The sequence below is a fragment of the Dermacentor variabilis genome, chromosome 1, assembly GCF_050947875.1.
Source record: "Dermacentor variabilis isolate Ectoservices chromosome 1, ASM5094787v1, whole genome shotgun sequence".
In the NCBI taxonomy this organism is placed as follows: domain Eukaryota; kingdom Metazoa; phylum Arthropoda; class Arachnida; order Ixodida; family Ixodidae; genus Dermacentor; species Dermacentor variabilis.
In genome coordinates, this window is record NC_134568.1 from 196,598,176 (window position 1) to 196,670,264 (window position 72,089).

Sequence of the window (72,089 nt, forward strand, 5' to 3'; positions counted from 1 at the left end):
TAATAATAATAATAATAATAATAATACCTATAAATGCATAGATGGGTCGACTGAGGTAAACGCACCACAGCTTCGCTGCTCGTCCTTCTTCACAGAGTGAAAGAGCTGATGAATTTTTGATGGCAAGCCTGAAGAAACCAATAAGTACAGCTGTTTATTATTGGATGCATTGTGGCAATTAAGTCAATGATGCTGTTAAATTTTTTCACTGTTTGTTATCGCGCTTATATACGGTGTGATCGTTTCTAAGTTTTACGGAATCTTTAAACATATAGGCTGTTGTATATAACATAATTCTAGTCCTTGAGCGGCATTAGACAAAGACGCGGACATTACTTGCATGATAAATCAAAACACATATTCAACTAATTAACAACACTTCACTAAATTGCTTCCTAATCATGAATGAATGCTTCAGTTTTGCCTGCCAAAACCACGATCTCATGATGAGGCACGCCTTAGTGGGCGTCTCCGGATTCATGCTGACCACCAGGGGATCTTTAACACGCTCCCAATGCACTGGACAAGGGCTTTCTTTCTTTTTTTCTTTTTGCCTTTCGCCGCGGCCGCGATTTAGTCGTGCGACCTCGTTCTTAGCATCGCAACACCATAGTCGCTAAGCTACCGTGGCGGGTCGCTTCTTAAACAGTTACCATTAATCAGTTACATATTGCAGTTTGCGAATTGTAGTCGGTGAGTTTACAAGGCGTATCCACTTGGAATAAATTTACGGAATGACACTAGTTTCGAAATACGTACCATCAAACTCGCCGCAACCATGCGCTGTTGTTCCACTTACTTTTTTTAACAAAACGCTCTTTTACGCATTGAAGCACAAAATTAACTGGAACGCCCACGTATTTCGTCCCGCATTTTGGGAAATAACATGTCAAAACCAATGTCATCGTGGAAATTCATTTCAAGTGGACACGTATAGCAGGCCCACCGGATACGATTTGTAAATTGCAATATGTGCTGTAAAGTAACTAATGAAGAAGTTAATTAGTGTTTTTTGTTTGAACATGTGTTTCGATATCTTGTCCTAGTAATGTCCACGTGGACTCTTTAAGTAATTCAGCTCAGGAACAGGAAGTATAGTATATACCACAGGTTACTTTTAAATATAACGTGAAGCTTAAAAATGATCACTCCGTATAATATACAAAGAATAGAGTACAAAAAAATGGACCGAAGGCCATGTGCCGTGGGTACAATACCCATTTTTTTTACGCAGCAATTCAGTTGGTTTGTGTGTTCCACCAGCATGCTATGAGGGAAAGTCGAAGCGCGAACGAAAATATTGCAATGGTGGGACTCAAATTCACAATTTTTTTCGGCGGTGAAAGTGCAAATTACTTCAATTAACATTTTTGTGGGCGAAGTAGTTATGCTTCTCCATTATATAAGCTTTTCTTCTTATATTTTTATGGACCACCTTAGTGTGTTACCAACGTCGAAACATAGGCCAAAATAGCACCTTTTGCCAAAGTTAGGCATTTATTCTAGAGCCTGTGCGCAGCACATTGGCGAAAATATTTTTTAGAGTATTGTACGTCTTAGGGACAGTTCTGTAAAAATAATTTCAGGTTTACATCTGTGACTTTCTTTGTGTGCGAGACATTTTCCCAAAACGCCATAATTTGCGCATATTTACCTCGGTGTTAAAGATTGAGAAACATAAGACCATTTTGTGAAACTATCTTATAATAAAATCACAATTCTCAGACAACGCAAAAAAGCGAAGTTTTAAATAATGCGCGAAATCGACTATTTTTGAAAATTTTTGTTTCACGCCTGGTTTTCCAAAGTTTCGTGAAATTCAAATAGCCCTCACAGGCGCAAAGAATACTGTCCGTTCAAAAACATTTTGGGAATATACTGTGCAAGCAAAGCTTATATACGTGTAACTTTTTAGCAATTTTTTGAAAGAAATTGATATTGCTGGAGCGCCACTGTAGGAACAGTTGGCGTGGAATGACCCAAGAACAAACGAACTTGACATCAGTCGTCTTGAGCTCTAGATCTGGTAGATACGTATCTTCACTGATAATCTCATAAAACCTCATGCTGAAAATCAAAGGAGCGTAAGAGCGCGCTGTTTTCAGTTCCTGAAGCAAATGGGAGTACAGATGTAACTGGAACTGTCAAAAATGCTTCGGCACTTCATAGCTTGAATTCCATCAACCCAGAAACTAAAGGAAGCACAGAAGTTGGCTGATATAATTGCACTGTCACCTCATTTTTTTAAATACTCTCCTTTTGTGCTTGGGTTTGAAGTTCAAAAAAGCAATGAACTGGGCTAGCTGGTGGCTTTTCATTGGTTCCTCTTGTGTTGTGTTTGCGCACCATCCGTTGTCGTCGGTTTTGTTCTCGTCCTCGACATTAAGTACACAGCGCAAGAAAAAACTAGGAAATGGGTTTGAAATTCAGTTCTTACAAATGTTTGCCAGTACCTAAGTCATTCAATACTTCAGAGAATGAGCGCAACGATCTGGCACAGGGCGGTAGCTTGCAGAAGTATCACCGGCACATGCCCGTTATCCTACCTCACGGAACGCACCAACAAAAATCGGTCTCCCCGTTTCAAGGGCCGTATGTGAGCGCGTTTCTAAAGCAGTTTTTCTTTTCTTTTTTTAAAATAATGCTTAGCTCAGAAAGAAAGTGAAGCTGGATGTGCTAAGTGCACTCCTTATAATTTCGCGATGTGGTTGCCAGAATCAACACGTTAAATGGTACACCATAACACGTCAAGCTGCGACGTAGACGCCAAGTTCCTGACAAAAAAAAAGCGTTCTTAAGTACTCACTATGCGGCAGAATTTATGCTCCATAATGATGTTCGTTTGCATCCTTGAATTCATACTTGTATTTTTAATGGTGGTGACAATTGGTGCTAAAATAAACGAACTCGCTACTTTTGAGTTCGGTTTAGGCTCCTTTTCTTGGGCACCCAACTCAGGCACTGTAAATATATGGAATTGCAGTATATCAAAATTTCGGTGCGTTTGAACTCATTGCTCTTACTTCACATTTGCACTACTTACTCAATCCGCCGCAGTGGCTATGACGTCGCCCTGCTGAGCAGGAGGTCGTAGGTTTGATTCCCGGCCGCGGTGGCCGCATTCCGCTGGAGGCGGAATGCAAAATACGCTCCTGTGCCAGGCTTTATGTGCGCAGTTCAGAACCTCAAGTGTCAGAATTACTGCGGAGTCATTTACTATACAGCGTGCCTCGTACCCCATATTACCAACTCTTAGAGGTTAAACCCCGCAATTTAATCTAACCGAACACTTTTCGCATTACTCTGCACTAGAACAACAGCGGAGCTTCGTGGGTATCGGTCATACCCCAAGGACAGGACAGCACAGAAAAATATTGTGAATGATACGTTCATTTTCTGTTACGCATACAATAACGCAAAAATAAATATGGTACGCACTCTGAGAATTTCAAAAATCCGAGGACACCTCAGCACTTCTTTTGAGTTGTCAATGCGAAAGCACTAATTTCGAATTGAACGCCGCTGTGCAGTCCTTCGAGTTATGGGACCCTATTGGCGGCGAGGAGTTACGGAGTCGCCATCTATCGGAAGCGCCTCGCTGGCGTAGTATGAGGGATCATGCGGCGCGCTCCTCATAGGTTTTGCTGTCAGCGCTCACTGAAAACACCACGCGCGAGCTCTCCCGGACATTTCTATTAGTACTTTCGAAACGAGAGAAGTTTCTTACTGTCTAAATAATAATCCTGGGCAAACTGAAAGCACACAATCGTTTACCGGCGACGCTATCTCCTTACCGAATACGTACAGTGAACGCCACTGCGCGCGGTCGCCGCGATGGAGTCTCCCTAACCGGCTTCTTGCGTGAAAGGTAGGTAAACGCTGAGAGCAAACTATGTGAAATATGTTCTTATAGTGTTTGTATAACTAAATGGAGCGTAATAGAACGAAGCCTCAATGCAGCGATCGCGCAGATTCGCAGCGACCGACTGCGCGTCTGCATGCTTGTCCGCGCACTGTTTCGCTTTCTCCGCGCGCGCGTTTTCGCACCATGCCATGAGCTTTAGGCCGCAGAATATGAGCATTTGACAGTATACAAGCAACCATTGTTGCGTGGGCGCTATCAGAGCTGTTCAAAAATAATTTCATTGTAGAGACTTCGACACCTACGGGGACTGTGATGTCCCGTTGCGACGATTCAATCTTTTTTTTTTATACTAAATTCTTTAACCTTTCAATATTATTTCTCGAGTTGCGTCGCACTGTATGTTTATCCGTGTTCTCAGCGTGCAATTTCCCGCTGCTCCTTTTTTGTAATTCAGTGCATTAATTCATAACACAAACATGACCATATGTCATGCTTTTTTTAAAATGTGCTTCTTACCGCTGCCTTTCCACTCCACTGAACTTGCGAGTATCTATAGCATCGACAAGTTCATAGACCAAACCTTCATGACATTAGTCGGGCAGCGGACTCGGGCGAACGTCTCAGTGCGCGTTTTCAGAACATCGCAGACCGGGTGCCGTAGCAGAAATCTTCCTCGCGCTGTGCTTGCTGCATACCCGAGTTGTAGCCGATGACTGTTTGCCGGGTTTATGTTTCACGAGCCAAGCTTCACGCAGCTTCTTGTCCTGCGGCTACGTGTGAATAAGGCTGACACCGGCCTCCGTTACGTGCGTCCGGCCCTGCGGCACCGAGCAGTAGCCTACCATGTCGCGCGCCTTCAAAGGCAGCCACTACCTATTGTAGTGCTTTGAAGCGTTGTAAAGGAGACACTCGAAGCGGGAAAATTTCGCCACTAAATGAGAACCGCAGCGTACGAGGGAATTTAAACTCGTTTTCAGCTCTCTTCGGCGCGCCCGAAGCAGCCGACGCGGTCGCTATGACCACGTGATCCCTCCTAGAACGTCACGCCGACGGTGGCGCCAGCTTTTCCAGTGGTGGAGCTCGAGGCCAATACCGTAAAGCTATTCCAATATGCTTTTATTCCAATTTCCTGACGTCAAATTTGCGTAACTGCCGACGCAAGCATCGGGCGGTTACCCGCAGGGTTGTCTGAACAGAACCAATCAAACGCTTTCCTCGCTCTGTGCAGCGCGGTTGAGGTGCCCTCAACTGAGAGGCAGTTACTGCGCTGCACTTTACCCCAATTTTATCCTTCCATAAACAAGAATCTCTCTCTCATAGGAGGTCACGTTTGTTTGCTTGAAAAACGAATAACATTGCCTACACTGAGCGACTTCTCTTACCTAATTGGCTGACAAGAGGCAAAGAGCACGCTCAGGTGGAGAGGGATTCCATACCGACCCACTGCACTGAAAGTCGATAACTGGATGAAGAAGGTGGTGCCGGCGTCTGCGATTGGTCCGCTTTCCCTTACTTAGCTTGCGGTGGCTGGTCGAAAATCGCGGCGGCATGCAACGGAATCTTAAAGGGTGACGATAAAACGAATTCTCAGCAAAGAAGAGTTGGCAGAACGAGGTCGTAAACGTGCCGAAAGTGCTTGAAAACGTTACACGGCCACGCAAAAAAGCTTTATTATACGCAAATAAACCCATGCTCTCCGGCAGGTACGAGTAGCCAGTGCTTGAGTGATCGGCGGCAGCCAACTTTTATTCCTTTCGGAACGGGGCAGCCTGCGGCTATTCAGAAGAAAATTCAGTTTTGTTCGGCTTATTAATGCATCTTTAATGCGTACACGCCACTTTGACGCGTTGAGTATTTGCGGTTTTGTGACGTCGCGTGACAGGCAGTTGAAGTGGGTGCAACCCGAAAACTTTTGACCAATAACCGAGAGCTAATGGCGAAAAGGCGTCGAATCAGAAATAACAATTTTTCTTTTTTCGGTCAAATCATGCATAATCGGTCTGTACACGTCATATCAGATGGGGAGCTATCGCGGTTTCGATAACGTCACAGACAGGTGAAGTGGGGGTGGTCTAAAAAAGTTTTTGACCAATCGCGGTGGCCTGATTTCAGAATTGGAATAGAAAAGTTTGGAAAAGTTTTACGTTATAGCGCTCATGAACTCTTCGCGGGCAAGCGAGGGCGTTGAGACGCTTAACCAACGCCTGTTTGATAGCACAAGGCCGGTGCACCTCGATGCGTGACGTCATGCTACCTTGCCTGACGGCCATAGAATCTAATGGGGACGCTCCCGATGAAGCCGCAATGATTTTGACGTCACCGCTTTCGTCACGCCGGGCTTGGCAATGAAAATTTCGGTCCTAGTAGCACGATGTAATAAAGCAGAGTGCGCAGGATTGATATCTTGGAGGTGCTGGTTTAGCCCGGTTGGGTAAGACACTTGACTTTTGAGCGTGAGGTCGTAGGTTCGAAGCTCACTACCACCAATGTCTTTCTTTTCGAATGAATTCTGTGTTTTGTACGTTAATTTCTTTATAGCGATTACCGAGGCGAAGTTAGAACGCAGGCGAGAGCTTGCGCGGACAAGGAACGCGCGGATAACACAGGCTTGGGATAGCGAGGGGGACGTGGCGTCGCGGCGATGCCCTCTCCCCTCAGCCAACAACTGGCCTACCAGCGCGTCAGCAGGTGTGCTCTTTCGTCCGTTCTACACCGTCGAGGCGCGCACGTGGCGTGGCGTTGCAGCCAATGGGAATTTAAGCGCCCTTTCAATGCTACAGACGCCGTCTTTTTCACTCAATGGGACATTTGATGCTTTCCCATTAAAAGAAACCCTAGCATTCTCAGATTGAAAGTGCGGCACGAGTGTGTGTCATTATTTATTTTGTTGAAGTTATATCTACGGCGACTCTACGGAAACCAACCGGAAGTTCATAATCATGGGACTGTTTTGACAGCAACTTCCTTTTTTCCGCAGCTGCTTAATTTTGTTGCTGAGTGCATGCATCCTAGGAGACATTCGAATGTATAGACGCCGGTGACAGCCGCGACGTCGTGTTCCACCACTCCCCGAGATAACAGAAGCTTGCGGTCCGGTGGACATCAGCAGCAGCCACAAGAAATGTCGGCACCGCGCAAAGCGCTGTAAAACGCTCCGGACTACTTTGCGCCGTAACACAAGTGCAGACGCACCAATCCCGTGGCTTTGCTTTCGTAGCCACAGAAACGATTCCAACCCGCAACTCGGTTGCGAGAGGTCAGGCACCCTTTGTATCGGCAGTGAATGATAGACCGCCAACTACCAACAACCGACCCTCGAAACGGGCGAAAGCGCCAAAGAAAGCTATTCGCTTTACAACATACATTTCCAATTATTTCCGTGGATCTTTTTTCGGCTCCCTCATTCCTCAACAGCGGGTACCTCTCAATAAGACATGTTGCTGGGCTAGTTGATTCATTGCGCAGGAGAGTTGCCGCAGGCACAGGCCCCCATGATGACGTCGCGAAGCGGCGGATCAGTCACGTGGGGCGACGGCACTAAGACGCTCTAAATAGTGTGCTTCCGGGCAGGTATGATTTGGGAGTACTGCGATATATGAATTCAATAGAAGGCAGAAATTGTAAAATGTGCTTCAAAGTCAACTATAAAAAAATAACAACGCTCCAGATTGCCTTTCATTCCTTACGGAGTGTGAATTTGCGTAGGTGTATGATCCTCACCATAGATCCCTGTTGTGGGTCATCGAATACAAAAAATTAGGCATGTTGATATAACGTGCCTGCTCCACAAATTTTAAGCCGCAGGGCATACTTCGAACAAAAGGAATTGTGTGGTTTTACTTTCATCGCGCATAAATATATATGTGTGTGTGTGTGTGTGTGTGCGTGTGCGTGTGCGTGTGCGTGTGTGTGTGTGTGTGTGTGTGTGTGTGTGTGTGTGTGTGTGTGTGTGTGTGTGTGTGTGTGTGTGTGTGTGTGTGTGTGTGTGTGTGTGTGTGTGTGTGTGTGTGTGTGTGTGTGTGTGTGTGTGTGTGTGTGTGTGTGTGTGTGGCAATTTTGTCACCATTGTCAAGCGCCTTTAATTTTCAGTCCTGCTGATTTCCTTTATTTTCGTAGCACTTGTTTGTTAGCCAAAAATATTTAAAATATGAGGAATAGCGTGCTGTTTAGCTTTGTCCTCCCAAAGAGGTCACAAAGACCAGGTGCAGATGCGTACTGATTTATTCATTCGCACAAGAGAAAGCAACAATCATGAAAGCAGTGAAGATTCTCGCTGGCGTTCGGGCGTCGGGTGAAAAGAGAATGGCACCCTTTTTGGTGCAAGCCTGCCCAGAGGCTAGCGCCAGTACCCGTGTCCGCCACCGTATCCGCCACCGTATCCGCCACCATATCCTCCTCCGTAGCCGCCTCCGTACCCGCCTCCATAGCCACCTCCATAGCCGTGACTGACAGTGAGTACAGGCTTGACTACGTGGGATACCGTGGCCACCGGCTGCTTGACATACGTCACAATTGGCTTGGATACATAGCCAACGCTGACTACTGGTTTGGAGATATAAGAAAGGGATGCGTGACCGTAGCCGCCCGCTGCTACTCCAGTGGCCAGGGCGGCCGCCAAAAGTACCCACTGCAAGAAAAGAAAATAATATACACAAGTGTATTCAGCGCGTTAATTCACCAGAGCTCGAATGTGAACTGTGAGAATCTATATCATAATTATTATTATTATTTCTTTTGAAAACATATATACATTTAACAGGAAAGGGAAATCGAGGAGCAGGCTGGCAACTGCCACCGGAAGGGGGCACAACGCCTGCCTACTCTTCAGAAGGGAGGTGACAGCAACACAGAAATGGAAGATAGGTAGGAGGGGAGGCCAGAGCAAAGAAAGAGCAACAGGAAAATGTAAAAGAATAAAGTAGAACACACTGTACAGATCACACACAGCAGGGCCGGTCACTGACGGTCACGCAACTACATAATGTTAAATAGAAGAAATGGTACGATGCTCCGAACGTGAACCTAAGTTGGTTCATTTTAGAAAAGTAAGTAAAGCGCGATGAGTCTGAACGCGTCGAGACGCACAACCACTGGGGTACAAACATTCGTCGAGTGTCGTACACCGCAGGCCAAGGAGATGATGGTCTCTCACTGGCAACATGCGCTGCGCACTAAAAGCGGGACGCTCCAATATTAGGTGCTGAAGCGTCTCGCAGGTGCCCCAAGACGTACACGATGGACTGGCCACACGTCCTTGTCTGTATAAACGATCGCGCACGTTCACGCAGCCAACCCTCAACTTGAGTAGTTGCGCTCTAGCGCGACGAGGCAAGTCTCGACCGCGAACACGGGACGGAAACGTTCCTATTGCGACGCGCTGGTCTGGCTGCTGCTTGATTAGGTGGCGACGAATCAGCAGACGAACGTCATCAAGCTTGCACAAAATTTCAGGGCCCCAATTCGTTATGAGCGCAAGTTGACGCCAGTAGATCAGTAGATTATCAGTAGATCAGTAGATATCAGTAGATCAGTAGTTGACGCCAGTAGATTATGACACAGTCGTTATGAGCGCAAGTTGACGCCAGTAGATCAGCCTCTTTATTTCTGGTGATTCCCTACGTGTGAAGGTATCCATTGTGCAACGAGACATACCCCACGTGATTAAATTTTCTTTGCAGAGTCAGTAATGCTGCACACAACTGGGCAATCAATCTGACTGCGTTGTAACCTGCTAAGGGCAGAGCGGGAGTCCGTAAACATGGCAATCTTCGATGTGGTTAACTCCTATTACACGTATGTCAGTGCAACATTAATTGCTACTAGATCCGCAGTTATTGACGAAGTTAGATGCGGTATTCGAAAGATACATCGTACTTCAGTCGAAGGGCACAACAAAGCTGCAGAGGCACCTTGGTTATCGCTTTGTACAGATGCATCTTTGACTACTTGAATATAATCTGGAAACTTCTCGAACATGTGAGACTGAGCCAATTGGAATATTTCCGAAACAGGCATATCAGACTTTTTGTGTATGTCAGGGAGGTAAATGAGGAACACGTGTTTCGTGATATCTTTTGGGGGCGGAGGCGTACCTGAAGCAGCATTTTCAGAAATGTGAGTGAGATTCATAAATAATGCCGCCATTGTTCATAAGTGCAAGCTTGATGTAGCAGGAATGGCTGATGATGACGAAAGATTAACTCACGGAGCATTCACACTGGCGTGACGCTCATTGGGATAACAAAGAATACAGCTTTGCTTGAGGCTTCGCTACGTCAACTCACGTTTCATAACCGAACACGTCAAGAAGGTATATATATGGTCGTTGAGCTCTGATCTCATTATGCAAGGGAGCTGGACCTCTGGCCTATAGTTTCAAACAAATCTACTCGAGTACTCATCTTTATGCTGAGATATTAGGGAAAAGTTTGGTTTGATTGTCTAGCTGTTTCACCACCGTGTGGCTAGCGCGTGGCTACCGCGACATGCAAAAATCGAAATGCAGATGATGGCGCAAACAGTGCCGTATATCCGTGTCCCCCGTATGCAGCCCGCGCGGAGAAAAAGTAATAACTCATCGAAGGGAAGAATAATCGAAAGCGAACTCGCCTTCCTCTTACCGCAATATCTGTTTCGGGCCCACAGAAACCACTCAGTTACCGCTTGCATGAGCTCATTCTGCCACGAAGAGGTTCACTGTACCTTAATTCCGATCGAGATTTCGTTAGTACAATTTAAAAACTAGACACTTCTGAGTATTTTAGAAGCGCGTGTTTTAACTACCTGAAAGTCTAATTTCTGCTAGTCAAATCCCCATTTGATAGAGCATTTTCTACGGATATCTTTTTTCCTTTCTTTCATATATGTGACTACAAATTTGAGAAAGTTTTCATTAATTCCCGCCATATTAAATTTTTAGTATGTTCGGAACACGAAATGGTCCTTAAAATTTTCTGCCGCCTAATGAATTATGCGTGTCTTTGGTTCTCGGAGCTATTTCATCTAGCAAGTTCCGCTTAAGTTTGCCTGTGCTCTCTTTCACCTACAAGCTCGATTTTCTCAATCACATCATATATATTTTGCCCTCTCCTCTTTCTTTTAATCTCTCTACCTTTCATCTCACAGTGAGTGGTGGTCGATTTCAATGGGGATATAATTAACAGATTACTACCTTCACACAACCTATAATACTTAAAAACAAAGTGAAAGGGGATTGCGTAAAAATGAAGGTACTTGTCTGTCCCCTATGCTGAACGTCGTTCGCAAGAACTACACGTCACCAACACTGATGAGGCACGACACCATCAAGAGGGCCCGAGGGGTTCGACACGGAACGGCGGAGCTTCTGAGAGACCCCACGGACGCGAGGACACACGCAAATCTCTGAATAACCCTATCAAGGCATACTTCTAAACAAACCAATCAAGTCACATTCATGTCGACGCACACTCGCTGAAACGACTTGTCTAAGATTTGTAGCAAACAACCCTCTGAAAGGAGCTTTTATATTAATTTATAACTTCTAATTGCTGGGCTGGCCTCGTAAGAGCATACCATCTGGAAAGCGTCGGTCACTGTGTTGGTACAATTCCCAAATACCTTATCGTAATCAAATTTTAACTGCCCGTCTGATGGGAAACGTTTAGCGCCCGGTCTTTTTTGCTGTGGCTTGGGTCGGTTCAGCTTTGGCGATGAAATATACGTCAGCAAGGTGCCCTATCAGAACAGTATAAGATATAAATGCATTCCTGTCATAATTTGCGAAACGAGGCTCAAAGATGTCACCTGTAACTGAGCCAGAAAGCCGTTTCATGTCAAGGCTCGCTGGCAAAGTTCTCAGTGAGACTCGCAGAATTGCATAAGCTCGAAGGAACCGACGACAACGTGCATTTACTCACGTAGAGATGCATTGCGTTCTGTAGAAATGAGACGAGCGCGGCTTATCAGACTTTTCACAGGTAGGTTGTGGTACCGGTGCCCGGTCTACCCACCTTATATACGCTAGAATTCGGCCTTAAGAATGGGTGAGAATATGGAGTTGAAATTGTTGACCTGGTGCGGCTTGTTACGCAACAAGGTTGGCTTTCTGCCCCGCATTCTACATTCTTTGTTCTTTTTTCTTTTTTGCAAAGCCGTCATTAGCAATTTTCAGGCGGGGAACGCTTATTTTTACTCGTGCGTGTCCATTTATGAGTCCCATTAACCCGGACTCGCCGCGTTAAGCTTTCATTAGCCCCGCATTCGGAGACGGAAGAACAACTCTCACTTCGAAGCTCCGGTCAGCGGAACGGGTTACGAAATCACTACGGTGCGAACACAGACCCTGCATGAGCCCCCTAAAATAATTTTTCTCTTTCACTTTCTCCTGAAAGTAAATTTTTTCTTACATTTCTAAAGTAATGAGAACTTATTACCTAAACAATTAGAACCCCACTGTGTCCTGACTGTTACGTACTTGTACACGTGTCATGTTCATGGACGCGCGGCACGCACTCTGTTTAATCGTCACGCCATCCTGTGGCGCACCGTCGACTTTTGCTCTGCCGCTATGGAAGGGCAGGGACTGAGAAAATAGGGGCAAAAGATAAATCCAGAAATGCCGAGAGCGAATACGGGAGATTCATTCTTTCGGAGCAATCGCTCCTGCAAAACTGCGACCATGGGCAGGAACGGTGCCCATGAGTCTGAAACTGTTTACGGAAGAAGAACAGGCGAGCAACCGAGAAAATCTAGCAGAGCTCTGCGAGTGACCGGGCCAGAAACAAAGTTTGTCGCATATGGTAAAACCGCCCACCTCACTAGTTAGCCTATAGATTGGGCACGAGGACGTATATCTTGCGCATCATCAACCGCCAACGTCCGAGCGGCGTGTATACACTTCGATCTCGTGTCCACAAGTTGTATCACGTACGTAGCATTTGCTTCGGCGACGCCAGGAGCTATGCATATGGACGAGCAATTGGATCTGTTGTACCTATTATTCTTAAGCGACTTTTTTGGGTAGTTCAACTGTTATGTACACTATATGAGAAAATACTCTGTTTTTCCGTGCTACCTTATCAAACATTGCTGTTTGTGCGCTGGAGCGACCGCTAAAAACGGGTAGCTTGGCTTAAAAGCAAACCATATACGCACAAAATTGCGATGCTTGAACCTCGACAGTGACGCATTCAGATATGACAAAGGAGTCAAGCCATTGTCCCGTGCAGCCAGAACTGCGCACCGTATCGCAACGTATCAAGTAAATCTTCAGCGTTTGCGTCAACACAGAAAGGGCATTCTTCCTACGACGTTCAAGAGCTTTTTGTTGGTATACAATTTTTCGCTGACTACACGAACACACCTCTGTTACTCCGCCAGTTCGTCAGATCATCATGCTTGCCTGTCTGCTGATATGCATTTTCATAATAGCATAACTATGTGATGTAAGCATCTAGTGTCTTCTTGTGTTTTACCCTTAGCCGCAACATAATTAAATCCGAAAATATTTCGAGTGCGAAGTTTTGCAATCCTTTGGAATGAGTGTCTTATTCATTTCTTGCGGGTACCCAATAAAACATTCTACACCCTTATGGGTATCAAATTATTGTTTTCATGTGTTACATCCTTCATTACATCTATTTAATTAGCGCCCATATTTATCTCCCAACACCCCATAATAAGGGTGTGTGCGAAAATAAGAAAAGATGACGCTCATAACGGTTGTAAGTGAGTACTGTGCACCCTTTCAGAACCCTCTACGCTACGTATTTGAACATTTTATTTCACAAAGATTGAGTCATCTAACATTGTACAAAATTTGTTTGTTCAATGTTTGTACAAATCATTTGTTTCTGTTTAGTGTTTTTAAGCATTGAACTTTTTTGTTTTTAATAATTGCGTTAGATGACTTTGTGTAATAACAGTATTGTCTTTGTTTCCTGTCGTTTTACAATTATTTTGTCGTATACATTTATAATGACTCCATGTGTTATAGCTTGCAATACCAAGAACGTTTTGTTGCTTTTTGCTGCAACAAATTGTACACGAATACGTGCCTAAACTAGCTTCGGCTATTGGCGCAACAGATTTCTGCGCACTGCATATGTGCGCTTAGAAGGAAATAAATGAAATGAAACGAAATGTGCATTCTGTAGTCACCGGACGGCGGTCGGTAATCGTGACATGTTGATGCTCATCAGCTCTGGCTCACACAAAAAACGAGAGTCAATGTAGTTTTAGGCTTCCAGTACAGTGAACGTCAACAAAGGAAACTAAAGAAATCGCCGAACAATGGTCATACTTTGGATTGCAAGCGGTCGACACATATAAGTAGGTAACGGGCGCCGGACGAAGAAGGTAGAAGGTCCACTAGGTCGAAGTACACTTGCGCGAATCTTGCGCCAGGGGACCGGAAAGGAGAGGCCGGCGTGACGATGTGCTCGGTAATCTCTACGCGTTGGCACTGGAGGCAAGGACGAGGCCCATCGACGCTCGGCCGCGTTCATAAACGCGCCAGAAGAAACGAGCAGTGACGAGCTTCTGGGACGCACGGATGCCTGGGTGTCTCTTGTTGTGGCGGGTGTTGAAAAGGACTATATGGTCGAAAATTTGGTCACACGTGCGGGCGGGTCACACTTGTTTAAGTCTTGTTGGTAATAGATGCTGTGGAGAAAGGAAGCTGGAAGTTGGGGAAGATTAGCGACATCGGTGAGTCAGGAAAATGCACAAGGTTGACGGATTGCGCTGCAGCCTGGACTTTCCACTTGACAGGGTTGCGCGTCGAAGACGGATAATTGACACGGGGAAACGCGTCAGCTGCCGCACTGGTGGTACCGCGAACGTGTCGGAGGTCGGCTGAACTCCGAGATAAAACACAAGTGCCGAATCTCAGGCGCAGTGTAAGAATCGGAATTTCGTGTGAAGACGAAAGTCAAAGGCACGTTGACCCGCGGAGAAGAAATAATTCAAGAGGTTGCCGCATGGTAAAGTAATTTGCACCCTTAAAGGTGAGAAAGGCTGTAAATCTGTCTATAACTGACACCTTTTTTTGGTGTAAGGGTGTGAGCCATAGACATGCACTCTTTTTTAGCAATTAAGGGCATAAATTACTTTACAGTGCAGTTGGCGGCATCCTGCTGCAGAAATACGCCCGCGGCGACGGTCGAATTGCCGGTAATAAGACCGAGGCAAACGTGGGGCCAGAGATGATCGAGTATGCCAACGTCTGCGAGAGCCTTTTTTGCTGCTGTGAATGCAGAGTTGGCGGCCTCATTCCGTGAGAGTTTTTCTTCCTTTTTTTCTTTTTTCTTTTTTTTAGCAAGCATGTCCGTCAGGAGCTTAAGCAGGTGAGTTCAGCAGAGAATGAAGCGGCGATGAAAGTTAAGTCACAGAGCTTCAGATAGTCACAGAGCTTCATTGATATTTATTGCAGAAATTCATTGGTGGCTTTGACTTTTGTGTCAGGTGATTTGATGCCCTGTTGTGTGACAAGGCGGCCCAGAAACTCAACACTTGAACCGCCGAAAATACACTTTTTGGGATTGATTATCAGCCCGTAGTCATCAATGTGAGCGAGGAGAGCGCGCAAGTGCTCTGCATGATCACTATGAGACGGATTGGCAACCAGAAGACCATCAAAGTGCGAGAAAATGAAGTCTGAACCTCTGATAACGTCATCGATCCATTGAAAAGTTTGCGCGGAATTCCCAAGCCGAAAGGCATCCTTACATGTTCGAAGAGGCCAAACGGTGCAGTAATGGCCATCTTTGGAATGTCAGCTGGCTCTACGGGAGTTTGCTGGTCTGCTTTAACGAGGTAGGCCTTCGAAAAAATGGTGCAAGGCATTGCACCATGTTCATGGTACGCATTCAATTCATACCATACGGATTGCATTGCATATATGCATTGGATGCTTTGAAAAGATCGTATGCATTTAATCGTACTCTTACCCACACAATTTCTATTCTAATTTCTGCAACTGGCGCGAGACACTGTATTGTCAGAATGGTTTCACTCTAGCCCCTGACCCATTTTCATCAAGCGGAATCCTTCAGAGGTACGAAGGAGCGTGCGATTCTGGTTTCACCCCGTTGCCTCGCAGATAGCTTTACGCTTCGGAAACGGCAACTGCGTGTGTGCGCTTGCGAGAGAGCATGTGGGCGCGCATTTGAAGGTTGAAAATGATATTAGCCGGTTCGCAGGCCCTCCCACCCGGCCACTTCCATATATCGGTGCACGTGGCAACGAGTGAGGCGCCCAGTTGCCTCTGAAACGCGTTTATTTAATTTTTTTAACTGGGCTTGTCTTTTCCGCTCGTCTTTCCGTTACGCTGACGACAGCCATTGTCGTCCTTTTTATTATTGTGGAGTCGTCAGACCACCTCCTCACGCTCAGCTTCAATATCGCCATAGGACGAAGAAAAAGAAAACTGTTCACCTCCACCATTACTCTGCTCGGGCTACAGACAACCCAAACCCCGGCAAGCCAGCTTACATAGAACGACATTTTGATCTACACAGGGGTGCCCGTGCCAGTCTGTTCTACGTACACAAAATATAAATCCCTAAATAATACCTGCATAATATATAATCGGCTCATAGGTCTCTCTACAGGACACAGATCTGCACGGTTGCAGAATAGAGGAGGAACACTTAAATTGCAAAACATAGGGCGTTACAAACAATGGATTTTAGGGTAGGTATTCTGAGCGAACCCTTTGAAACGAGATAGTTGTGGATGCCACCAAGCTCTTTATGTTTACTTTTCTTCTGTCCTTTTTATCGGCCCTTAGGACCCATAGAACGTATCTACAAACATTCGAGCCGTGGGAGAAATTTATTGTCTAAAATCTATTCTTTATGTTCCCCGATTTTGTGCCACCGATATTCCAGCCGTCTTTTGCTATTCTCCACAGCAACTTCATCATTTAACATAGGCGAAAAGCGCAGAGAGTCGCCAGATAAACGTTTAAACAAAACTATGCCTGCCGTCGTCACTGGAATTCGAACTTATGACACTGGAACAATGTGCATTAGGGAGTCAGGCCCGCAAACCACTGCGCTATCGTACAACAATATCGCTGGGAAATTAGTGCACGTTTTCGTGCTCTACACAGGCTCTGAGAGCAATGGCGTTTGTGAATGTTTTTCGGAGGCCAGAAGAATGAATACCGTTAGCGGTAGAGGATGACATTGTGTGCAATGCATGTATAGACGTTGTTCCTGAAAATACGGCAGTGTATTGGTGTGGACTTCGTCGTCATAGTCGTGATAACAGCGTTGACGGCACGCGTGACACGAACAAGGAGTACATAATAATGATGATGATAAGTCTCCAACGTGGTATATGAACGGAGGAGCTCAGATTGACAGCGGCCAAGTGCCCGATGCATTAGCACTGCAAATGTACAGGGAAAAAAATATTCCTTTCGCGCAAATCACATAGGTGGAACTGCGACAATTTTCTCGTGGCATCCACAGCAGAAGTAACGGCTTTCGTGGTGGATAATCCCAATCCGGCGCCTTCTAAACGAGTTCATGCCGTGATTTGCAGCTCGAAGCACCGACGTGTGGAAAGAAAATGACGAAGGGTTAGCGAAAGAAGGACAAACACGAGCACTAACTATATACCAACTGGATTTGTTGGTCAAGAACACACATACATACACAAAAGGTGATAGGGTTATCACACACTGTATCAGAGACACACGTCACATCGGTAAGTCAATGAACCCGCAGTAAAATGTAAAAACTCATGCATGGCGATAATTTTGATAGATTAAAACCAGACTAGATTGGGGCTGACATAGGCTCAAAATCGGGAACTCCTTATCGTGTAAAGCTACTGATGGTTGACTCACGAACCCGTCACCATATTTCTTAATAGGCATCGGAAGTTTTCCGCGTTCCCCGAACGTGATGACCATTCAGCGCATTCGCTTCTTCAAACCAAGGCTTACAGCCGCAGCTATTACAGTGCAACACTACGTCAGATGTTCTTCCTTTCGTTAATCAACAAGGGGCATAGATGGAAGAGCAGACTGTGGCTTAAAAGTTTTAAGCAGGGATAAGGTGCCTCAGAAAGGCTCGCAAATGTTTTGATAGGAGATAGGTCCTCCTGTCGAAATGTTAGCCCGCCCGCCTTTCTAAGGCACCTTATCCCGGTTTATAGCATTCCTTTCGTTAAGCCTTTTTTTGTCTTCATCCAGCCTTTTGTTTATACAGTCTCATATCATTATGAGGCGCTGCAGGAGCGAACGATGATGAGAGGACTGACGAAGACGACGATCGCCGATAGTCGTGCGCACGAGCTCCATCTTGTATGCCTGTCTCCTGCCCGTTGTATATATCTTGGAAACATGATGTCAAGCGTCTTTTCTCCCCGTAACAATATTTGGCCTATATAACTGCAGCAGCATGTGAATGTGATATTCGATATACAGCCCTATACGCAGCAATCTACAAGTGTCTTTTCATGATTAATTGCGCACGTCCAGCTCCCTTTATTTGGTGTCCCGCTTAGGCGTTCGTCCGTCATCCTATAAATGCGCCTGATATTGCATGGCGCTGATAAGACTATACCTCGACACCACATCCCGACCCGACTTTGTGAAACCATGGTGCATGTTTTGCAAACATAGGATAACTGCTGCTCGTTTCTTTTACAGCAAAGTTGTTTATGGCTAGGTTCCGTGCGTTGTTCTTCTGCGTGTGGAAAAACCGTGGGCCGACGGTTTAATAGTGCATTACCGTGCATTACCGTGCATTACCGGGCCGACCCGCGACGGAGATGAAGCAGGCTTGAAGCACTCCGCCTACTTGCAAAAATAGGTTTAATATCTTGGGTCCAAATACAACCCGTATCACATATTAAGCTGATAAGAACAGATACTACACTTTGACCCGCGTCGGCCATGTGTACGTTGGAAACGCCCTCTCTTTGTCGGCGTTCCAAGTGGTTGCGTATCTCCTTTCCTTTCCATCCGCTCTCCGCTGTCGGCGGTCCCGTCGAAACGTCACGCGTGTCTAGTTTCCTCCGGCTCCTCGGGCCGGCGGTCCCGTCGTGCAAGCGAACTTATATAAAAATTACGGTTCGTACCTTTGTTCAAAATTCTGTGTCACCTCTGTGTCTTGTGCTGAACAACTTCGCTGGTCATCCACCTTCACAAAGTGGAATGGCTCATGATTTTTTTTCTTTTGCGGCCCCGCTTTTTTTCTGTTCGCAACAACTTTTCGCAAACTGATGAAATGACAAACCTGAAGAATCCCGCCGTAAGGAACGACGGAATTAATTTCATTCGTTTCAAACGACACCGCGTTTAGTACAATAGTTGCTGCGACATATACGTGTAATTTTTTTTAGACTACATAGATTTTTGTTTAATCACATGTTTTAGATAGCACAGTTCCACTCTTCAAGCTGGATTACTCGAAGAGGCGGAAGTTACTTGCACAAGAAATCGAAATGCATAACCGACTAAATAACAAATACTGTTAATCGAGTTTTAGCTAATTGCGGCACATATTGCAATTTGCGAATTGTAGCCGGTGGGTTCTCAAGGGACATATACAGGGTGTCCCAGCTAGCATGCACCAAGATTTAAAGATATGCAAATGCCACGTAGCTGGACAGAACCAATATAATGTTGTTTGCCGGGGCTTGGAGATACTCAGATTATTTTTTTGCCCTCCGTCCGATTACATAATTAGTCTTAATTGATCAATCAACTTCTCAAATATCATAGTTATATAAAAAAACGTCAATCAAAACATGTTAGTACAACATTGAAAACTTCCGATACAACTTTCTGCTTCTAAACACGTGCTACATAAAAGTGTTTTTTCGAGCGTGAAAGAAGCCCGCGAATACACGCAAAGTGCCTCTAGCGGACAGTCGTGCGGCAATATTGCGTGTATTTGTTAGCATTGCCTACTGGAAACAGAAGCAATGCTGATACACATATCATTCGTGTTCATTTCACATACCGTTTATAAAAGACTCTGTCGAAGGGGACACTGGTGACTGCAGGGTTCTATTTTTTTTTCAGGGTCAAGAAAACACCCAAAGGAATTTGAAGCAAGGTCAACATACAGCAACGTATTCATTCTCCAGGCATATGCTATCCATAGCATTAGAAGTGATTGTTAGGTGGCTACCCCCTTCTCTTAAAAAAAACATAATAAACTTTGTCCTGTGTATATACTTAAATATACTCGTACATGGTGTTGACAGTGTAAACTTTAAAAATAATGTTGAAGGGAAAAAATTGTTGCGCCTCGGAGTAGCGTTCAGGCCAGGTATCCTCCAGGCATAGGGATTAGTGCGTCCGGCCGTAGGAGCGGAAGAAAAAGGTTTACTTGTATATGGAAACAAGTACTCCGATCCTAGTCGGAGCTCTCTCAGTCCCACTCGGGAGGTCTTTCTAAGCCTCTCTTCTTTCCCTATTACACAAGGAAATTCGATGACCTTGTCGTGGCCAATCAGAGGGGTCGTACAGTTCACAGAACACCGCCTCTGACATCCAACCTCCGAAGCAAGGACGAGGCAATCCGGAAACAGATTTCGTTCGCTCTCCCTCCAAAAAACAGTTCACACTCTCTGCCCGAAAGTCGTCGACTTCATTCCTTCTCTACGTGACGGTCATCTTGTCAGGGTCAGGAGATTACTCTTCGCGCTCGTTAACACTTCCGCGGAGGGCAGCGAATGCTGTCACTTCCAAGTGAGCCACTTGTTTGCCCGTCACTGTCGGTGTATGGCCCCGTTGCCAGGTAGATAGGCGGGCGTTGATGAAGGGTGCTGCCCAGGGAGATGCACCCAAAGTATGCGCACTGCCGATTTGTGGCGCTTGTATGTCCGTCACAGTCGGTATAGGGCACTGTCGCCGTCTGGGGGGCCCTTCTGCCTCGGGGAAAACACCCAAATAATGCGCACGGCCGATTTGGGGCGCAATAAAATATATATGAGGTAGCCGCCGCTTCTAATGCGTTCTAATGCGCTTGTCCTCCTATTGTCAGGATTTGCGGAAATAAAGCGAAAGTATGAATTAAAAGCCTTACACGTCCGCGCAATATGCAGTAAGCCTTTACCCACAATAAAATTTTAAAAGGAAAGGTAGCAGCAACTAAAAAAAAATTCGCCGACGATTACGTTACCCCCTAATTCAAAATTTGATAGCAGCTGTATACGTGTTTTCATTTCGCGATATATTTGCTGGCGCGGACAATCTGTCTCGTGCGGCACGTTGCAAATGGAGTGAAGTGGGGCGCGACTGCCTCGCTAATCGGAAGATCGCGAGATGAAGCGCATGGTGATACGTCATGCAGCGCTTTGGTTACATACAGACGACGCGCGCTACTCTGGCGCCATCTCGTAGCCATCGTTGCCGCAAAACCCCTCGCGCGCTACACTACGCTTTGCCTCTCACGCTTTTGTCATACTCTCCTCCTCCACTTTCCTCCTCGCGCTCTGTTCACTTTCGCCGCTTGTTTCATCCCTCGCTACGCTTCGCGCTCGCTCTCAGATTTTACTGTGCTCGTTCGCTCGGTTACGGGGTCGCACGCCGACGCTCGCAGCAGGAACGGGCGCCTAAGAGCTGCTCTCTAAAGAAAAATACCTCAGATGATGTGGATGACAGAACTCTGGTAATGACACTTTAGGAAGGGGGTTAGATTTCGGCATCGTCGGTTGGAGAGAGGGGGGAGGGCTGCTCTGCCTCCCCTGGAAAACTTCGGAGGGGGCTCGGGAAAACAAAACAATTCAACTTCAATTTGTTTGAAAGAAAAGTAAGCTGAAAATTTTGAATTTAGATTTTAAATCTCGCTGGACCTAAAAGAAAATCTTGGATGGCGGCAGCGCTAACCTTCCCGCCTCTGTGCCCAAGCGTAGAGGCACCCAAGGATTGCAAATTTTCAACAGTTAAATCTAATCCTAAAAGGTTTTTCGAAGGTTCAAACGCAAGAACGAAACCCAGAGCAGCACATCTTCTTTCACCGTTTATTCCACAACGAAGACGACGACAACACGCTCCCGCGCGTGGCACATTTTCCCCCTCGTCGGTATGAGTTATAATTTTATACAGCAACAGCCTCAACACCAATGTTTTATCTTCAAATTCACATCTAGAATGCCAAATGCAGAGTGACTTGGTCGCTGCCAGGCTATAACCACTTCAAAAACCTGGAAAAGAGCAATGTACTATTCGTCACTACACCGTTCGATATCACCAATATCGGCAATTTGCAAGCTACTTCATGCACAACCAGACTTGTTGAGTGAATACATCACGCTGACGGGTTAAGAAAACATATTTATATAAGTGGCAATTTACTTGCACACAGCTTATTAAAAGTGCACGCGGCTTTGCAAACTCGATAAATAACTAGAACAAAATCGGCACAATCGTTGTGGGCTTTCCAAGAGCTTTCGGCAAGGCCTCGCACAACATATTGCTTTTTTTTAGGTTAGACAATATATACTTGAGAACAGGTAGCTGGTTACCCCACCAACCTTAGTAATCGCTAATGATGCGTCGTCTTTCGTGGGCATCCCTCAGCTAGACTTCCTTTTGACTGTGGCGTCCCTCAGGGCTCTATATACTTGGCGGGTCCCTACTTTTACTCACATTTGTGAATGATATTGTAAACGGCATTCCTGTTATTACCAACGTATACACCGATGCCTGTGTGATGTAGTGCGATGTCAGTAATCCCGCATTTATACACAAACCTATGACACCGTATGTGCTATGTCTCCATTGCGGAGACAGACTTGCGCGATGGGATAGCGAGCGACGGACGGAAAAGGAGGCTACGGGAAAAGTCTCTCGCAAGGCTGATCGACTGCGTGTGGTCGCTATGCGCTTTCGTGTTCTCCTTGCACTGTTATTCAGCCGAGCAACGACCGCGACACAACTTGCTAATGTTGTGAGTGTTTCCTCTTTCTATTGGGGTGTGTGCGGACACGTGTATGTGAGTACGCGCATGTGTGTGCGCGTGCGTGTATGTGTGTGGATGTGCTTGGCGCGCGTGAGTGCGTCCGTTACCACCAAACACTATCACCCCATTTCAACGGTATCGGCAAGACGAGAAACGCTTGAGCCATGAAATGATAGGATGGTTTCATCTGTCTAATGTGATTTTTACCCCCGTAACTGCATAAGGCACATCCTCTGTTTGCACAGCATTGCACGGAATTATCTAGAAGACAGCACGCGCAGGTCCCTGCCTCGGGCCAGGCTGGCTGGCCCCGGTTTCCCAGCGTTCGGGTGGGCTGGTGATGCGTGGCAAAATGAGGCCAGTGGAACTTTTGTTGGCCCACTGCAATGCCGCCGACGACTGGGAACGCGCGCTGTAGTTTCTCCTTTTAGGTTGCCCTACGACGCGGATGCCACCGAATGAGTGTTTCCTCGCGACGTTTTGACTAAAGTTTGCTTGTTTTTGTTTTTGTTCTCGTGTGCATTGCAAATGAGGATTCGAAAAAGAAAGCAGGAACGTTGCGTTGTATGGCGGAGCGAAGCGACCTGAATACAAATTGCTCGTTTACCAGACAATGTCCCAGCTCCCTTTCACGTATGGCCGGTCGCGAAAATGTGTAAATACGGCAGAACTGATGGCGAGCTTTGCCTAAATGTCCAGGGAAGACGTAAAGTGCTTCGTAAAGGCAGTCCTTTCTTGTGAAAGAGGTTGTATTGTTTTACGCATATGAACAGAAGAATTCAACACACAGCGACCACTGATGTTGCACGTTGCCGTTAACAATTTAAAGCGTGCACAGTACGCTACTGTTTGATGCCTTCGCTTATAGTTGGACCGACGGTGGCCCTACCAATAGCCTGCGCCGCAGACATCGTAGGCCTAAGACATACTGCATTAAATTTCCTTATCTTGAAGTAACTTAATAATATCGTAATTAAGTGAAAGCCCGGCTAAATTTGGAATTTTAAGTCAATTCTATGGATAAGGAAAGACGACGGCGACTAATTTTGTGGCTTGGCCACAACCTCCTGACAGCGACCGTGTTTGCTCCAGTCGGTTGAGGAGGTGTTAATTACCATCCTCATGGACTTCATCAAAAGCAAGAGAACGTAGTTGAGATCCCACGCACTGTGGGAATTTATGTTATGCGAAGCCCTTTTGCAAGTACCTGGCTATCCAACATTGTTTGGGGTTCCGCAAAACAATACCAGCTGCGCCAACGTGTTCCTGTAAATTGATCAGTTGTGTGCGTGCGTGCGTGTGTGTGTGTGTGTGTGTGTGTGTGTAAGTGTGCGTGCGCGTGAGTGCGTGCGTGCGTGCGTGCGTGCGTGTGTGTGTGTGTGTGTGTGTGTGTGTGTGTGTGTGTGTGTGTGTGTGTGTGTGTGTGTGTGTGTGTGTGTGTGTGTGTGTGTGTGTGTGTGTGTTTGTGCGCGCGTGTGGGTGTGTGCGTGTGTGTGCGTGTGCGCGCGCGTGTGTGCGTGTGCGTGCGTGCGTGTGTATGTGCGTGTGTGCGCGCGCGTGTGTGTGTGTGTGTGTGTGTGTGTGTGTCTGTGTGTGCGTGCGTGTGTGTGTGTGTGTGTGTGTGTGTGTGTGTGTGTGTGTGTGTGTGTGTGTGTGTGTGTGTGTGTGTGTGTGTGTGTGTGTGTGTGTGTGTGTGTGTGTGACGACAGCATCATGATGAAAAGCACGTCGTATACACGATCGTATGACGGCAATGGAATGATTTCTACGCCGGCCGTTCGACGCGAGCCAACGACACGGCGATTATTGGGTTCTACACAAGTAGTGGATGAGCGTGAGCGAGAGAAACAATAATTGTGACATAATCGGTGACTGCGTGTTATACAATCGTGCGTACATATATTTCATGTGGTGTATGTTAAAATGACTATGGCATTTGTACTTCGGCAAAGAAGTGCTAAAACTTCATTAACATGAGCGATCATGAAGTCTGTATGCAAGATCGCACAGTTTCTACGTAGGGTGTATGCTGCTACAAGTAAATTATTGGGCGAAGTGGACCGGTTCCAGAGGTAGTCTAACACAGTGCCTCAAAGCGCAAGCTCTCACAAGGAAACAAGACGGCAACGTGGCACTGAGTGCACGCGCCGGGTGTGTCAAAGAACTGCCGCCCGATTCAAATCCGATCTTCCGTAGTACTTTGGTGTCATTCCCATAGCCTCCTGAGACCCCGCTATGGGGATTTGTCCAATATATTGGACATTCAGATATGAGACAGTACTCCTGTGACAAGGCTTTCATCGTCATAAAACCGCACTGTACAACTTATTGGACACCTGCTTGCGCCATCTATGCAGCATTGATGAAAATACATCTTTCAAATTCCCGCCGAAACAGTTCCACAATGGCGGCATTAAGCGGCGCGGCGTTTTACGGCAGCCGCCGGAGAAGTAAGCACTGTTTCTCGTATTTCTACCTGCTTTTAGGGCATATCTTTGATTTTATAATAAAGTTAATACAACAGCATACGCGCAGAATACAGAATTTTACCTGTTCGCGCGCTTACCTTTTTTTACTCTTCATTTGATTTCGCGTGTCCATTACGTTGGACGCTAGGACTCAACCCGGTTATTTTGACCGCGCTTTTGCGATGGCCTTGTTATGAACAGCAGGCGAGTACTGTTCGCGTTTAGCGGCTTGTGGACGAAATCGCGTCTCTTTTTTTCTTCGGGGGACCGGCCTCGCGTGCCTGATGAATTAAGCCAATAACGTTTCTTTTTTCAATCCATGGCTTGGACCCGCAAGACACCTACTGTCGAAGGTGGTCTTGTAAGGGAAAAACATATCAATATCCCTCTACCAGATATTGTTCGCATGTACAACTTCAACATGGGCGGTGTTGACAAGGCGGACCAAATGATAAGTTACTGCATGTAAAAGCAAGCGTCAACAAGTGGACAATTAGAGCCATCTTTCACTTCTTCGACATTGCCCTCAACAACTCCTGGGTGCAGAACACGCGGGACATACGCTCCCTAAAGAAACAGCGGAAAGATATACTCAAATATATGCAGTTCCACCAATCTGTTGCTGAGAGTCTCGTGGCTCAAGGGAAGAAGCAGGATGAAACGGAGAGTGAGAACGAAGCCGTGTGGCATCCGCCATCAAAGCAGGCTCGGCTGTCTCCTCGAGAACCCCAAGAAAAGAGCACTGCCCACTACTCAATACTGGCAGACACTGCAAACGCTGCCCGTTGCAGACTACAGGGCTGCGACATGAAAACAAAGTTCTTTTGCACCAAATGTCGGCTCTTTTTCTGCATCACCAAGGACAAACAGGTGTCTTGAAATTGCCCACTGGAAATAAACACAAGAGCAAAAATTTTTTTGAGCAGAGGAATGCTCTTCTTATGTACTTTATTGAATACTTTGCCTTTTGAGATATTAAAATATTTTTGCACACGAGTTTTGCGTAATATCTGCGGTACGTCATTACGTGCGCGCAGGGTGAAGAGAGACCGTGTAGCATCCCAGTGTCCAATATATTGGACATCGCGCTGAGCTGAAATTATCATCCCTATTGAAAAAACATTTAACACTTTTCACCTTCATAACCATACTGATTTATTCTGAAAGTTTGGGAAAAATCTGTGCACCCAAATGCATCCCGGGTCTCAGGAGGATAGGTATCAAACTTAACCAAACCAAGCTGGCTGGCTTTGGCAAACGTTGCTCAAGAATTGGTGTTATGGGGCTTCCTAAAAGAACTTGTTGAGGCTATTTCATCTTGAAAAACCAGATTCACGCTACAATATTTGTTTTGCATTGAAGGAACGTCGCTAAATATCGCATTTGTGCAGAACCTTTTCCCTGAACCGATGTATCGAAAGCCGTATGTGCCTCTATTTGGCCCCGATGTTCTTTACCATTAAAAAATAAAATTAATTAAATTATGGAGTTTTATGTGTCAGAAACACGATCTGATTAGGAGGCACGCCGTAGTGGGGGGCTTGGGAAAGTTGGACCACGTGGTGCTCTTTAACTTGCATCTAAATCTAAGTACACCGTTGTTCTCGCATTTCGCCCCCATCGAAATGCGGCCGCCGTGGCCGGGATTCGATCCCGCGATCTCATGCTTAGCCGCCCAACACTATAGCCACTAAGCAACCACCGCGGTTCTTCTTTACCGTGTCCGTAAAATGTGTATAACGCCAGCAGCGAAAACATTTTTCGTTAAACTGCACACTTCCACCTTGCCAACTAAAGCATGGCGTTTATAAATAAGGAGTATATTTACTCTAGAATTCAAATAGTAGACCTTCCCACCAACACGAGACAACAGAAAATATGGTTTTTTTTCTTTGTCATGATACATTTTATTTTTAGGGACATTTGTACAAAGAAATATATTTAAAAAATGCTTGCTCTCACGTAATCGAGAGTAGATATAAGCATGTAAGGACAGGCACATTGGTTGGAGATGATACTATAGCCACAATCTTAAAATGGGTGTAGTGCATATTCGCAACGGCACACCCCACCACACCACACCGCACTGTACCACGCCATACTGTGCGTCGGTCCATATGAACGCTGCCCAGCTAGAAGAAAATCGCCTCAATGAGGCGATTTTCAATGAGGCGATTCAATGAGCCTCAATGAGACGTTATCTCTTGAGGCGACGAAAAACCCCCACCGCGAAAGTCACGGACAGCCGGCGTTTACAAGAGCTCAGGCAACCCGGCCTCAGCGCCAAAAGACGACAATGAAGTGTATGATGCCCTGTGCTGCCTTTGAACGTCCCCCGTCCCCCCCCCCCCACTGTTGGAAATGACAAATAAAACTTGAGCTTACTAGAACTTACAGCTTGAGTGATAGCGGGAGTAAGCATTAGGAAGAACTCGGAAGCAACATGTTTTATCATTTGTTTGAGCAGTAACTAACGTATGCAAGGTGGTCCTGTACAAAGGGTTTGGGGCCAGAGACCGCACTTTCTTAAGTTTTGACTTGTTGCCCGGATGATCTCATTTGGTTCTCTCAACATGCCCGGATAACGGCTCTCGCTTTTGACTCAAGGTCACTTGAAGGTCGCCGACAACGGGAGCTAAAAGCATTTCATGCTTATAACTTTTTCTCACATCTTACGACATTCGATTCCTTTCCTTCGAAAAGACAACCAGTAAATCACCATATGGTTTTGTTATGTTATCAAGGATCTATCCATTATGGAGAAGCCGCATAATCCACAAACATGCCGAGCCGTCTCGGTCGATCAGGTCTGTTTTTCGAGAACAGGCTGCTCAAGTGCGCAGTGTGGTTGGAACCTTTGATCCCCTTCCTGAGTGGATTCAGCATCTGGACGCTTGTCTTTGTTTGCCCGATTTTGTTAACTTTCATTGGACTGCGTAGCAAGTGTGCGTTTGTTCTTTCGTGCGTGCGTGCGTGTAAATATAATACAAATAATTCTCGCATGACGTTACTCATATTTCCATATAATAAAGAAAAAACAAAGTGGGCTCGTAGCCTGATAGAGCACCCGGCTGCTGTGCTCCTTGGCAGAGGCTCGATTCCCACATCGGTCGCTCATTATTTTATTCTTCTTAATGCGAGGTGAGACAGGATGCTATACCTACCGTAAAGTGTCAAGAATGAGAAAAAGAATGTGCTTCGCATTAAAGGACTGACAAAGCACAAAGACAGCTCTTCCAGGCGCGTCGCTCGCGACCGTTTCGTTTCAGGAGTTTCATATACTGTACTGTCTTTGAGCTCATTATTATGGAAACGGTAGTAAATGTAACCCCAGCCTGCCAAGCTGAAACGGACGGTGACCGGAGGCTGAGCGTAGTATCAGCGTGCCTTAGAAGGGGCTTTACTATTAGTATTTCTCTTCAAGTGTCATTCAAGTCCCAATCGGCCCGGAAATCGACTAATGGTCTTGTTTCGATGGCGCCACGTTGTCCTTCGGGATACTGCTACGAATAAATATTTTGCTTGTATTGCATCCGTATTGCAGGAGTTGGCAAATAAGGAGGCTCGATGCGTAAAGTGCTCGATGCTAGGGAAGAACGGTCTCCTGTTACTTTTTAAACGCGGCTGGCCAGGCTAGCTGTCTCCGACCTGTCAATCGCAACCTCTTCCGGTTCACCCGACGTTGGCAGTGGCATGTGTTCGAGGGACGCGGCCCGTGGGCGGGATAGACTGCGCGCATGAATATTTCTGCTTCGATTTCGCGCTCAGAAATAGGCCGCAATTCGTAGCGCCTCAGCGTGGACGCAAATAACTTGTCGCGCGAAGCAAACACTGCCGTGATTTGCTCCGACCACTTGTCACGAAATTTCAATATGAGTGACGTAACACGCGGTTTTCGTCAGAAGAAAAAAAAAATATCTAATTTCGTCGACTTCAAAGTGCACCGCCCCCAATATATATCGTGGTTCGCGGAAGCCATTGCTTCGCCGGGTTTTTTTATGTTGCTAAGCATTACTTCCTTCCTTCCTTCAAAGGTAGCCCTTAAGCTTTTATTGTGTTGGTGGTTGCAAGCCAACGAACAGGAAACGCGCACGTAATTTTTATGCCAAAATTTATTTATTTTTCTGTTTCGGTAAGGTCGGAACGGCATGTATTCACCTAGAAGTTCTTACGCTTTAGAACTGTTCGTAAATGTCAGATGCCAACTAGTTGTCACGTTGCAGATTTTGTTAGCGAAAAGAACTGGCCGCAGGTGGGATACGAATCCACGTCTTCGCATAACGCGTGCGATGCTCTTACCAATTGAGCTACCGCGGCGCTGTTCTCTCATCCACTTTATGGAGTATTTATGTCTATCTACTAGAACTAACCAACCCTGGGAGTATTAGCCAGCGCCACCATTCATCCCCTTGGCGGGGGATGTGGAACATCATTCCTGCCGTAGGCGCCACATCTACATTAACTTTTTTGGATGAAAGCAACTGTTCAATAAACCAACACATGCTACCTGAAGGCATGAAACCTGCCGGATTCGAAACCTTCGCTATGTAATAAACGACAAGGAAGGAAACCGAAGGGCCCGATTTTTGTCAGTCAAATTATAAAGAGCCAACAAATGATGACACCAAGGACAGCATAGGGGAAATTATCTGCAGTTCTGAATTTGAAATAAACAAGTGATAAATAAATAGAAATGACAGTAAATGATAAAACAGTTGGCTGCAGGTGGGATACGAACCCACTTCTTCGCATTACGCGTGTGATCCCTTTATTCAGCGACGGCGATTCCTCTTAAAAGAAAAATTCATCTAGTTAGTCCTGGTGTGTTGTAGCCAGCGATGAGGTAGATCACGAAGAATATGTTATTTTTTATATGCTAGCCTGATTTAAAGTCATTGAATAGCCTGGTTAAAAGTTGGCAAGCAAGGATCAAGTTACGATAACTGATGCACATTGTGGCAGATTGTAATAAATCATCAATGATTTGGTTTTACGAGTGAAAAGAATAGTGCGTAGTGCTGTGTTTTGTGCTACTTTAAAGAGTCTCAATGTTCGGATGCTTACGCGTAAACTGGCCATTGAATACACCGCGTTAAATTTCTAACACCCGGTGCTGTTCTTTTCTTCTTTTAGACTATACATGATTTTTGTAAATATCTTTCTGTGACAGATAGCACATTGAACTGGATTCGGGAAGAAGCACTTGCGCAAGCAAGGCAGATGTATAATTGATTATTCAAAAAAATCACAAATTAAGCGCTTAACTACTTACTTCGCTTGCGCATATTGCGATTTACCCATTGGAGCCGACGAGCTTGCGAGGCATATCCACTGCGTTGAATTTATGAGGATGGCATCGGTTTTGCGCATGCGCCGTCAAACTTTCCTTAAAAAATGCACTGTTATTCCACTTACACTTTTCGAACAAAACGCTGCTTTATGCATTGAAGCGCAAAAATAAGTGGGACGCCAATGCATTTCGTTGCACACTTTAGCAATGGATATATAGAAAGTGGTGTCATTGTCGGAATTGTATTCTTGGAATCGTAGCTCACAAACTACAATTCATAAATTGGAATATGTGCCGTAAAATAATTTGTTAAAGTTAACTAGGGAAATTTTGTTACCCAATCGACCATGCATTTCGATCCCCATGGAAGTAGTGCCCTCCTCTGTGAATGGTACAGCTTAATGACTAGAATTGTGCTATCTACCACAGGCGATATTAAAAATTTCTGTATAGTCTGAAGAAAAAAATGACACGGTATTTTAGGAGTGTACCCCATAAACGCAAACATTAAAAAAATCATTTATTTAACATTTAATTAATTATACACTCCGTGATTATAATTTCTTGCGCGCAGTGTGTCTGTCAAATATTCTAAAGAACTGTGCGAATGCTAGCTGAATTGATATAATTCGATTCGGCTAGCATTTTTAAATAGTCAGTATTTAACTTCTAGGGGATGCTATTCGAAGACGGTTTAATTTATTTTTATCCAGGTCTGCGTGGCAAAATTTGAGCAACTTCCCACATTTTCCTTACTTTTAAGACTTCCCACCTTTAGTACATCTTAGTACAACTAATATGTCATTAACTCGCGTTTGTTCCCTCACCCAATCTGCTCGTTTCTTATCCCTTAACGTTACACCTATCATTCTTCTTTCCATAGCTCGTTGCTCGTCCTCAATTTAAGTAGAACCCTCATTTGTGCATATGACCCTGTTTCTCTGGCAGGAAGCAGGGCTACACTGTAAACAGGTTTGACCCTTTTAGGGAGTTTTGGCCATGTTGAATAACTAAAGCCCTTAAGGGAGAACAATATACTCCATTCGAACGGAGTTTTTTTTTCCCACCCTTGTGTTTCGTGGTTTTATGGGGAATTATGGGAGTTTTTTATTCTCCTTTGAACACCAACCGCTGAACGGTTGCAGGAGTCTTTATGTGAAATGTTGGGAGTTTTTTATTCTTCTTTTGAACCCCAGCACGAGGAAGTTTTTATGAGGAGCTTCGGGAGCTTTTACAAGTTGACATGGGTATTTTATATTGCTTCTTATGGGAATTTATTGGAGAAGCGATGGGAGTTGTTACGTACATATTTTCGGAAACGTTTGGCTTCTCAAGGGAGTTTTGAAGGAGACCTTTGGGAAATTATTTTGCCTCCTTGTAGGAGGGCTTAGGTGTAAAGCTTGGAGCAACCGTTCCCATATTTTCGGAGTGTTGTCGGTTCGGACAATCTAAACTGGTTGACGTAGTGGTCCCATTCATATATTCTCCACCCCACCATGTAGAATCCATGGCGAATAACCAGCATTTCTATCATAAGAAGGCAAAAAACGCTGACACCAAGGACAACATGGGGGAACTTACTTGTGCTTAATAAATGAAATAAAGAAACGATAAGTTAATGGAAAGGCATTGACCGGTTGCCTTCACCCAAAAAGATCACGCTCTCTTGGCGCCTGCGGCAGAAAGGATGTTCCAGATCCGCCACCAAGGTCTGTGAGTGGTGGCGCTGGCTAACACTCCCAGGGTTCTACTAGGAAACATAAATACCCAAGAAAGTGGATTGGGAAACGGCGCCGCGGTAGCTCAAATCGTGGAGCATCGCACGCGGAATGCCAAGGTTGTGGGATCGTTTCCCACCTGCGGCAAGTTGTTTTTTCATCCACTTTCATTTCTTATAATTTATCGTTTCATTATTTTATTTATTAAGCACAAGTAATTTCCTCTATGTTGTCCTTGGTGTCAGAGTTTTTGACTTCTTATGACATGACTAATAAAAATCGGGCCTCTCGGTTAACCCCCTTTCTTCTAGCTTTCTAACAGTGCATATCTTCGCTAAAAACAGGGCCCTAAAAATGTACTTATGATAGCCTTTGTGACCAAAAGAGCTGCGAGAACGGGTATCTTCCTTCTTGTCGCGTTGTCCTAGCTAAAGACTGTTATGCCTTCCCGCAGTACTTCGCTGTGTACAGGAAAAAAAAACAGCTTGGAGAGTCTTTCTCCTGTGCTTGTTTAGAGCCGATGAAGCAGCGCGTTCCGCCCACGAACAAGTCCAGCTTGTGCATGTGCCATTGTCAAGGACTGATGCGGCGTGGAAACGTCGCTTGCTTGGACGTCGCGCTGCTTTACTACATTGGGATTCATCGGAATGTGCCAACACATCACTGCGCGCTCTTGACGCGTCACTGCGGCTTCGGCTACCACCTGGTCTATCTTGATGTGACGAAGCTGTACTGTGTCGCTTGTGGTTGGGCGTCGCCTTTACGAACGCATACTGTTTTCATATCGGCATGATGGACAGCGCTTGTGATTGCGGTGAGACCCGATCCACCATATCTTATTGTACCGTCCATCTTATGAAAATGAAAGACATGCATTGAGCGCCGCTTTAAGCCAACTGGACGACATTGCGCGCACGGAAGAAACAAATACTGGGACCATGGCCTCGACCGTCATGCGCGCAGGGGGCCAAAAGAGCGCTGCTGCACTTTTCGAAATCAACTGAACTCTCCAATCATCTCTGATAGCTCGATGAACGCTGTTACGCCTGCGCCCGCGCATCACTTGTTCTTCCTTTTCTTGCCTCTTTCCGAGTTTTTCCCTTTCTGCCCGCTTCCCCCTCCCCCAGTGCCTGGTGCAAACCAGGTGCAATCTGGTTAACCTTCCCGCCTTTCTTTTACTCTCTCTCTCTATCTCTCTGTCCTTTTTCTGCCCTCATAATATTTCCCCATACACTTCTTTTTCGTCTTGTCCTGATGAGGATAGTAGCAGGTTGAATGGCTATTAACTCAAGTCAATCTCTCTTCTTTTCCTAAAATAAGTTCTCCACTCGCTTCTTTTTTTCTGCAAGAACTCTCTCGGTGCCGCGATAATTCGCGCTGGGCTTTTTTAGCGCCCATGAGTAGCTGCTCAAAGGCACTAGGAAGTCGGCAGCACGCGCTCATGTTCTCTAATGTAGAGAGTGGATTGCTGTACATTGCTATGCCGCCCAGACCATTGCAAGCATTCAAGATCGCGATGGCCTACAAACGTGGCTAAGAGTGCTCTGGTGTCACACGTTCCTCCTTCACGTACGGGAGGGTGGCCGCTTTAGGCTGCCTGCTGTGAGACAATGAGCTCTGCGACATCTGTTGTGCCCGTCGCTTTGATACCTCGATGCCATATCCTTTGTCAATGAGAACTATATTACTGCTAACGCAGACCAAAAAGCGACAACAAAGAATATTTTGTTTTAACCGTGCTGTAAAGAAAGTATCAAGGCTTTAGCTCTTCAGTGGGGCCTCACTGAAAGTTAGGTGTCACCTACGAGAACATGTCTTCTTCCTTTGTCTTTACGAGTTCAACAAACCGCGCTGTACTACTGATGCTTTTAGCCATTCCATTATTGGGGTTGCGCATCTCGAAAGGCCGCACCTACCTTTAGAGTTCGTTGAGAGTTCTCTCTCTCTCTTCATGGAAGTGGGGGTGATGGTTTTGTATTCCTGCGTGTGTTCTACTTGAGAGCGAGGCACTATCAGCCGCCTTCAGCGCAGAAATGCCCCGCAGGTATCACTCAGACGACTGGTTTGTAAGGACACGTATATACACATTTTATTATTAATAATCGTATTAAGCCTAAGAGTTGAGCAGGATGAGGTTATGTACAGATGAGGTTCAGTTTGTCCTGAAAAAACGAAAACACAATAATCAATCACCAAAATGATGTGCAATGCATGAACAATGTAACGCAGACATTGTATTTCGTGCTGATCTGTGTCTTTCGAAGCCGGAAGCCTTTATCTAAACATTAGAGTTTATTGTGATTTATTATTAGAGCCAGCGACTTATCCAGAAAAGAATTGTGTGGTAACCAACCGCTAGTCTTCTATATGCAGGGCAAGCGTTATTTTCGCTTTCTTTTTAACATTATGTGCAATTTTTAGCAATGTCACCAGGTTCTTTTATGCTTAAAATGAACAGAACTTGTGTACTTACGCAAGTCATGATTCATCGAATATAGGCCCCTCCGTTGCTTATATGCACTTGTTTTTGTTTGTTTATGTGCTTTCTTGCTTATGGTTTGTTTTCTTTTCTTTGTTTTTGAAAGTGTCCCCCATACCAGTGTCAGTGAACGCTCTGCAATTATTGTACTGGGTTATTTAACCGAGTGTACAGTTTCACGCATCTTACCGCAACCGTTGAGTATGACCAGGATGACGTCGCCAGCACGCACACCAATCACCAGAAACCATGTCCGTAGCCACCGTAGCCACCATGCCCGTGGCCGTAGCCGTGGCCGAATCCATGTCCGTAACCGCCGTAACCATGACCATAACCGCCATGTCCGTAGCCACCATATCCGTGTCCAAGACCAATGCCGAGGCCGTGACCTCCAAAGCCGATGCTGATACCCTTGCCGTATCCGTGACCACCATAGCCATGGCCGTGTCCATAGCCATGCCCATAGCCGTGTCCATATCCAAAGTATGGGTGACCAACCTTGACCTGATGGGCAACTTTGTAGGTTAGCACAGGCCTAATGCCAATGCCGACGGTCTTGACGGGCACTTTGACAAACTTCACCACCTTCTTGGGCACATAGCCTGCAGGTAGAACACGTGTAGCAATTACCACGCGGTCATGGCTTTTATCACTAACAGAACGACTGGATAGTTCGTATTACGCTCATCATTACGCAACAAAGCGTTATCGACGATATTAGTAGAATTATTATTTTTATCTGCAGCAGAATCGGCGGCAGCGGCCTAGTGTACTCCGGTGTAAGGGATATATAATTTGACGAGGGAAGTCTGCACTACTAAATCCCGGCAAGTGACCGAATACCAGCGGCCAAATCTTCTAGTGACCAACTGAGGATCACACTGTTCGAGTCCTAGTGCATGTGCTCGGGCTTGCACTAACGCAAGTTTTATATGGTGAATGTGACATTTAGAGCTTATACATGAACACGAGCGCCCAAGCAAAATGCTTTCATGCAAAAAATAGAAATAAATAAATAATGAAAAGAAAAACAGTAGCATTTAAAATACTGGGGCATCGGCTGGACAGGTGCGTGTGCTCACCGATAGACACGTAGGGTTTCTTGACGTAGCCGACTCTGACAATGGGGACCCCGTGACCACCGTAGCCTCCTCCGTAGCCGCCGCCACCACCGCCGCCGCCTCCATGACCGGCGTTGACGGCGCTCAGGGCGTGTAGCGCGTTGATGTCATATCCACCTTGCACACCGCTGGTCATCGTCGCTACTAGCGATGCTAAGACGAGCACCTGCGATGGTGAAGGGATCCCGTGGTACGACCGCTTGGGAGCCGGGCATCCGAGTTTGAAGTAAACTCTACTGCCGAACATGCATGCTGCATGTTCGCTAACAATACGTCATGGAATCTATGGTAAGCAGGAGTGCAACGGCCACATCTTACGCGTAGACACATGTCGGTGCTCAGTGTTCTCAGTTCAGTTAGCACCAAACCCTGACTGTAGTAAAAATAGAAATACACGCAGTTCTATCCTCGCACTGCACGAATTCAAGTCGGCGATCACGGTGAGCCACACATATGTCTCTGAAGTGCTTGTAACATTATATGACAGCCGGCTCTATGCTGATGGTAAATTTATAAGATCGACTGCAGCTTTACAGACAAAGCGTTTAGCAACCTATTCAATGAATGGAAATATATCTAATGGAAAAAAAGATTAAATGACCAGTCGCACAATATTCCAGAACCTTTATGAGGCTATATCGCTGTTACAACGCTCATCTACTCAAGAGCAGCCGAGTCCTACTAGTATTCATATGGCCAGAACAAGGTGCATGAAATGGTAATTAACGATAAAGGAAAGTTAATTTATTAAAATGTGTCACTGACCCCCCCCCCCCCCCAGCATACCCTTCACTTTTTTTAAAGCAATAAAGGACAATTTGGGCTTTTAACTGACTCAAAAAAAAATTTACTCGCAATTAGTCTTTCTTCAAGGACATCCTCAGCACAGGGGCTTATTGACCATCTTAAGGGGACATTGCTACAGACTTACGTTGTACATTGAGAAGCTCTTGATTGTCATAAAACGTTACCCTTGAATTTACTGCTACTGGCAAGGTCGTTCATTCATCTTTCCTGAGTTTTTATAGAAAATTTCGAAAAATGTATGACTGAGCGGTATCCTTCGTGACCATTGCAGCATTTTGCTGATTAACATTCCTGTTTTTCCTCTCTCTCTCTTTCTCTCTCTTTCTCTCTCTCCTCAACGCACTTGTCATTAGAATATGCGGGCGTGTTAAATTACAGCAGGTGAACTCAAAGCAAGATCCCACAGTTTTTCGCTTTTGATGTCTTTTGAACTTGAGCTATTGCAGTTCTACACTGAAATGCTGACTGCATTTTAGTGACATTAAAGAATGCAATCCAGTGCTGTTCTACCTGCCGACAGAGGGCCATTTCTTTTCACAACTGCCTTTCACCGCACAACTGGATAACTCAGTAAGATCACCATAAATAAACGTACATCAAGCGAAATGGACCTCTTAAAAGTTGGGCAAATTCTCCCTGTCGTGGGTTGAGACAAAGAGCGTATGACACTCACTGATTAGGCTATTCGCCATCGCGAACGCTAATAAATAGCTAATCTCCTGATCAATGCAAAATTTTTATTTTATGAGGAATTCAGGGGTCGAAAAAACTTGAGGCCTCAGATATAATTCAAAACAATGTGGACATAAGGTTTAAGGTAGCTACTGTCAGTGAATTCACTGACGCCAATTTAACTGACGGTTTCATTCAGTGTTGCTGACTGCCAAGTACTCTTGAGGAAGCAAGTATTTAGCAGACATGCTTATGGAAGAGTCACTCGCTATTGCCGAATTTGCTTCGGTAAGATACTTAGCTTAAATTTCTTTCTCAAGCCAAGTCCTTTACGCAATTCAAGAAACTTGGTTTCAACTGGAATTATCGCCAATGGGTTTGCATATTCAAGGTTCGCTTTAATGTTTTTAATCATCGCATCCCATTCACTGTCAACAGAAGGTCAGTTATATATATGCGATGAATGCATTAATTACTAAACAACTTCCCGCCTGTCGTTCTTCTCAAGGGTTCAATGAATTCGTTATCTCTGGCCTGTCTATCGATTGAAATCGCCGTCGCTGAGCGCCGTGAAGCCGCCGACGAAGCCTTCGTCACGATCGCGGGTGCGACACCTGCTGAGGAAGGCAGGGTCGAGCCTGCGACCTTGACTCGGGCCTGCAGCCGGCTCTGCGTAGCACACGGACCGCGAGGCGGCGTGGTGAGTGAGCCGTACACTAGGCGCGTTGGCACTTACGATCGTCTTCATGGCTACAATCCCTGAGCTGCTCCGCTGGAAAGCACTGAGTACGTTGCTCGATTCGGCTCGCAGTGCAGGCTCTCGTGGCCTTGCAGGGTTTTATACCAGAGTGGGCAAGAAGGAAAGAAGAGCCGAGCCGCGAGGAGGGCTCGGAGCTGGGGGGGACGCACGCAGGGCTTATCGGCCAGTGATGTCAGGCGAGGGGGAAGGCGGCGCCGCTGAATGAGCGCGTCCATTTCGAAGCTTGATAAAAATAGTCGGTCAAGTCCACTAGGCGGCCGCAGAAGCCCATGGCGTTTCCGCGAGGAGAAGGTGTGCTTGATCTACATTGGAGCGGGAAATCTGTAAACTTGCTCCTTTTCGGCGAGAGAGGACTACTCAACGAGCGGCGGATGCGCGGGCGGAGAGGAGGGAGAACAAGCCCCTCCACGAGAGCCTATTTCGGTCGCCAGACGGCCGCGAACACGCTGCCCCCGTTTAAAGGGACCGACTGGCCCAACACGAAGAAAGGATACGCGCGCGCCTGGGACAAGTTGGTCCCCGTGTCGCAGCTGCCGCGCAAGGGCCGACGGCGACCACGTCCCGCGTCCCATGCGTGCGCCGATCGCGCCCGCAATTTAGGAAGTAGCCTCGCCTCTTGGGAGGGGGATGCGAAGGCGCAGACAGGCCGTCAGGGATCACCCCAGCAGCGTCACGCCGAAAGCCTTGACATTGAGATCCGCCAGTTCCGCTCTCCCTTTCCACGCTGCGCGAAGCCGCGGGGCACCCTGCGATGGGCGCTGATTGAGCTTTCCGAGATCGGGCCCCCCTGCCGTGACGAGCACTTCGATGCTCCGATGCGGACCGTCTATGCCACCACTTTGACAGCTGTCATCGCCTTGCGCCCATTTAGGCCCACCAGTCGACGCCTGTCTCTCTGCCTGTGAGCACGCCGCGCTTTCGCTTGACCTGCTCTTCGCCGACAGCGCCGTATATTTGCACGGCGCTTGTGGGGGACGGTGTGCGCTTGTTAGAGCGTTACTTCATGTTGCGGCACACCACTTTAATGCACCACTAGAACGAAGGTTGTTATACTGAGGCGCAGAGAGTGCGCTTCTAGGTTTCCTTAGGCTGTCTTCGAGAAAGTGTACCGCTTCTCCAGAAGGGCGCTGCCTTGAAACTTGGCATTGTCGTGTGTCGTTCGTATAGATATTTATAAAGAGAATTACATTGTTGTCTTTTGTGTGGTTGTTTTTTCATCGTCCCTGAAAGCGTTAGCGGAGGGTGGAAACTGAATTGTCGTGAGCCTTTGAATTGCTCACAGAGAAATTCAGAGTGCCGTTACGCCTGCTACCATACGCTTCTATTCAATGACTAAAGTTACAACTTGGATACGCAACAAGGAGTACGCCATTTCATTTTCACGATGCTGTTCTTCATCACAGGTGTTTTATTTATTAAAGAAAATACGGGACTGAATGTTCCAGTAGGTAAGGAGACGCTGCTACAGCTATGCAAAATGTGCAAACTATCGTTGTCAGAATTGTACAAAAAGTACAATATAAACATTCTGCATAATGCAAGGCACTTTCGTTTTGTGGTATTGTGCTACAAAATTGCTACAAAGCTTTTCAATGCCGAGAAGAATTTCACCAATATGTAAGAAACCAACAACGAGCATTTGTGACTCCGCTTACGAATGCTGACTGCCGTCTGTATAAATTATGCGTGTCATCGTTGGTGTGTGTGATTGTGCGCCCACACATTCCAAACAGCAATTGCCGCCTGTGTAAACTGCAACTGAACTATGAGTGGCATGCTTCCTAATTTTTGTTGGTAGGTCATTCTGTGGTGCGTGCATGAAGTCTCGTTTTTTAATATTTTATTCAATATAGCATCTTCCTAAACCACTCCTTATTTATTTATTTATTTATTTATTTATTTATTTATTTATTTATTTATTTATTTATTTATTTATTTATTTTGTTTTTAATGTGTGCCAAATAAGTAGGCTGTCTTCCGATGTATCCGCTAAGTCCAATAAAACATGCCTGCAGCCAGTGACACTGTATACTTACGTAATCACGGAAACAATTACAGCCGCAAGCCAGAGCCCGGCGCGAAAGTGCAAAGAGACACGAGAGAGAGAGAGAGAAAGCAGGGAGAGAAAAGTCGGGGAGGTCAACCATACGAGCGTCCGGTTTGCTACTCGACACTGGCCGCAAGGGGGAATAGAAAGACGAACAGTGGAAGAGAGTGAGCACTGGGCGCACACCGTATACAGGATGCAGAGCAGGACTACAGTCGGTCACTAAGGCTGCTATCCTCAAAAACTGCAGTAGCGCGCAAATAGCTTTCTGCGCCCTCGACGGATGTGATCAACGCTTAAGAATATTTGTTTTGCATAATGTTATACTATAGCCCAGTCGGTTTAGTGCGCTCTGTAAAGAGATGCGTGGGAAGTCGCATTAAGGGCGTGTGCACAACAGGTGTTCAATAGCTTCTTCAGAAGCGCCGGTGTCGCACGTCGGTTTATCGGATAATCCAAGACAGAAAGAATACGCGTTCGTAAATGCCACACCAAGCCATAGGCAGTAAAGGAGTGTTGCATCCCCGCGGGAGAGGCTAATTGACACTTGGAGCAGTACAAAATGATGCAGGGAACGTAGGTTGCAATTAAACACGCTCAGAAAACCCCAGAAAGCTTATGTCGCTGTGCGAGCAAACAAACGAAGTTCTCTTACAGTGCCCCCCTCCCTGCATCCTTGTCAATGGAATTAAGATAGCCTGGGTGCCTCCGTGAGCAGACCTTGTCAGCGTGTTTGTGACTCAGAAGCAGCTCTTCAGAGAACCACATCGCCTTTGCATCACATTGCATAAGAGCAGATGATACCTGAAATATGGGGAAGTGACGATCATGCTTCGGAAAAAATGGCACGATCTCCTCTTTCAGTGGCTTCCGGTTTATTGCGTTATTGCCGGTAACGGCCTCGCTGACACTAAAGAGAAACAATAAATCAGTTTAGACTGATAAATATTCCTCGACACTCTATTTTAGTTAATTTCGTGAAAATTGGTTGATTATTAGAAAGAGCAAATGAAGGCCATGAAGGCTGGCGTCGGCACTTCACCTCGCGCCGTCGTCCGCACCAGTTCGTGTCGCCGCAGCGCTGTCGTTTGTACTGGACGGATCAAGTTTCATAACACCGGCAATGACAACGGGCTGCGTGGAGATGAGCAAGTGGCACAATGCTCACGCATACTTAGACAACTCCCAGAGCAGTTTCTGCGTGAATTTTTTTTCTATGCCGACTGTAACTGTAGGTGTTCTATGACCATAATCATAAATCTCAGTAGCGATACGTAGTCATAGGCATTGTGATACATATACACTCTAAGAAAAGGCTACACCCTCTGGAGTGTATATCTGCCACACAACGATAATCGTCATCTGTCTTGCCCGCATTTCCTTTCTTGAAAACGCTGCGCTCGTTACTTTCCTGTCGGGAATCCTATGTCATGCTGATAACGCGCATGCCGTTCGTTACGGGAAAGTACCGGGCTCACCGCGTTAAAGAAAGGAAATGCGGACAAGACAGATCACGATTATTGTTGTGTGGCAAATATACACCCCAAAGGGTGCAACTGTTTTTAGAGTGTATATACCAGGACTCCGTGTAAACCCATGGAGCGCGTCGTGTCACGCGTTACAGATGGACACACACATTTTTCATTTCATTTATTTATTTTCACCTTAAAGGCCCGGAGGCATTACGTAAGGGAGGGCTTTATCCTTGCGACAATGTCAGAACAAATGTAGAGAGCAGAGAAAAGTAGCCCTAGAATGCTGACGCATTGATACACTTGCCTCTGTTGCCACTGGTGTGCTCTTTACTCCCCATGCGACTGCAGTTTGAACAAAACAGTTGCACTTCTTACGTTTGCACTTGGTTTTCATGTGATATGGAGGGGTGGTGCTGCCATCATAGTTAAAAATTCCGTCCAAGTTTCTACGATTGAATGTAATGTTTCCGAAAGTGTATGGTGTAAGCTTGCATTCGAAAACAGAGTGTCCTTCATTGGCGTAGTATACAGACCACCTGCCTCTTCACCAAAGTTTCTGGATTTGCTAAGCGAATTCTTTGTTGACCGTGTTAATTAACAGGAGCACGAGGGTGATAATGGCTGGAGACTTTAATTTGCCGCACATTAACTGGCCAAGTTTATTGCCCGGCGAGACAGAAACAATTAGCTCAGAAAAGCTCTTGGAAATAAAATTTTGCCATGGCTTGGAACAAATTGTGCAAGAACCAACTGGAGTTACAGAAAATTCAGTCATTATTGGATCTTGTTTTCTCATCGCACAACATAATATATTATGCATTAGATATCTTGGAGGGCATATCAGACTATAAAATGTCTTTAAACATACAGACCAGTGTGTGCAATGTAGTGAGACCGTTTCTTCCGGTAAAAGTAAAAGACTTTAAAAAAGCAGATGACACCTCCATGATCGATTTTTTTAGAATTATCATTTTAGTGACTTCGAGCAGGCATCAAAATGCGAGTCTGTGGAGCAACTGTGGCAAAAATTCAAAAGTAGCATCATAACTTGCGTCGAGCGCTTTGTCCCTACTCGTATTAAGAAAACGCGCAAACGAAACCCCTGGATAACACGCACAGCATCATCCATATGAAACGGAAAATTAGAAGAGTACGAAAACAGAAAGGGAGAGCTATGGAAGTTGAAGCTATAAAAATTGAGATGAAACAAGCTCTTGCGAATTCGAAAAAGCAGTTCTTTGATCACACTCTTGCCCCTCCCCCACTTTCTTAAAAGTTCATCACACAAATTTTGGTGTTACTTCAGTGAAAGAAAGGAAAAAATTGAACAGATCGAACATGAGGGAGAATTCCTGACACGAGTTGAAGACTTAGCTAATACTTTCAATCGCTTCTTTCAGTCTATTTATACAACAGACAAAGGTGGTAAGATAGGCGAATACATGAACGGCATGAGGACCGCAATGGAACCAGTTATTATCAGCCGTGAAGGTGTTTTACAATTGCTGCTTGAATTAGACGTGAAGAAGGGAAGCGGACCGGATGGTCTTTCAACTGAATTTTTGAAACGATATGCCGAATGGGTTTCCTTTTACTCAGAGATAATATTTGCGAAGTCAACTGGAACGCATTCACTTCCACAAGACTGAAGCAATGCCATAGTAATCCCCGTTTTTACAAATGGCAACCGTACGCAAGTAAACAATTACCCACCCATATTCTTGACGTCAATTTGCTGCAAGGTCCTGGAACACGTTATTGGATAACATATTATTAGTTTTCTTGATACTAACGAGTTACTTTCCACAATCCAGCATGAATTTAGGAGCGGTCTTTCTACGGTGACACAGTTAACAGAAACACTCCATGATTTCTACTTGAACATGGATGCACACCTGCAAACAGACGTAATAAGTGTTGATTTTAGGAAAGCTTTCGATAAGGTTTCTCACCATAAATTGCTTTTTAAGCTCGATAAAATTGGAATAGGTAAAGAAGTAATACAATGGATAGAGGCCTATTTATCTATGCGTCAACAGTCTGTAAGGATTGAGAATTGCATTTCAAGTCCATTGCGTGTGCTCGGGGGTTCCCCAAGATTCCGTTTTGGGATCAATACTGTTTTTGTTGTTTGTTAATGATATCAGTGCACTAGTTGAACCGCCTTTTAAAATGAAACTTTTTGCCGATGATTGTTTGATTTATTCCCCAATAGCTTGCGAAGGTGACCAAATTAATCTGAACAGACGCTTACAGGCATTAGACGAGTGGTGTTCAAAATGGGACATGGAAATAAACTATAGCAAAACAACATTTACGCATATTCGCTCAACTAGGAGCGAACTTTCCTTCATGTACCACATCGGAAACCATCCTTTGAATAATGCAGATTGTTTCAAATACGTAGGAGTCAGTATCATGCACATATTGCAATGGCACTCGCACATTGATAATATATGTTCCAAGGCAAACCAAAAACTATACTAAAAAGAAAGAGCTGGAATGTGCTACTCGGGACGTGATAATAACAGCCTACAAGACCTTTCTACGACCAGTCTTGGAGTACGCTTGTGTTGTATGGTCCCCTCATCAGAAAGTCCTGAAGGCAAAAATAGAAAGAATACGAAGACTGGCAGTCCGTTTCATATGCGGTAAATACCGACGCACGGAGTCCGTTAAGGCCTTGTCAAAATCGTGTCAACTAGAGTCTCTGGAGGAACGCAGACGTAAGCATAGGCTAAAGTTTCTTTTGAAAATCATGAGTGAGTGAAAAAAAATAAACAATGATTTATACCTACAACCTCCAGGAAGGAGATGCGATCGTCTAAACAATAGCAGAGCTATTCAACCTTATTTGACACGTACTGATGTTTTTCATTTCTCCTTTTTTCCTGGCACTATTGAAATGTGGAACGGGTTGCCTAATGCAGTGGTGAGCAAAGAGGGGTCTGCCGACTTTGAGAATGCGTTAGATACTTTCTTTTGCTAGGATGTATACAAAATTTTGCTACGAGCATTTTTGTTGACTTTTCTTTGTATAACTACTGTTATTTGCTCCTTGGTTTGTTGTTGTTGTTGTTGTTGTTGTTGTTGTTGTTGTTGTTGTTGTTGTTGTTGTTGTTGTTGTTGTTGTTGTTGTTGTTGTTGTTGTTGTTGTTGTTGTTGTTGTTGTTGTTGTTGTTGTTGTTGTTGTTGTTGTTGACTACCAACAGCGGCAGTGAATTTGTGTGTTACATAGAATGAAAATTATGTATCATGTATTCTTGACACATCACCATCCCTGTAATGACCCCAAGAACGGGGTTGACAGTATCAAATAAATAAAATAAAATAAATATGCCCTTTCCGTGCGTAGTGTGAACGTATAGCTTGCGTGGACTCGCGTTCACCGCGTCAAACACGAAAGGTGGCTGGCGCAAAGAAGACTCGACTATCGCAGAGCCGATGCGCTGCCGTTTCTACTCGCTTGAAGCAGTCGGCATTTGAGCGACATTATCTGCGCGGTACCCGCCAGTTATTAATTGCCAGATGGCAGCTCAGAAGCGGCACTAGGTCGAGTGTAAAGGACAGGAAGTGCGCACAGGCCGCGGTATTGAACTCGTCGCATCTGTTCATTTGCGTTCTTTTTCATCAATGTCAACGCGCACTAACCGCACTCTGCCCGCCGCGTTCGATAAGTACGCGCTCAGTACCTATGGCGTTCCCCTGGCACGACGTCACGGTTTCGATCTCCGGCCGCGGTGGCTGCATTCCGGTGGGGATGGAATGCGAAAGCGCTCGTGCATTCCGCTTTGGGTGCACGCTGAGGAACTTCGGGTGGCCAAAAATAACCCGGAGCCCTCCACTATGGTGTCACACTGTGCAATTTCGGGATCTTAACTCCCACAGGTTAACGTAACTTTAATCCGCCCAGTGGCAACACTGTCGATGTACCAGAGAATGTGATTCGTGGAAGCGCCGCATTCTGCCTGCGTTATCTCAGATTTTATTTCGTTTATATAGGTGGTGATTTCTGTGCAGCAAATACCTGATGCAAACTTGCTGGAAACTTGTTGGGCACTTTATGTGCGCGTTGTTGGTAATTACTCGTACGATTGGTCGAATGACTGTTGCGCCCATGTGCTTCCCGCGCAATGTCTTCGGCCCGCGTTGGTTGCAGTCGTAGCGGCCTACACCGTTCCGAAACAGACGGCACCTTTTTCTCTACAACTTCGCACCATTTGGCGCGGCCAGTTACATGAAGTCATATCTCGTAACATCAGTTTTTGTAAAGGTATTCTTGTAACCTATATGGGGATGTCTTTACAAGAAAAGTAAAGAAGACGTTCCGTTTCAAATTCAGAAGGTCTACATGATTTTGAAAGAAAATAAAGGAATAAAAGGAAATACGTCTTTTTATGATCAGAAGCACTAAAATTATCTGGAATGCGATCCCTACTTGCAAGTTAGGCTGTCCAGAACGTGAAATCTGTGAATGAAAACTCTAGAAGAACGCAAACCTGAATGGCATCTTTCTTTTTCAGGCCAACGCCATTTTTGTTTTCACACATACATGCTGTTCGCTTGTTAACCTACCAGACAACTGCAGCACGAGCTACAAAAGTATGCCGTTTTCTGTGATATACTACGAACTTATTCGCAATATTAGTCACAAATTAATGCAGCTGATATAAATCAGCAGCCCTTGCAGGTAACCACCATAATTACGACGCTACAAATACGTTGAATAAGTTGTTACAAACCTTTAGATCAGTACCAGAAGAACAGATAAAAACATTCATTCATTCATTCATTCATTCATTCATTCATTCATTCTTTCTTTCTTTCTTTCTTTCATTAACACCGCATACAATAAAGCGCGTGTTAGCGAATTTATACAGCCTTAATTATACTTAAAATGCATATTGTTTTGTTCTTGTGCTGTACTAACTCATGATCAAATTTCATGGAAGGGTGGCAACGCTTAGGTAACTGGGTTTGCCCTCTACAGCGACTTGTTTTCCGCACGAGCTTTTATATGCGGACTCGCATTCCCTCTACTCTGTCCCGTGTCCAGTCCACACTTTAAGGCTGGGTCGAGTCTCGAACCCTGCTCCTCTCTAGCTCTGGGAATCTCCACCAGCCCGTGGCTTCTGGGGCACTTCAGAAATTGCTGCGATAAAAAGCGAGCTTGCAATGGCTAAAAGTGTCACGACGCAGTGCAACATCACCCTGGGATTTTTAATCATTTGTTTGTTTGGTTGGGTGCTTGTTTGTTTGTTTTCGTTTGTTTGTTTGTTTGTTTTTTGTTTGTTTGTTTGTTTTCATATAACACAACGTGATTCGTCCAAAGCTAATAATGCTGAGGCAAACGCGTACGTTATGTCCGTGTCTCCATGTCAGATGTTAACAACGCTCACTATTCTTATAATTTGAAAGGAGAAGCTTGTTCGCTTTACAGTAGGTGCTTGTTGACAGCGGGGAAGCCACGAAAGTATGAATCGATTTGCACTGGAATGGCCGGAACAGCAGATTTGAAGAAGTTGCGATTGGCTCTAATCTATGCCTCTAACAACTGGCTCTAACATCTAGAACATGGCCTTGCGGATGAACATGGGCTACTCCTGAGTTTATGAGGGCAGCCACTTTGGGTTAATTCTCACACTTTTCTTTTTACGTACACTAAACTCGACGAATGTGATCGCGGTCGGAGGTTGAATCGGTGTTCTGCAGAATTCAGCTAGGAAACACAACAGATGCCGAGCCATCAATGTTGGTAAATACAAGTCGGCGTTGCATTTGTCCCTTTACAATGTTTCCGATCTCAAGTTTAAAGGCATATCGTTAAACTTGGGGGCATTGAAGAATGATCGCTCGTTTTACGCTAAGGAAAGTGAGGGCCCCATATCGACGAAATTTATATTACGTAAGTGCTGTCCATGATGAACCACCATCGCGGCGGGGGTCTTGGCACCGACTGCTTAATTATGAGCGAGGAACGCTCGAACACAATGTACTTACGAGGTCTTCCGTGATATAAGTTTTCTAAATACGGGCAGTGAAGTTCACAAAACATATGCGTTGCCAGTGGTCCTTAGTTATCTAAATTACACTCGAAAATATTATTGGGGATTCTTCTGATACCGATGTTAGGCGAGATTATGTGTCCGTTGTGTGAGAAAGCAATCGCTTTATAAAAATGAACAAAACGTATACGCATCAGTAATCGTGCTACAAACGATCGTTATGTCTACTTGCAATGTTGCTTCTGGTCCCTTTCGTTCTGCGCTCCTTTGGAGAGACGCAAATGTATGCGAAAAGCGTGGAGGCTGAATCGGAAGACAAACATCCAGTGTGCTACCCTGCGATGGGGAATGGGGAAGGGGAGACAGAAATAGAAAAGAAAGACACATGCCCAGAGAGAGAGAAAAAACGTATACACGCGCGCACACATAAAAGAGAACGCGAGAGTGTCGGAGTCGTTCAACTAGGTCACTTGAACGGAGGAACATCCGCAGCGCCTTCGCCTCGTTTAGTGTGAAGGCCGTATAAGCCTGTATTCCAAGATCGTCTGCTCAGAAAGCGGTCGGTCGTGGAGGTGCGCCCGCGCTGTCGCGAGCCACTGCCTCTGGCTGCTGCAGCGAAGACAATGAGAGAGGACATGTTCTATGGTTACACACAGTCGTCGCAGGTAGCATTGTCGGCCATTTCGATACGGCTAGCAAAAGTATTCGAAAAAAAAAAGCACCAAGCCACAGTCAGCAGAGAATACTTGTGTCGGTTCGAGATACTCCAGGTGGGTTGAGGAGCAGGAGGCATGGGTTCAGGCGATGGAGATGGGTATGCCGTAAACCTGGCGTACTACACGTAGATCGTGTGACATCACGCGCGAGCGCGTGAAACTTTGTTTCGGCAACTGTTGTCGACAGCGGAATGAGTGTTTCCTGCGCGACATCCTCATGAGCACTCTTAACAGCTTCGTCTGCACATAGCCCATGGTGCCACAGTGGGCCTACAAGCCACTGAAAAAGGACGCCAAGCTCTTTACCTGCTAGTTGATTATACACATATCTTATTTCTTGGTCTTGTAGTCAATCGGTTGTAGAGCGGATAGCAGACATTGCTGTAAAGACGCTCAATTTTATTGGCGGTTCTTCGTGAATCGCCACAAACATATCAAATTTAGACCGACTAATTTGTTAATAAAAACAAGCATTAAACCATTAAAATTAAAATCCTTGGACGCCGCCATCACACGGCACAGGTTTTTTTTTTTCTTTTCCTTGAAGCATGGCATTTTAGAGAGAGAAAATAATGCAGAGAAAGGCAGGGAGGTTAACCAGAGGTAGTTCCGGTTGGCTAACCTGCACAGGGGGAAGGGTTAAGGGGGATAAAAAGAGAAACAGAGTGGAAGGGGGAGATAGAGAGAAAGGGAGACAAGCACGAACAAAGCGCGTACACTACAGAGCGGTAGGGGGCAGCATTCTTAGAGTCTGTCGTGAAGCCCCGTAGACCGCAGGAACCTTAATAACGCGAGTAAGGCCTTCAACGCGGATGTTCTTTCGGAGCATTGGCCTAAAGCTTTTAGTTCTGATAGTGGACGGTTGTCCAACTGGTCCAGTACTCTGCACATCATGGCATTTTAAAGGTTACCCATGCATATGACCTTTTAAGCTCGCTGTATACATACGGGGTGAAAGTGCGAAATATGCTCTCACTTATCATCAAAAGTACCTCCCAAGTATCCCGCAGTTAAATTCAACGCCAAGTTTCTGCAAAAATATTCTGTCCAGTACAGCTTTTTCCAAATCTTCTGTGGTTTCTCCCTCTTCTTCTTTTATCCCAAAACCCAAGTGATTATTTCGTCCACTCCTGTTCTCTAAGCTGACCAGTCTTTCTTCTTGTTCTGATAACGTTATGTTAATGTGTGTGACGGTTTTTGTTAGCTGCTCTATTTTTTCCCTGATGTTTGATAGTTTGAAGGGCATTCACTACTTTAATCAGCCTTTTCCCGAGGGCACTCAGATCTGCTTGAATTGCTCTTTGGAAATCACACAGTTCTTGTAAGAGGATTTTAGTATCAGGACCTGGGTTGAGTTCAGCATCCCCGGACAGCAAAAGGCACAGAAAAGCACATCCAGAAAAAAGTTCACTTGGGCACGGAAGCACAACAAGAAACCTATTGTCACTTTTGTAACCGTAACTTGAATAGTAACTGAGCTGTTCGAGCAATGCAAGCCGGGGTTTATGTGACATTGCTTCGGCAGTGCCGCCGTGCCTACTGAAGATCGCTGGCGATGGCCCGTGGTTTATACCCTCCGCGAAGGGTAGTTCGGTGGTTCCTCGACAGCTGCGCTCGAGAGTGCCGTCCACGATCCGTCCTAGGCTGACGATAACAGCAGCGCCAGCATCTGGTCTAGCCACGCGTGTTTCCGACGCGCTTGCGTGCCAAGATACGTAGATCAGCAGCACATGTTCGAGCAGTGCAAGCCGGGGTTTATGTGACGTTGCTTCGGCAGTGCCGCCGTGCCCCCATACCTTGGGAAATCATATCTCGGAACTGGTGTCATCCCGGAGATTTATTTCAAGTGGATACGTCCTGCATGCTCAACGGCTAACATTCGTAAATTGCAATATGGACCGTAAATTAGTTAATGAAGAAGTTAATTAGGAAATTTTTTGTTAATTGCTTGAATATGTATTTCGATTTCTCGTGATCGTAATTTCCGCCTCTTCGAATAATACAGCTGAAGGACAAGAATTATGCTATCTGCCACATGCGACCTTTAAAAATTGCATAAAACTTAAAAATGCTCACCTCGTATATATATATATATATATATGACTAATTGTATTCTGTACGATTAGCCTTACAATTCCAACGCCCACTATATTCCTCGTACTTGAATGAATGTGTTGCATTTGTTTATTCGCAAACCAAAAACACTTACAAGCTTTTATGCCTTCCTTCCAAGCATCGTAATCACGCCTGGCACGGCGTAATCCCGCGGCTAGCCGAAGAGGGAAACAGATGGTCAATGGCACAGCGAGCGGTCACGCGACAACTCTCATCCGCACCAGCACCGCCTACATCCGCGCGTTCCGCAACCTTTCGCCGCAGAATGCTCCACTCTGCGCTCGCACACGCGGCCGACACAGTGGCCAACGGTGTCTCAGGCTCCACGCTCAAACTGCACGTAAATTCAGTGTTTCCACAAATGCCACCCTCCCTTAACGCCATACTACTGGTGTCGATCGCGCACCAAGGAGACGTTACCTGTTGCTTCCTTCCAGCACCTCTTGCTTTCCTGTTGCTTGCCACCCCCGCTCCAAAATCCACGTTTCTTTTTCGTCCTTTTATTTTTCTGTTGTTGTTTCTTTTTTTTTTCAAGATCATGATGGCCTTCTGAATTTGAAACGAACTATCGTCCTTAGTTTCCTTGCATAGGTATCCCCATATATCTTACAAGAGATCGTTACAAAACTGGCGTTATGAGATATGACTTCATAGAACTGGCGGCGCGAAATGGCGCGAAGTCGTACAAATTAAGGTGCCGTCTGTTCGAAAAGGTGTAGTGCACTGCGACAGCGATCAGTGCGGTCTGACTGTCTTAAGCACGAAACACTAGTGCACAGCAACTATTCGACCAATCGCACGAGTAGTCGTCACCAACAACACATGCAAAAAGAAATTTAGGAGCCATTGCAATCAGTGACGGTGAACGACCAGCGAAGCTGTAGCGCATCACACAGGGTTAGACAAGAGTAAACGTATTCATTTTCATCATTTGGTAATGGTAGTGACGATAGCTTTGTGATTGATTCGGTTAGAACATTAGACAGAATCTTGGCCAAATTCAAATCAATACGCAACCGTAGTTGAGTGCCTTGGATTGGTGTGGTACTTCAAACACTGAAGTCTCCAACGATGATCACAGGGGTAGTGTCATCACGGCTAACCCATGCAAAGTGCGTGGTCATGAACTTCTCGAGATAACACTTGGGTGTGCCTGGAGATGTAAGCACAGGGGATATCACAATTCCGTCTTTCGTTTGTACGGCACAGGCATCCCCACACCGGTGGCCTTCTCCGCTTGCGAATCAAGGCTGTATGGTTGTACATCATTTTGTCACTTGCTTATATGGCAACGCCTCCTGCTCGCGAGTCCATGTGCTGTTGGCAAACGATTCCAGACCCATCGACTTGAAACAATGCGTTATGATTTATTTATTTCGTTTATTATTATTATTATTATTATTATTATTATTATTATTATTATTATTATTATTATTATTATTATTATTATTATTATTATTATTATTATTATTACTGCTACTGCTACTACTACTACTAGGGGCGGAGTGCTTCGGGATCGACCCATGCTCACTTTTTTTATTGTTGACGCATTGACTCGAAAAATGCATCGGAACCTAGCCATATACAGCTTCGCTGTAAAATTTCAAGAAAATTTCCACAAGGTTGTAGCACGACGTACGGCAGCCATCGTTCCGACGCGTCAAATCTGTTTAACACATTATGGCGGGACCCCCATCGTCAGGACCGGCTTTTTCGATACCGCAGCAACTGACGAGGATGTAGTGATTTCTGCTCCCCTAAAGTGGACCCAGTTCCCGTGGCCTAAACATCTCTACAAAGTCCCAGGTACACTCCTACCGCGGTCACAGTTGTTCTGAAACATGAACAAACATGTGATTTGTTCTTAGTAAAAAAAAATACTACTTGTTAAAGTAATCCTGAAGCCGACCATATTTACTGAAAGAAAACCGCATTATAGGAACCATTTGGAAGTGCGCAATGAGCCGCTGCCGCGCATGAATCGAGAGCGTGAAGGCCAAGGACAGAAACCAACCGGGCGCAGGCCCATAAACAGCTGCTAGTGGAGCACTGTTGCGGCCCGTTACTGAAGTTGCTCCAGTTTGGAGAACTCGGTTTGATCTGGGCGACCTTGCACTCCGGCGAGCGGGTGGCGCACGTCGCGTTCGCTAAACCCGCGGGCGCTTCGTTCGTCGAACTTTACTCGAGAAGGACGCTCGAGGAAAGGAATTTTTGTCTCGCCCGAGCAGAAATGATATCGTCGCCGAAGGAAATCACCAATCGGCCAGTCGACTGGGTAAAAATAACGACGCCAACTTGTCGTACGCGAGTGCTCCTCGCGTTGAGTCACGCACGGTACACGCGTAAGGCCGGAGGCAAGAGAAAGGAAAAGCCGACAGAGAGGAGGGAGCACCGATCGAGCCCCTCTGCCATATAATATCTGGTCGGGCATAAACGTCACTACGCCTAGAGCTTCTTATCGCGCGTCCAGGAACGCGCCCGATCCTTTTGAGAGACTAGGTTGCCTCCGATTTCCTCCTCGGCGTAGACCCTTCTCACGGATCTCCAGGAACGAACGCGAGGTGTATAGAAAAAAAGGAGCAAGAACGAGATAACGGCGCGCTGCTTCTATTTCGCGCATAACCAGGGGAGTGGAGAGCGCCGAAAACACCGATAGATTATCCAGCGACCGCGCGGGCCTTCCTGGAGACCCACATGGGCTCGCTTCCTCACCGCGCAGCCCGTGCCTCGGCTTTGTTCTTTTCCCGCTTTCGATTTCCAAGCGTGCCCGCCTTCTTTGTTGCTTGCTTTTCTCCTGTGGACGCATACGAAAGTGGTTCGCTCCTGCTCGGAAAGGCGCGGTCGCTGCTGGGGCGGAGCCGCCGTGCTGCGTTCTGCTCCCGTCATTTCACTGCACCACGAACTGGACGAGACGAGTGAAAGTGGGGGAGGGAAGGTAGTTTTATTTTCCTGCGAATCTCTTCGTGCGCATGCATCTGTCCTTGAGTGCTTGTGCTTTAGACGATCACAGCTTCTCTCTCACATCCTTCTGCAAATTCTAGATTTACGCTTTCTTTTTTCTCTTTTGCGTGATGCACTATAGGCACTAGATTGCTTAACGCAGCCGGTGCTGGTTTCCTTAATGGCCTCGCCGCTCAACCTCTATCGCTTTTTTGTTGTATTTCTTAAAGCACCTCTCTATGGTTCTTTGATTGTTTACGGTCGTATTGGAATACTTGTTCAGGCAAGCGAAACCGTGACCTGTCTGACAGACCTAAACAATAAAGGCTCAGTCGCTGATCCTTCCATTTGGCTGTCACGTCGAATGTGAGTGTCGGCTTTGCTTCGTGTTTCGGTTCACCGCGGTTCTTCGGGACTTCTCGGGAAGCGCGCCGTTGCAACGTATACTGTAAGACGATGATCACAGGAGGAAAGTCAGTAGTCGCATTTCGACTCGCACCGCTAGCGACGAAAGCGAGCGATCCTCATGGGAGCTGATGGGCGGGCACAGGCGCGATCTACACTTGCATCGGTGCGCTGCCGACGACTCCATGTGGCAAGCGTTCTCTAAAAAACGTTATCGGACTCACAGTAAATAACGTTGTACGGTCCCCAAGAACCGCGCCAGCACAAAACTTCAAACACGTGAAATGGGGGAAAAAACTCGCTGTTTCCTGGAAATGCTACGCATGGCTGCTAGAGGGTAGCAAACTGAACTAGCCGTGAAAATACATCCTGTACTTCAGGAGTTGCAAGTGCATAGATATGTAGTGCGCGTCAAAACTCCTTGTCGCATGTGGCGATTGCGCACACCCACATACATTAGTATAAGGGTTACTCTATCGCGCTTTGAACGAAGGATTCTTTAGTGCACACTGTTTGAGAGTGGTGTGATACCTGCGGCATTTGTGGGCCATCTTCCGCTAATTGAACAGTGATAGTCATCCGCAAAACTTGGCAGGGGAGAGACAAACAGGTATTCCTGCGCACTAAACATGTTATTTATTTATTTTGTTTCTTGAAAGTATACTGCAGCCCGAGAAACAAGTAGATGGACGTACAACAAAATACAAACAAACGTAGTGGAAGGGACAAGAAGGGGGCTCCATTTTTGTTAATCACGACCATATAAAGCCAGCAGGCAATGAGGCCAAGGAAAGCATACGAATAACTAACTGTGATTGAAATTCGAATATCCAAAATAGTGAGGAAAAGGGAGAGTGAAAGTGGACGGAAAGATAACTTGTCGTCGATGGGAGACGAACCCACAATCTCCGCATTACACGTGCGTTGCACTACCAGTTGTGCTACGGCGACGGCCATCAATCTTTCTGCTATCTTGGGTATTCATTAGAACTAGATCTATCCCCAGAACTAGATTAGAACTAGATTACCCAGCGTCACTCAGGGCCATGCGGGGCGGATGTGGAACGTCCTTTCTTGCCCGATGGCGTTACGTAACACGCGAACTTTGAGTTCACGTGTTACCCAATGTGGAGGACGGATTGATGGCCATCGCCGCAGCACAATTGGTAGTACAACGCACGCGTAATAAAGTGGTTGGTACGTCTCCCACCGGCGACAAATTATCTTCTCATCCACTTTCGTTTTCCCTTATCCTCATTATTTCTTCAGTTAAATTTCAACCACAGTTATTTCACTCAATGCTTTCCTCGGCTTCAATGTCTGTTCGCTTCCCATAGTCGAAAAGGACATACTGCAATATACTACCTAAAAACATGTCAATGAAAAAGATAAAAAGAAAAAAGCCAAATAAGAACCGTGAGCACACTAGAGAACAAGAAAATTATGGCAAGAACTTAAAAATGCCATCAATATAAACGAAAGGAGTTCAATAACAAACTTTAATAATAAACTAATTCTTGGGTTTTACGGGAAGAGAGAGAGAGGGACAGAAGAAAGGAAAAAGGGAGAGAGGTTAACCAGAAGGGAAGATCCGGTTTGCTACCCTACGCTTGGGAAAGGGGGAAGGGGAGGTAAAGTGAAAAGAAAGAAGAGAGAGAGAAAGAAAGCGAGCATAGATACACAGTCACAGTCGGTCACTGCTGCTGCATACAATCACCGCACAGCAAAGTAGCACTTGCAGCACTGTAACCATCCGTTCAGGCTACGGCCGCTTGTCCAATTCTGTTGTCATTAAAAACTACAACACAGCCCTCGTCACCCGCAGCTGCGATGGCTTGTGATGTCGGCATTCTAAAATAACTTCCACTGTTAATGGTCTTTGGTCCAAGCGCGCGATTGCGATTGCGAGCGATCGTCTTTGTAAATTGTGGCGAGGACACAATTTACGTGCAATTGCTACAATTGCAACAAATTGCAAGTGCAATTGCTACAAATTCTCTGCAAACGGCTTTAACTAAGTCTTGTATCCATTTGGTGTCAAGTAGCTTTAGCGCTCAAGTGCAACGTCTACAACAGGCAGGCTTCCCGCCATGTCTCATTTCAGCTGTCTGCGAAACGATGCTCCAAAAACTAAAGCACCCGCCTCGTATCAGGGAGCCAGTTTCACGCAGTTCTGTTGCGGTAATTCCGTACCTTTATAAGGTATCGCACAACATTAAGAGAGTGGCAAGTAGGCATAACGTTCAGGTTGTTATCTCGGCGCCTTGCAAGTTGTCTAAGCGTTGTGCCATGAACGGAGAGAAACGCCCGGCTTGTTCAATCCAGCATCAGAAGAAGTTCACTGAATGCAGGACACGTGTAGTCTACCAAATCCTCCTAAGCTGTGGTCGCACCTATATTGGACAAACAGGTCGATGTTTCAATGAGCGTGCAATGGAACATTGTCGTAATCTGCGCAACAAAGAAGGGAGTTTCCTTGCAGAGCATTGCAGAGACTGCTCTAATTGCCGCCCTCAGTTTGACAAAACTAAATTCTTGAAGTATGGAAAAGACAGGCTTGAGCGGGAAATTGTGGAAGCCTTTTTCATCAAAAAAGAGGGAAACGCATGCGTCAACAGGCCGTCCATTATGCTTAGTGACAAGGAGACGACTTTTTTAGAAGGTTTCATTTAGGCCTCTTGTTAGAGTGATTTCATTTGGTTTTACCGTCTGTCTTCCTTTTATTTTACTAGTTTTTATTTTGTTGACGATTTTCTAGTGGCCCTTAAGCTTTTGTTGCCTTTTTTTTTACGCAGGCGCTGTTCTTAGACCTTTATCGTTCATCAATTCTGTCCATTTCATTGTTTGTCACGTGATTCTTTTTTCGTGCGGTCACATGTTTTATCAATTTTTAGGTGAGTGACTATTAGAGATATTAGTTTTGACGCAGACACTGTACTTAGACGCATTTTTCATGTTATTTCCGCGTTATTCGTTGGTCATTATTCCTATAGTCGTGCGGGTTTTATCACTGACTGGGCCTTAGGCATTTGAAGTGTGTTATGTTGTCAATAGATTGGTTAGTAGTGAAGTGTAGACGGTACTTTTTATGTCTGGTTTTTTGTCCCCGTTGGCTTGGAAAAAGACTATACTAGATCAATTGCCTCCTGTGCTGATCCACGTGTGGTTCTTGTTTGCTCATTCGATAGCTGTGCCAGATAACATTCCTGAATGGTCGATAGATTGCTGGTTTTTACCTAAAGTTTTGTGCGTGACTTGGCGTGAATGACCTACATAAGGTAGGCTTGTTGCGAAAATAAACTTAGTTGTGAGTGGCGCCGGTCCTGTCGTTTGTGTTCTTCTCCCCAAGTCCTGGTCTTCTGCGCCTTGCCTTTACTACTTCACAGTTAGAGAGAAGCTGTTGAAGAGTCTCCTCGCTACCGCAGTCATCACACGAGGCCTTGTCGGCCCATCTGATTCGGAAAGCAAAAGACTTTGTAAAGGCCACTCCTAGCCATATTAGACAATTCAGGGTAGCTTCGCGTTGGCAAAGTCCAGCTGGGATGCAAAGGTGAAGAGAATAGTTTAGGTGGTGCAGCCGGTTGTTGCGAAAACTTCGTGCGTTCCACATCCAGAACGTGATATCTCGTGCGAGCATTCGAAGTTTCCTAACGGCATCTGTCCTTGTTAACAGCATCCACTCCTCTTTGCTGCCTCGAAGAGCCGATCGAGCAGCGTTATCGACGTGTTCGTTACCTATGCCGCCGCAGTATTTTGGAAGCCACTGAAATGTCACGTGGTGTCCTTTCTCAGCCAAGGTATGGATTAGTTCTGTAATCTCGAATACCGGTTGTTCGTGTGGTCTGCGCCGCAGGGCTGAGAACAACGACTTCAGTGCAGCCCTCGAATCACTGACTATGGACCATCTTCGAAGTTGTTCTTGGCTGACGAGACGAAGTGCAGTGCGAAGAGCTGCAAGATCCGCAGCCGTCTATGTAGTTGGGTGACACGTCTTGAAACTGATGGTGCTGGCTTTCACTGAGAGAACTACAGCTCCAGAGGAACACTGGAGAGTTTCTGATTCATCCATATAAATATGTACGTGGTCGGCGTACCTCTCGTGCAAAAAGAGCAGAGTTAATTGTTTAAGAATAGGTGATGACAGCTCAGGTTTTTTTTTCTGATTCCTGGTACGGTAAGGCTCACTGCAGGTCTAGCCAAACACCATGGAGAAATCGATGGCTTGGTTGCGGGTGAAGCCTGATGGAAGACGGGTGCAATAATCCGAAATCGTGTCACGAAATGATGCCTGCGGCCTATAGACGGTATTGTTACAAAATGATGGGAATGGGCTAGGGCAAAGTGCCTAACGTGCACCCTCAGCACTTCCACCGCAATTCGTATTTGTATTGGTTGGTCCCGGGCGATATCAATAATCGGCGCTGTTGACGCGCATTTTGGCAAACCAAGGCAAACTCTGAAAGCCCGAGCTTCAATAGCTTGCAGAGCATGAATATTTGTCCTGGAAGTGCTGGTAAGTACGGGCAAACTGTATCTCAAAAAGCCCAGAAAGAGGGCCCCGTAGAATTCCAACATTGCATGCACTGACATTCCCCAAGTCTTTTCAACTAGAAACTTGAAAAGCTTGGAGGTTGTTGTCAGGCGCTGTTTCAAGTAGGTAACGTGCGGGCTCCATGACAGATACCTGCCAATAATTATGCCCAGAAATCTGTGAGTCTTCTCATAAGATATGAACTGACCATTTATAGAAATGGCATAGGCTGTCATTCGTTTGCGAGTGAATGCTACCAGTGCACCTTTGTCTGACGACATTTTAAGACCTCGGTTGCGGAGGCATACAGCTGTCATAGTAGCAGCTTTTTGAAGTCTTGCATGTATCTGAGGACGTGTCCTACCTGAAGTCCATACACATATGTCGTCTGCGTGCATTGATACCGTGATCGCTGCTGGCAGATGTTGAACTGGGCCAATGAGTGTGAGGTCGAAAAGGGTGAGGCTTAGCACTCCGCCTTGAGTACCGCATCGGTAGGTGTAGCGTCGTGTGGTTTTGCAATCGCCAGTACACACAAAGAACAATATGATAAATAGGTAATTAGAGATCCATTGAAAAACTGGGCCCCCAAGGCCAGCCATCTCAAGAGCATCGAGAATAGCCTCGTGAGATACGTTATCGTAAGCACCCTTGACATCCAAGAACAAAGCTGTAGATAATCTTTTACTTGACTTTTGATGCTGGCCATACGTAGCGAGGTCAACAACACTGCCTATTGATGAGCGATTTCGACGAAAATAAGCCATGCAATTTGGGAACATGTTCTAGTGTTTTAGGTACCACTAAAAACAGGCAAGGATCATTTTTTTCATTGTCTGTTCCCCACAGCTGGCAAGCGCTGTTGGGCGGTATGAGGTAAGCTCAAGCGGAGTCTTGCTGTGCTTCAGAAGAGGGACCAAGCGGCTTGTCTTTCTTTCTTCGGGAACCATGCCATCTTGCGAGGATGCGTTGTAGAGATCTAAGAGTTCTCTCCGGGCGCTTTCACTCAGCTTGCACAAGGCATGTTATGATATTCCGTCTGCTTCCAGGGATGAAGAACGCCTACATAGATCAAGTGCCACCTCAACTTCCTCCATTGTGAAAAGAAGATCCATGCGGCAGTCACGCGAAGCAGGGATGTCACTGGATGCAGGAGAGCCTGGACCAGTTGCTTGGCCAGCGATCCTTTCATAAAGGTCTTCTGCAACCTCAACATCCAGCCGCTTCTGGAAGAGCGCCAGCGCATGGAATGGGAAGTGTTCTTCAGGGAGAAAACACAGACCATGTACGGTTCTCTAGAGGTGGGAAAGTGCCTTCCGGGTTTCTAGTGACTGGCAAAACATTGTCCAACGTCGAGATGCTAATCTATTCATGTGACGTTGGATTTTCTTTTGTATTCGCCTGGGTGTCCTAAGGTCGTGGATGGATTTTGTACTCTGGTAGTGCCGCTCCGCACGGTGACAAATTGCACGAAGCCGCACCAACTCTACATCCAAATCCGTGTGGGCAGAAGAAATCGTGAGCGTGTGCGTGGAGTCTTGCATTGTACACTTTATTGTTTCCTCTAGTCTAGAGGACAAGCCCTCTCGGCAAGCATTTTCCATGACAGAGGTAAAAGTAGTGCAGTAAGTTAATCGAGTGGTGTTCCATGGGAAGGACCTGGACATCGCTTTGATGATAAGGTACGTGGGAATGTGGTCCCTCTCATGGGTCTCTATATCGAAGCACCATTTAACACATCTTGTGAAAGAGCTGGATACAAAAGATAAGTCAAGTCATCTGCCACAATTCACGTCTCGTAAGAACGCTGGGCTGTCGTCATTCAGGAGCGAAAGGCCGTGGTTGCAGGCGAATGTTGCTAGTCTTTATCCTTTTGCATTTGTCCTTGTGCTTCCCCACGCCACATGTGCATTAAAAATCTGCGATTATGTGCGATGGAGCAAGACACACCGTTAAGGTATTTGTTAATTTTCGGAATCAAAATTGCTTCAAGGCGATATATAAACGCCTACACGTGTAAACATGAGTTTGCCCGTTTTAACTTCTGGCAAACATATGGATTGTCATCGTGAGGTGGAATCGGCTGGTGAACACAGGTCAGTTCACGATAAATAAAAACAATGATTTTGCTGCATGCAACCGTTTTTGTGGACATAAACGCTTCATATAGCGATAGTCTGACTGGTTTTGATACGTTAGGCTGAAATATCACAATGATTGGGAACATAATATTATATATGAATTGACGAAAGGCTCAAAGGCATGATTTTAGTCCTCTTGCGTTCCACTGCATGATTGCCGCTGCCTTGACTTCTTCTCGAAAGTATGAGTGATGGTTGGCCATACATCTATGCGAGATTCAAGCACTGGGCTTAAGGCGTCCAGTACTTTCAGTGCACTTCGAGCAGACGTGGTTCCAAGTTCGACAAAATCACTTGAATGGCATCTATGAGGGGTGAAGCATTGAAATTACTTGACGACCTGCTTTGGTCGTGTCATCAGCAGCAGGAGTAGGTTTCCCGAGTGGGCTTGACAATCTGTCGTTCTTTAGGAAGTCACTGGCTCGGAGGTGCAGGCCATTCTTCTGGAGAAAAATTCCTTTCAGCTGACTTTCTTGTGCTGTTCAGCCCTTTTGTGGCCTGACTGGAGAATGTGGGTGCTGCAATGGTAGGGCCACTCTCCTTTATTGTAGCTGCCTTTTTTGAGGACGTTCGGTGACGTAGCCCGTCAAGTGTCTTCCGCATGAGGTTCAGCACAAAGGGGACACATTAACGAGTTTAGACAGATTCCCTCGAAATGTCCAAGCTTGAAGCACTGATGGCATTGAAAATACTTTTGTACGAATTGCCAAACAGGGTGTTAGAAGTGAGCAACTTTCACATGAAAGAGTGTGCAATCTGCTTTGAATATGATTGATGCAGCGCGCGTTTACAAAGCGGCTCACATGCTTGAATACATAACCCTCAATTGCTGGTTTGACGAGACTAGGCAAGTTCGCGTTGGGAAAATTGCAACATCAATGTTACAGATTGCACCCGCTGTGGATGCATCGTCCATCATGATATAGAAACGCACTTTGATGCCTCCTAGCTCCGTGATTTATTGCAGTCTTTTCAGCGCCCTTCCGTTGGAAAATCGATTGCGAAGACATTTCTCCGCGCATTCATCCGGATGTCCCTAATTTAATTCGGCACGACACCTTCCTGGAAAATAGGTAGTACTTGTCTATTCAACAATGGGAGGTTGCTTGAGGATTCCTCTGGCACGAAGACGATGGCGTGAGGCCAGCGTTCAGGTCTTGACTTAAGAGTCACCGTGTTCGCTTGCGTTGATGCATTCGCGTTGACAGTCCTTATTTTGGCCTTCTTTCTGCGGACAGAGATCAAGCTCTTATCCGATCAGTCTTCACCCGACATCGAGTACAGCTCAGGGTCCTCGGTGTTGCTGAGCGAGGTTCGTCTCTTCCTCGCGAAGGACGGCCGTGATTACTACTGGCCATAAGGGCTTCCGGAAGGCTCTGCGTCCATGGCTACAAAACAGGGCGCCGAAGTACCAGGAAATCCCAAAGATTGCGCCAATAACCAGAAAACACAGATAAAAGCTTTGGTTTGTTTTGTTTTGGTGCTTACAGATATGGCTCAACCCACTACGGGGGATGGGACATGAATCGTCTGCCAAGAAGACACTTCGTCATCATCTAGGGTTTTACGTGGAAAACCAAGATATATTTATGAAACCGCCAATGCAAGGCACATGGGCGTGTTTAATAACACACTTTCAAACGCTTTCACATCATCAATCATCAGAACACTTTAGGGTAAATCGTTCTATTGTGGTATAGTGCGGGAGAAAAACGAATGTTGAAAAAACGAAGCGTGAGCAAAATACGGTGCTCTCTAAAGTTTATGAGCGTGCCTTGTTGATCGTGATAAACGAGTGCGCAAGTATGAGTTAGGACTAATATTAAACTGATTAGTGTGTAATAAAACCAAAATAATTCGGAAGAGACAATTAAAACTGCTTATATGTGGGAATGCGAAAACATTAATCCGTTTGTATACCTTGCAACGCCGTGAACGCGCTCATGTTATACATTCATGACGTGGCGCCACCTCCTTCCCACTGTCTGCGCCGTCACGTGCACAATGACGCGCGGACTAGGCACTCCTTTAGTGAGCCAGAACCGTGGAGCCGCTGTGGCATCGGGGAAGCGTGCTGGTCTCGCACCCCGGAGGCTGGGATTCGCTTTTCCCACCCATTCCCAAATTCTTCCCTTCAAAGCCATTAACTTACTTTGCTTACAGGAACCTCCCTGAGAAATCCAGAAATCCTACTATGATTCAGGAATGCAAATCTGCTTACAGTCTAAAGAAAAAGGTTAGGAATTATCTTTTGCTAAGTTCCTAATGGTACTTAACTGTCCTTGCGGTCTCGATAACTTCCCTTTTAATTTTTTTAGTCGTTTTTTCTCTTACATTTTTTCTCCTATTTGCTATATAATGTTTTGTAAAACTGATCAGTATTATTTGCTTGTTTAAATATTTCGATGTCCTCACGCATTACTAATGATATATTATGTATAAAGCGTAATAATCTTACTTCTTTGTATACTTGATTGCTTGTCGCATACATTTTGTTCTGTTTCTTGTTTCAACATTGTGCCACTGTATTTTAATGATTTACCACCCTCTGAGCAATGTACGGGTAGGGGGGCCTTTGTCAGGCAGTTGCACCTGACTTTAGCCCCTACATCCCAGACAATTTATTGTCTAAATAAAGCATTCATTAATTCATTCAAATGTGACGTAAATACGAGCATTCTTTGACGTGTTCTTGCTCTTTATGCCATCGGCCGTTTTTGGTACCACCTTTCAGTGAAGCAGACGCCTGTGAATTTTCGCGTAATGGGGCATGCAATGCTTTCGCATTAAAATTTAGTGTGGCGACGGCTCTCCTCTTCCATAAAGACAAATTGTTGTTAGCCATGAGCTGAGTCGGTGAATCCTTGCGAGGATAGGAGTTAAAGATGAAACGAACTGCCTTCCTTTGAATCAATTCAACTTTTTAAATATCTTTAATTTTTTTTGTCCTTTAACTTCTCTTCGGACACGGAATCAGCGCACGAATGAAAGCGTGGCCACGCACACAGAGGACATGTCCCGACATTTCAAGCGCGCCGACCCCTACATGAGCGACGACAAAAAGGTGCGCCATTTCATGCATGGAGTAAAGCACGAGCTTTTCGTGGGTCTCGTCCGCAATCCGCCAAGCACCGTTTCCGAGTTTCGATCGGAAGCAACAATGATTGAAATGACGCTTCAGCAACGAGCCCGGAAATACAACCGCGACCTAAACTGCGCTTCCGCAGATATCTTTTCTGCACGCACTGAGAATAATCTGCGCACACTGCGGGAACTCGTCAGGTCTGTAGTCAGGGAAGAGCTACGCAAGATGCAGTCTCGCGAAGCTCCTCTGGAGCCGTCTATCGTCGATGTCGTCAGAAGCGAAGTGAGGCAAACCAAACGGGAACCACAGCGTAAGTCACCACCAGCACGACCACCGCCAACGTACTCCGACATGCTCAGGCGACCCGCCGTTCACAGTGCGCCCATCGCGAGGCCAAGTAACTACGTACCGATAGCTCGCTATGCACCCCCTATAGCTGAGGCAAGGCGCAGGAAAAGTGAGCTGTGGCGTGACGCCGACCGTAGGCCTCTGTGTTTTCACTGCGGAGAAGGTGGTCATCTGTGCCGATTTTGCCCGTACCGTCAAACTGGTCTTAGAGGATTTCCTATGAATGCACCATGCCCCCGAAACGCTGAAAAACCATCCGACATCGAAGAGTACTTATCTAAGCGTCAGAGTTGCAGAACACCTCACTATGACCAGCCGCGGTCGCCATATCCTATGCGTTACCGATCGCCAAGCCCACGTGGCTCTTCAAGCACGGCCAGGCATCGTTCACCTAGCCCAAACCAGGAAAACTGAAGCGAGCGATCTGTGGAGGCGAGACCTTTAACAATCAGACATGCGAAGATCCTCTACCGCAGTACCAGGGTGACATCGACGACTGGTTCCAAGTAAAGAAGTGCACTTATGAGAAAATAGCTTCAGACTTGCCTTTGCTTATTGATGGGTCCGAGCTGAATGCGTTAATTGATACCGTGGCGGATTATTCGATGATAAGCTTTGAACTGGCGAACAAGCTAAAAAAAGTTTTGACGGAGTGGAACTGACCTCAGATACGCACAGCGGTAGGTCACCTTATTATGCCTCTCGGCAGGTGCACTCCAAGAGTTCGGATACGAAGATTTACATACGTTGGTAACTTCGTAGTACTTTCGAAATGCTCGAGGGATGATATACTTAGAATAGATTTTTCTGAAGGCAAACGGCGCCATTATCAACTTACAGAAGTCAAGCGTATCATTCTCGATCGAACAAGCTATAACCTGGGAATAATCACGATAACCATATTTTACTCCATTGCGAGTCATCGATGACGATGTAACTGTACCGCCACGCAGCAGTCTAATAGTTCTCGTCAAAAATGACACATTCAACGACTACCAAGGTATAGCAGATAGCAGCCCGAAACTTTTCTTGAACAGGAGCGTGTGTGTGGCACGAGGACTCGTTCACCTGCGTAACGGGTGCGCAGATATCCTCCTCACGACTTTTGGGAACGAATTTCAGCATAACGCGAAGGGAACAACTATCGCCTTCTTCAATTAGTTTTCTGAAACGACAAAATTAGGCAGCCTAGAGCTAGCATGAGCGGTTGTGTCAACAACCCAAGACGTCCGCGAAGTAATTGCCGTCAAACCGAATCTTTCAGTACTTCAAAAGCAACCGTTGCACAGCCTGATACAAGATTTTGCTGAGTGTTTCTCTGGTTCTTCAAAAGTGCGGCGCACGACTATTGCAAAGCACAGACTTATAGCAGAGGAGACAACGAGGACGGTATGACATCAGTATCTAGCCTCGCCGAAGGAGAGAGAGGTTATCAAGAACCAAGTACGCGAAATTCTCGAAGACGATGTTATTGAGCCTTCCAACAGTATTTGGGCATCTACCGTAGTGCTTGTTAAGAAAAAAAGACAACACACTGCGGTTCTGTGTAGACTAGGCCTTACAAGAGACAACCAGAGTCATACCATTCCATCTTGTATACGGCCGTGCACTTACTAGGACGACCCTCTACCTTTCTCCCTCCTACCCTCTCTCTCTCTTAATCCCATCTCCTCCACCCTGCTGGCGCTGAGCCGTGCTCCCGCATGGGTTGCAGAAAATAATGCTAGCCTTTCCTCCTTCCGCACAAGAACCACTTCTCTCACAACATCGGATGCATTGGTGCCGATAGATGATGATTACCCTCTGGATTTAGATGAGTTCTTACAAAGAGCCGAGGAAGCCCGCCAGTTGACAAGATACCGAATACGTAGCCAACAACGGATAGACGCAAGGCACTACAACCAGCGACATCGCGAACGCGATATGAACCGGGTGGCAAAGTGCGGATATGGACCCCAGCCCTGCCTCGTGGGCTGTCCGAAAAGCTTCATTGTCGATATTGTGACACCGACATAGTGACCTTACTTATGAAGTCAAGTCTGCTGGACACGAGCGTTCAAGGCGACGCAACGCCATGGAGCGCGTACATGCTGTGCGCATGAAGCCTTATTTTGACAGATAAATAGAAGGGACACCCAACAAAACGTCCGTGATGCAAGTTAGCTTATCTACAACACGTGCACTGTACGTTGTTTTCTTACGAATCGGGACGATGCGCTATAGGACGGGGACTAGTGCCACGTAGCCGGCATTCAAGTACCACACAGATCGCTTTGGGCACCGCAAGCATTGCAACAAAGCGAAACACCGCCAGCGTGCATCACGACACGCGGAGTGCGCCTGCCTGCGTGTGTGCGTGCGCACGAGCTCCCACCGAGCTGTCCCACCAATGGGATATGACCGCGTGTTGTTTCATCAAGGGAGGCCGCAAGCGGCGTTCGAGGACAGTGTCACGCGGCAGAGGACGTTTTTCGACTTCCTTCGCTGCGCAGGTGACAGAGTGGTCTTCTTTAGCTCTGGGCACAAGTTCGCCCCTTAATAAATAGTTTATTTTTTTATAAACCTGTGTTGAATAATGTCGCTACAATATATCTTTTTTTTATTGAAATGATTAATAGGAGAGGTTGGCGCCTTTATGGCGGCACCGGCTACTCCTGGTCACTTAGCAAAGGAAACGAATTTGTGTAAAAAGGGAGAATAATGACACAAAATATGGCACTCAGTAGACAGCAGATGAATAAAAACTATACAGTCCAACAGTACATGAATCGCAAAGTTTTGTGCATGAGTTCAGTACACATTCACAGATATAAACACACCACACATGTTATTACACTAATAGCACAGAACACAATTACACGTTGCGTAAAAGTTACGATCACCACATAAATCAATTTATAACCCAGAATAACACTTATATCACTAATTTAGCTTATTAGGATCAACTGAAACTTAATATTTACCCAAAATGTTGGTGTCCTCGAAAACCTTCTTCAAAGCAAGAAGGGCTCTTTTCTGAAAGCCCGCAGTTGACCATAGACCAAGCATCTTTTTAGAGTGAATGGTCTTCTGTCTAGAAGCAACAAATTTGCATGCAATACCCTTCGTTGTGGATCGTATTTAGTGCACTCGATGAGGAGATGAAACACATCTTTATCTGGATGACCACAAGAACACTGCGGACTAGAGGCACGTTTTATCCTGTACGAGAAGTGTCTCGTAAATTCAGTACCAAGCCGCAGGCGCTGCACCAATGTTTCAAATTTTCTGTTTTCTCTTAGATATTCCGGAATTTATAGGTTTATGCATGGGTCGATAAAGTATAACCCCGAGTTCTTAGATTGCTGATCAAACCAGGTAGTTCTGCTGAGACGACAGGAAATCTGTCTCAGGATCAGACGGACTTCACTTGGTTGTCCCTGCGTTATTGTGCGCCCGATTCGCAGCTGCATCCGCTGCAGTATTACCAGGAATATTGCAGTGCCCGGTTATCCATTGAAATGCAATTACGTCATTCATTGCGTTTGCTTTTGTATGTTCTTTGAACGTCTCATACAGTAGCAAAGTGTTAAAATAATTTGTTTTATTGTTTTGTAGTAATGTGAGAGCGGCTTACGAATCGCTAAAAATAATCCATTTTTTGCGAATGCTTTTCCGATGTTATGAAACGCAAAGCACACAGGATTGCAAACAATTCTGCCACGGTGGAAGACGTTTCTCGAGATAATTTAAATGTTTGCTCTAGCGCCAAATGAGGAATGACGAATGCTGAAGTGGAGAAATTTTTATTACACGAACAGTCTGTATATACGTGGATGTACTGGGTTTATTTATTTATTTATTTATTTATTTATTTATTTATTTATTTATTTATTTATTTATTTATTGAAAATACCTTACAGGCCCCTTGACAGGGCATTGAGTCAGGGGGGGTAATAAAAGTGCAAACTCGACAGAGTACATACGGCTCAAACTTGCAATTTAACACAAACAAATGTAGGAATCGATAATAAAGCAGTATGACGGCAATATAAGGTTGGGCAGGAAAGATGATAACACGAAAAAAAAATATTGGCTGGCATTATACATATGGCAAAACTGCACACAAGAACTATAGAGTGTACCAATCACAATGACGACAGTAAAAAGAAAAGAAACTACAACCAAGGATAGACATCCAAATATGCGGATTCTAGGCGCAGAAACAGTAGACAGTGTTTCAAAGACGCACAACGGTAGGGCATGGTAAAAAACGCAGGGACTAATCGCGTGCACAGTAAAAACATTTTTCAATATGAAAAATGCAGTCGGGCACAAAGTGGGATACTGGTAAAAAGAAACCAGAAAAACACGTGCAATGGTACAAGTAGTGACGGATGTCTTTGGTCTTAAAGCGGTAATCATAACGAATAAATAAATACATGGGTGGGATACAGGACATGGCACAAGAAGTAAAACAAGATTGTAAAAACTAGTGGTAAGTTTTTATTGCGCAAAGAAAGAGTGCAGAAGTTGACGGAAACTATCGTGGTCTGGTTCGGATGTGATGATGTCTGGAAGTCCATTCCACAAACGCATGGCGGAAGGAAGACCAGATGCGTTGAAGGCGTGAGTTTACCCTACAATCGCGTGAAACTTAAGTGATTATGCAACCAACGTGATGTAATGGAAGGAGCATCAAGGTGAAGTGGGAATGGTCTGTTGCTGTATGCGTATTTGGGAAAAAGGCATAAAAGGGCAATGTCGTGACGAGCACTAAGGGGTTCAAGTGAAAGATTGAGCTTAATTTGCGTTATGCTGTTATGGTTGTCATGAATGCGTGAAATGAAACGGGCGGCCCTATTCTGAACCGCTTCAAGCATGTTGAGTAAATTTGAAAGAGTGCCAGTTAGTGTGCAGTTACCATGAACATGTCTCTCTTAGATATAATCCTCTCAACCGATAATTGTATTTTAGGACTTGTTAACATCCAAGGAGGGTAATTAGCATCCACCTCGCATAATTCAAATCTTGGTAATAATGCTTTATGTTCTTGAACAACATCATGAATTTTACTTTTATTTCGTCCGCTAAGCGCGAGGTTTAATGGATCCTTCTCGTGTTGGGTTAAGATGCGATAAATATGTCGGCATGTTTCAACCGTTCGTATGACTGGAAATGGCGGGTGGCAAGCTTTGGCAATTACTAGAGAACTCGAGGTGGCCTGCGAAACCCCAAGACACACTCGCAGCCCCCTTGCCAAAAACGCTGAAGACGTTCCTCAGAAGTTTGGGATAAACCATGGAGAATAGGTGCCGAATAAGCAATTTTTTGTTTTATGAGTGCGTTATGAACTTGTAATAGTGAAGAGACTGATCCACCCCCCACCCCCCCCACCCCCCACGTTGTGCCTTATGTATATGTTACAACATAAATGGTATAACTAAACTCGTTCTAATCCCGGTCACGGCGGCCGCATTTCGATGGGGACACAATGCAAAAACACGATTTAGGTGCACATTAAAGAACCCCTGGTCGCCTAAATTATTCTAGAGTCCCCCACTACGGCGTGCCTCATAATCTAATCATGGTTTTGGCGCGTAAAACCCTAGAATTTTTTAAAACTCGTACTGCGTATGTTACAACGGTTCTTTCTACTTTCCATTTTTCTTTACTTATCGCGCCGAGTAGCCGATTGCGGCGATAACACCGGCGTCGCAGTCAACTACCAATGGCGAAAACGATAGATAGAAAATGTGACAATCTACGACCTTTGTCATCCTTTGTTGTATGTGGTGCTGTACGCGCTCCTCCAAACAATATAAACAAACAAACAAACAAACAAGAATAGTTTAGGCGAGCAAAGCGACACTAAAGGAGAGAGAGGGATCGACACGTAAGTGGTGTTGGGGATTTTTGTTATCCAAAGAGCATTGCGTGTTTATGTTGCCGGGGCTGTAAATCGAATTCACCGAATCATTAAAACAGCCACAGTATGAGATTTATTCACGAATATCGCATGTGCTCTCATTGCGTTAACTTCATATCGTGTACGTCGCATTGTGTATCGCATCTATAGTAACACATGCATTGGCCACTTCTTAAGGCGCATAATGTAAGCTAAAGAAGAAAATGCTTATTGGTACAGTGTGAAAAACTATAAAGGAGTAATTTTTATACCCTATTTGCCATTTCTGTTGTTCTAAATGGACAATTTCGGCTCAGCAAATATTTCGCGAGAACAAGTATAACTGCATCTAAATATAGCGAGGTATGCCTTATATTGTACTGCTCCTATTCCAGGCAGGGTTCTGACGTCATGTTCAAAGGATTTTTCTAAGCCAGAACTTCTGCCACACAATACATGGTTTGGACGGTGGCTCAACTGCTAAGAGCATCGCACGCGTAATGCGAAGTCGTGGGTTCGTGCCCCAACTGCGGCCAGTTGTTTTTAAAGCCAAGCTTTCTTTGCCTCTTCCTTCGACTTTCCCATGCTACTGCTACTGCTACTGCTACTGCTGTGGGCTGCTGCTGGCTGCTGTGGGCTACTGCTGTCGCGCACACTGCCTCGAGGGGCGGTTCAGAGCGTGTATATTTATGACAGGCGCGAGTCAGAGAGGGAAGGCGACAGGAGGAACTCGTTTTCACCCCACCACGTCGAATGTCCACAATGCCCTCTGGAGCTCCCTGGCCGTCGCCACATTACCCGCTTGACAGCTGTAATTATCCGTGACTCCCTTAAAAGCATTGCAGAAAATGCAGCGCTTTCCTTTCTACTAACTCGCTAGGCCAGAGGGCACGCAGATAGAATAGTACGGAGGAGAAGAAGAGAAGAGACAGTTCCCATACAAAAGTGGAGGGGAGGGGCCGGTGACGTGAGAAGGCAAGGAAACCCCACTTCTATACGACAGCAGGATAACAAGATAAGCTTAAGTTCAAGGTACGGTACAGTACATTGCTGCTATTTCTGAAAAATAAACGCCATGCAAATATGTCAAGCGGGCAACTTATGCAGGGCATGCAGAAGCAGAGCCGCATTAATTAAAGCGCAAGGCTGAGTCCAGGAGACACTAAGGAAGCGGTCGACCGTCAAATCAACACTTCTGTGCCCGCCGCGTTAGCTTTGCGGCTATGACATTGCTAGTGGTCGTGGATTTGATCCGAATCGCGGCAGCCGCATTTCAACGGGGGCGAAATAGAAAACGCACGTGCACTTAGATTTTGGGACACATTAAAGAACATCGCGGTGTCAAAATTAATCCGGAGTCCGCCACTACGGCTTGCCTGATAATCCGAGTGTGGTTTTGGCACGTACCAGCCCCATAATCCAATTCAAGTTTAATACTTCTGCAACAATGCGATGTGCCGTGTGAGGCAATGACAGCGCTCAACCCTCTCAGAGGTTATAAAATATGGCGCACAATAACGCCTCAAGCAAACACATCTCCCTGTGTCTTCTGTGTACTACGCAGGCAAACAACAGTGGTGCACACAAGTCAACGTTTAACATCAACTCACCACTCTCGTGTTAGCCTAAACGTTGAAAAAATTAAGCTTTAGCTGTCAACATCGCCGCTAATTATCGTCAAACAAAGCATCCAGCACGGAAAGCTTCGCTTACATCAATTCCCACAGAGTGTGGTACCTGCCTAATTTTTTCATCAACTTTCGTTTTCATTCAATTTATCATTTCTTTATTTCGCCGCAACAAAAAAAACGATACAAAAATTAATAAAGAAGGAAGAGGCCTTAACTGGCCTTGCGATGGCACCGTGGTATCGTGGCCGCTGATACCACAACTCGAGCGTGCCTAGAGGAGCTGATGGCGGTCACTGAGCTCCACGGCATCCCAGTGACTGCCGGTCTACCGGCTGAGCGCGGGAAGAGCACCGGCTTACTGCATGGGGTGGACGGAGAGCCTGCTGACAGGGACCTTCTGGAGGCCATCGAGTCCAGTGTCCCGGTGTTGTCCGCTACCAGGTAGGGCAGCACCATAACAGTCCGCTTCGCGGGGCCGGTCCCCCCTGAACACTTGAGCCTCTTCAAGCTCTGGTTCAGGGTGAGGCCGGCCAGGCCGCGTCCACTGCAGTGCCGGCAGTGCTGCCGTTTCGGCCACGTGGTGGAAACGTGCAGATGGTCGACGGGTTGCATCACCTGCGGTTAGAGCCATGGTGCAGGCTCTCCCTGCCAGACGGTCCGCTGCATGAA

General features: G+C 45.8%; 1 protein-coding gene and 1 non-coding gene across 2 annotated transcripts; both read right to left on the minus strand.

Annotated features, from left to right (window-relative positions):
- Positions 1–18,578: 18,578 nt before the first annotated feature.
- Positions 18,579–18,764, minus strand: LOC142567906 (U2 spliceosomal RNA). The gene has a single exon (XR_012825295.1). It is a non-coding gene; the product is annotated as a U2 spliceosomal RNA (small nuclear RNA).
- Positions 18,765–34,328: 15,564 nt separating this feature from the next.
- On the minus strand, positions 34,329–38,145 carry LOC142572663 (uncharacterized). Its single transcript, XM_075681944.1, has 4 exons — positions 38,071–38,145; positions 35,817–36,021; positions 34,924–35,336; positions 34,329–34,417 (listed from the first exon to the last, which is right to left on the minus strand). The coding sequence occupies exons 1-3, from the start codon at positions 38,080–38,082 to the stop codon at positions 34,972–34,974; spliced, it is 582 nt and encodes a 193-aa protein (XP_075538059.1). The 5' UTR covers positions 38,083–38,145; the 3' UTR covers positions 34,329–34,417; positions 34,924–34,971.
- Between the last annotated feature and the right edge of the window lie 33,944 nt (positions 38,146–72,089).

Excerpts from the sequence above, each read along its gene's own strand:
- LOC142572663 (XM_075681944.1), bottom strand. Across the intron at positions 35,337-35,816 it reads GAAACCCTACGTGTCTATCG|GCTATGTGCCCAAGAAGGTG; the intron begins GTGAGCACACGC and ends TTCTACCTGCAG.